This window comes from Myxocyprinus asiaticus, chromosome 29 (genome assembly GCF_019703515.2).
Source record: "Myxocyprinus asiaticus isolate MX2 ecotype Aquarium Trade chromosome 29, UBuf_Myxa_2, whole genome shotgun sequence".
Taxonomy (NCBI): domain Eukaryota; kingdom Metazoa; phylum Chordata; class Actinopteri; order Cypriniformes; family Catostomidae; genus Myxocyprinus; species Myxocyprinus asiaticus.
Genome location: NC_059372.1, coordinates 12,115,286 through 12,187,374, shown reverse-complemented (window position 1 = coordinate 12,187,374; position 72,089 = coordinate 12,115,286). Strand labels below are relative to the sequence as shown.

Below are 72,089 nucleotides of genomic sequence, written 5' to 3'. Positions count from 1 at the left end.
TCACATAAATGACACTGGGAAGCCCATGAATCATTTTTCTTGTTTCAATGAAATATCAGAATGAACCAATTAATTATACTTCCCAGTGCTACGGAGGACGTTCTGGAAGAGTATGCTCGGTTCGCACACTCTGTGCACGCTCAATAAACTCTGTTCAGCAGCTTGCACAACAGCAGCTCTACTCAGTTGTATGATGTGAGGTATCGGGACATTTTAACAAGAACAAGTACATGAGTAAAGTATCTAACCTGATGTAAATCCTTTAATAAATGCATAATTCTTTCTGTGTGGCACTTCATCACTGGAAATAAGGAGTATTCCAAACTCCTGTTGAACTCTTCCAGTGGATGAAGCTGGTGACGACACAGAATGTGCTAGTGGAGACGATGCGCTGTGAATAGCGGCCACACGTGATAGCGACATCCAGTGCCCAGAAAATGAATTTCATATCATTTCTCCATAGCGAGCCTAATTGTGTTCTATTTCTAAAGTCTCTCGCGGGCCGCATCGGAGCAGTCAGAGGGCCGCAGATGGCCCGTGGGCCGGACTTAGGACACCCCTGATATAAACGCATGAAAAACACGATAGCGCCTCCCAGTGGCCAATTATTTTCACATTTTGCACAGACCTCTTGGGCAAAGAGACAAATAGGCCTTCCGATCTGCCTTTTCTAACCCTATCTAATAGCTGCTAAAATGTGATTGGTCCATGGCGGCCATGTTTTTCAAGATGTGAGACTGTCCTCATAGACCTTGATGGCACCTTGGACAAAGACATTGCATGCAAAATTTCAAGTTTATCGGACCAAGGGTTCCATAGTTAGAGACATTTTTAATTATTATAGCACCACCAAGAAGCAGAAGCACGCAATTTTTTTGTGTGTGTCCTCAGAATGACACCGTACATATGTGTACCAAAGTTGGTGATAATATCTCATTCCGTTCATCAGTTATAACCGTTTTAGTAAAAGTGGCCACGCCCATTATGTACGTTTTGGCTTACCGTTTGACGATGAATCGAAAGTTCAAAATTCCTTTGATAACTTTTCATATTAGGACTCTGCTGAATCTTTCTGCACTGGTTTGGTTCCAATCAGGCGAATGGCCTAGGACTAGTTCGTTTATTTTTTTTCAAACAATCCAAATAGCGGGAAAACGAAAGGGCAGAGCAAAAATTTTATGGTATTCCAAAAGATTTCCAATGACTAATTACTACCGGAGTACTACCATTCCCCAAAGTTTCAAGTCTCTAGGCCTTAAGGTTTGGTCTGCACAATCAGTTTTAGGGCAGAATAATAATAATAATCATTACAAATACAATAGGGTTTCAGCACTTCGGGCTTGGACCCCTAAACATAAAGTGAAGACCTCCAGTTTAGGCTTATTTCTGCACATTCAAAATATCCCACATTGGTATGCTGCACAGACAGATGCAGGTGTAATTCAGGATGTGCACTGTCGGTAGTCAATGGCATCAGCCCTTCTACATCCCCAAAGGTCTTTCACTCTTTCACGGTATGTCAAGGAGAATGTGCACACACCTCTCTGAATTGGCAGGTCGGCTAGTGACAGGTTTGAAGAGCGAGACCCTCTCGAAGCAGAGGTACAGCAGATAAATCAAGCCCACACTGAAGGGGGTGAACAGGTCAAAGGTTTTACAAACAAAATGACCTCCTGTAAAACACAAATAATTGAGTGAAACATTAGGTTTAGCAGTAAAAGACAAGCAATTACTAAAAACACTATACTGAAGCAATTTTTTGCCATGGAATACAGTCAATCAGAACAGAGGTCATTCACATAAAGACATCTTAAAGGTACAGTAGCACAAACAGCTTATTTAGGGTCAGAGAGGTGGTGGAAAATTTTCATGAAAAAGTGCATGAAACCCATTATAAGACTACAAGGAAAAAAAAGTTTAGAACATGGCCTCTCCAATGCCAGAAATGTTGTACAATGTCGATAAGTAGTATCTCCCTTGATTTCATATACCTTAATTACCTCTGAAGTAATCAACTGTCTACTCATCATTAACATAATTACCTACCTAATTACAGGACTTCAGAATACATACACCTGTGTCTGGGAGAAGCCCAAAATATAATCCAAACAGATCTGAGACAAGGTTGTAGAAGAATATCAGGAGAATATAAAGAGAAAAGCAGGGCTAATTTTTTTTTAAACATTCAAGGCCTAAAATAAACATCAAAGCATAGCAAAATCCATCAGTAAAGAAATAAGAAAATGTGGGACAACTGTCAAAAAACTTTTAAAATTGAGTATGTGCAAGAAAACCCATAATAAGCGAGACAACAAAGAGATGCATTAAAACTCAAAGATCCTGGAAGATACACTGTTGTCAACAATAACATATAACACTCAAGGACACCACCTCTACAGTGAAATGTAGGGGTGACTTTGATGATACCTCTTTATATCAAGGGCTCAGGAGGGAAGGAAGGAAGGATGGATTGGAGCCAAGCAAAGAAAAACCCTGGAGGAAAAACTCATGCAATCCACAAGAGTGCTGGGACAAGGAAGACAATTAATCTTCCAATAGGACAAAGGATCAAATAATTTAGAAAATGCCCAGAGGAAACTGGTCCAATCAAAAGCAAGACCTCTGTCAATTGAGCATCTATGGAATAAAACTGCTGATCACAAATACTAACCATCAAACTTAAACCAGCCATTTATTTACCCCCCCAAGTCAAAACTATCATATGGCTTCAGAAGACTTGGAACACAGTGCACAAATCATCTGGACTATAGAAATGATTGTGCTTTTTTTGTCCCTTTTGAAGCCTAACAGCCCATAGTCACTGTCTACTGTCTGTATATGAAAAAGAGAAGCGTCAACATTCTTCTAAATTTCACCTTTTGTGTTCCAAAGAAAGAAAGAACATCATACAGGTTGGGAACGACATGAGGATGAGTAAATTTCTGGGAACCTAACCCTTTAACTCTTGGAAGGTAAATTTTCCATCTGTTATTTATTATTTTAGTACAATGTTGTGATTTTATTTTCTAACTTTGTGCTGATTACTGCCAAATATTCTGTTAATGTATCCCTAATTGTTCCATGCTGTAACCCAATACATTTAAAATGGGGGGGGGGGCTGGGTAGCTCAGCGAGTATTGACGCTGACTACCACCCCTGGAGTCGTAGGTCTGAATCCAGGGTGTGCTGAGTGACTCCAACAAGGTCTCCTAAGCAACCAAATTGGCCCAGCTGCTAGGGAGGGTAGAGTCACATGGGTAACCTCCTCGTGGTCGCTATAATGTGTGGTTCTCGCTCTCGGTGGGGCGCGTGATGAGTTGTGTGTGGATGCCGCGGAGAATGGCATGGGCCTCCACAAGTGCTTCGTCTCTGCTGTAACGCGCTCAACAAGCCACGTGATAAAATGCACGGACTGACGGTCTCAGACACGGAGGAAACTCAGATTAGTCCTACGCCACCACGAAGACTTTGAGCGCATTGGGAATTGGGCATTCCAAATTGGGGAGAAAAAGGGAGAAGAAAATGTCCATGGGAGGAATACTTTTTATAGGCACAGTATTTATACAAAACACACTATACCTGGCCTGAGGTTAGACATGGCAGTGAGGAACTGGCAGAGCAGGAGTTGTTTACTCAGAATCTCTTGAATGTTCTCCTGCCCCTCCACAGAAAAACCCTGCAGCACAAACCACCATCTGTATATATCATCCAATCACACAACAATGCAACAATATCTACATTTTAACCAATCACAGATGACCATGTCCTCCAATCAAAGTAACTTTCTTACTCCATCAGCCATTAGGAAGTGCAAGCCCCGCCCTTCAGTGTTGTCTAGGACAAAATTACGAAACGCGCTGATGTTCTCCGGCAGTGTGATGTCACCATCTCCATCAATCCCGCCCTCACCTGAAACAGCGGTAATTAAGTGTTAAAAAGAAAATCATAACAGAGTTTAATCACAGTTTAGCATTAACCCTTAAATGCATACCTTGGGTCTTTAATGACCCGGGACCTCATTTCACCTCCTGTACCTAATCTATTTTTTAAGAGTTATGCCCATTCCTCTTTAGTATGTCACAATCTTTCTCTTCTGAATAGTGGAACAAAAAAAAGGGCAAAATTGCAAAAAAATATATATTATTTTACAGTATAGCTGCTTAATTACCAAAAGTGTAAAGGGTCATTAAAGGTCCCATATATGTAATAGTGTCGTACTTTTCTTTAAGGGGTCATGACATGGAGAATACAATTTTCCTTGATCTTTTGACATATAAGAGGTCACTGTACTATAAAAACATACTGTAAGTTTCAGAACTGAAAATTTCCTCCTTAACAGAAAAAGATCATTTATTTAAACCAAGCTGCAAAAATGGCTCATTTGGAATTTGTGGAACTTGTGATGTCACAAGGAACAAATACATCTGCATATGACTGCCTCTTCAGCAAGACATCAACGTCATTGCACCCTTGGCCACGCCCACTGGTGCTCAGAGTCAGTAACACAGCTGAAGAGCGGACATAGGGCCTGTCATGGGCGATTCATCCAAAGTGGACTTACACAGGCCACCTTCATGTGCCTATCTGGATTTAAATGTTTTTCTACATAAATGTGCATGGCTTTGACCGTTATCATACATCTCGCGCCACTTTTAAAAGACGCAATGTCAAGTTATAACTCTAAAATGAAGACCCTCATTTTGTTTCATTCAGCTGAGCTGTCATGCTGTTGTGCTGTTTTGAAGGCGTCCTGGACCGTTTTTGCACCATCTGTGCTATTTTTAATCGTTGGTCTTTTGTAAACATGCACTCATTGGACGTCTTTGATCGTTTTGATGCATTTCCGGCGATGTGCGCTGCGTTTCAAGAGCTGCACAAGCACAACTTTTAAAAACACATCTCAATCTGTTGCTGCCACTGAATGGTTGAAACACATTTAGTCCTGTGTGTAAACAAACATGGAAGATGTGAGATGTGAAGACCAGTGTCTCTGCTTTGGCCTGATGAAGCACCCAACATCATGGATTGTATTACAGTCACAACATGATTCAAGCTTTGCAAAGGAACTGTTACTGAAGGATGGGGCAGTTTAAACACTATTGGACTGCAAATTCGTAAGTAAACAATTTTATTCATTAATATTTTGTGGTAAACGGTTTAATATATTCAGATGAAACGTGTTGGGTGTACGTGTTAACCCGGAAGTGTAGTGTGGAGTTTGTTCATTTTCTTTGGATTCTTTGGATTGCGTTTCAAATATAGCTGGTTTAGGCTTTCCATTGAATTTCAGCAAATCTACATCATGGGTGTTTTTGATATTATTCATGAGAAGGCGTGGCCTTTACCGTTTGACAACACGAGTCGTTGCCATGCATGTGACCAGCTCTTCAAACTCTCAAGCACCATCAGTCAGTTGAGAGAGTTAATGGTACTGTGACGCAATTTTTGAGATACGCGGTGATGTGCGGTGTCTCTGACTGGAACTCGCAGTTTAAATTGATTGTTCCAGACACAAACGCTATTCATCCATCCATCCATCCCTAATGTAAGTGTGTTAACCGATCAAAAAAAAAAAAAAGCACTTATATTTGTAAATCGTCTTGGAATAAGTCTCAAAAGTTATTAAAGTGTAAAAAACATTAACATATTTTCGATACAGAGTACATGGCTTGGTATTTATTTGCATATTAAATTACAGATATAAATTACCAGTGTAAGCGTTGTATTGTGAGCTTACAAAACTGCATAATTTAATTGTGAGTATCTTTGATGCTGCTAACTGCATTTATAAAATAAAGCTCAGTGACTGGATCAGACAGTTGTTGGGTTCACTCCACCTTCTCCCCTCACTCTGCTGCTGATCACGCCCACTTTGAGTGCATCTTTTAAAAATGTGGTGAGAGCTCAACTGTGCTGAAACAGGGTGGTGTTGCGACTCTTTTAAGCATTATAGATCAATGTGTGTTTAACAGCCAGTTGCGTCTCATGAGATTGCAGTCTGGAAGTAATGAATCCTGTTCTAGATTTGTTGCATCATCTCTTTGATATATGAAAAATAAAACTAGATCAGAATATATTCTATTCTATTATTTTCTAATTGTCTTGAAAATGTTATGAAACTTTGACACTATCAGGGCATTTTGTAGGTCCATGTGACAGATATACATGCCGGGTCTCTAAAGAACAGAGTATGTAATAATGTTTGGCGAAACACCCATGCATTTAGGTGTTAAGTGTAAAAATCAGGAATTGTTCTTTGTGATTCTGTTAAACAAATTGACTTTTTAATTTGATTTCAATTTGATTTGTTTTGTGGATGCTTAAGAGGAAAAAAAACTTCATTTTTGGGTGAACTATCCCTTTAAAAATTCAGTTGGTATATCTATACTAATCGATATCTACACATATGTTGGACTGGTAAATGCTAGACTCCTGATTTCACCTTGAGGAAAAATCTTGTAGATTAGACACGTAAATTTTAAGGCTACATACCATAATAGGGCTCGAACAGCTCACTGGGAGCCGCATAAAAATCCTCCAGTTTGAAATCGTTGGCACCTTTAAGAGTCATCCCAAAACCTTTCGCATGCCAGCGTCGCCGCCACAAGACATACTCCGAGAATCCGCCTGGACCCGCACACACGTCTCCAAAATACAACAACTCACCCTCCTTATCACGTGTCTGTGGCTTCTACACACACACACACACACACACACGCAGACATTAACTTCAGAAATGTAATTATGGCACATATTTCAGTCCCTGATGCAACAGATTGTGTAATTGGGATCTCACCCCTTGAGAGTCCTTTGGGTTAGTGAACATATAGTCAAAAACATGATCCATGTTCGCCATCTTCATAGCAGCTCTGAGAGGAAAAGAGATAGAAGGAAGAAAGACAGAGAAAGATGTAATGAAGATTTTGAAAATAAAATTATCCATATTGTGTGTGTGTACAAGAAATGAGACCCACCTGTTGAGAAAGAAAGCTCCTCGTATAGTTTCATAAGGATTGGATCGAGTACGAGCTCGCCTCATCTCCTCACCTTCTAAGTCATCAAAAACAGACTGAAAAGCCACAAAATCACATAAGTCTTAATCTAATACAAGATGCAGCATCTACTGGCCTGGTTCTATATGACTATTGACAGGAAAAACTTTAACACCAATGCCAAAATGAACTAATTTGCGCACACACCTTACAGCGGAGCAGGAGATGCAGTAGATTCTCTGAGCAAAATTCAGTTTCATCTTCAATCTTTAGTTTTTTCTGAAAATTAAACATTAACAGCTGAAGACAGCAAGACAATTGATAAATCAGGAATAGAATACAATAGAATATAATTTTATAGTCTGTTTAAAAGGAATTTTTGGACTCATAAACAATGAAATTTCTCACCCTCATGCCACCCCAGATGTGTATGACTTTATTCTGCTGAACACAAACAGAGATTTTTATAAAAATATCTCAGCTCTGTAGGTCAGTACAATGCAAGTGTATGGTGACCAAATCTTTGAAGCTTCAAAAAGTATAAAAGTAATCCATAAGACTCCAGTGGTTTAATCCATGTTTTCTGAAGCGATCCAATCGGTTTTGGGTGAAAAAAAGACCAAAATGTGACTCATTTTTCACTATAAATCTTGACATCTGCAGTCTCCTTGGCGATTATGATTTCAAGCTTGATTAAACTTCCTTGCGCCATCTAGCGCTCTGCGCATGTGTCAAGCACTAGGATATGTAATCTAGCTTGAAATCAAGATCGTGCATAGAGACTGCAATGGCAAGATGTGTAGTGAAAAAGGAGTTACATTTTGGTCTGTTCTCACCCAACACGGTTTGGATCGCTTCTGAAGACATGGATTAAACCACTTGAGTCATATGGATTACTTTTATGCTGCCTTTATGTGCTTTTTGGAGCTTCAAAGTTTTGGTCACCATTCACTTGCGTTGTATGGACCTACAGAGCTGAGATATACTTCTAAAAATCTTCATTTGTGTTCTGCAGAAGAAAGACACACATTTGGGATGGCATGAGGGTGAGTAAATGATGAAAGAATTTTCATTTTTGGGTGAACTATCCCTTTAAGATGTGAACATTTTTTTTTTAGTGCAGAATTGATTTATCCATCAGGAACTGACTGGATTATTGGCGTTCCAATAGAATGGAATTGCAGTCAATTGTGGAAGACTACTTCCTTCCTAAAACACCAGTATTGGTGATTTATTTTTTATCTTATTCTATTAATAAAAAAGTCAAGTCATTTATATTTGTATAGCGCTTTTCACAACAAACATCATTTCAAAGCAGCTTTACAGAAAATTAAGCTTTAACAGAAAAAGCTGAAATATAGTAATGTCTTCCGAGTCATAATAGTGCGGTTTAATAAAAAACATGATTGTAAATTGCGCCATAAAATAAATAATAGAAAATAATTATATTTACTGTGGCAAGGAACACAAAACTCCATAAGATGTTGATTAATGGAGAAAAATAACCTTGGGGGAACCAGGCTCACTGTGGGGGCCAGTTCCCCTCTGGCTAAACATCATGAATGTAATGCCAATATTAGTTATGTGTAGTACAAGTAAAGATTTAAAATTAGTAAACTAAGTAAGTGTTAGGGGCCAATATTTAAACAAAAAGCTTTTGTATTAACTGTAAGATTAATGACTAAAGTCTTTAACTATTTAACTGCAGAAGTGCAAACAGATGCATTGTCTTTTGTTATTTGGCTGATGAAGGCTGCAATTAATTTATTAACTATGTATTCCATTTTAAGAGTGTAGTCCATCCTTTGACCAAGGTGGTGCAGGCAGAGGTCAGTAAGGTGCACTGCAGTTCGACTGGAAGCTTATGGCAGTTCATTTCCAGTGGAGACCATCTTAAGTCCAAGTTCCAGGCAGTGTCCAGTGAAGTACCAAATTAAACATTAAAAAATAAATATGACTAAATTGATTAAAAATAGATAATAACAATTGATTACAAATTGAAATCCAATTAATAAAATATAAAAGTAAAGACCTCAGGATTAAGCTAATTTCTGCATAATTTTGTGTGAACTATTCCTTTATGACTAACATCAAGATGGCATGATAACATAATATTATAACCAAATATTATGTTATTAACACATTGCTGCTGATCTCATGTCACTCAGTTTATCATGTAGCTTGTGCTGTCATACTTGTCCCACAGCCATCCAGTCCCTCAGCTCATCTGCATCTGGGATCTCTGTAGAGCTTTCTGGAAACCATGACACCTGTTCTATAGCACTTGGCTGAGAGAAAATGAGCAGTAAAAACAGAAAAGTTAGGGATAACTGGAATTATTACTACAGTCTATTAAGTTTCAATGTAGAAACATTTTGGAAATGTCACTGTACCTCTGGCTCATCTTGCCAGTCTACATTGAGGTCGCCCTGGAAGCCCTTCAGAGTTAGACCCAAACCCCGCCTCCCTCGCTGGGTCGACGCCTCTACAATCTCTTTCCGCCCTTGACCGAACTTCCCAAGACCCTCACCTACTCTGAAACCCATTTTAGCCTGTGGGACAGAAAAGAAGATGTGTAGTGTTTGATGTAGAGCAGTACAAAGAAGCAAAGCCGTATCAACAAATGAAAATGTAATCGGCTGAAAAGGTTTGTTTAAACCAAACACTAATAATAAATGGAAAAATGAAAAAAATAAGCAGGAAAAAGGACTGGAGGTCCATATGTTACCATGAGTTTCTGCGAGACACTGTTGTACATTGAAAACTCGGAGGAGCTTTGATCCGGTGCATCCCTGCTCTCTATATTCTGAGAATCAGAGTGTCTGGAGAAACTGGGCTTGTGATCCTCAACATCACTAGGAGACTCGCTCGGACTCGAGTCTGGGAGACAAATATGAACAAACATGCATGAACGTATCTCCATCAGCAAGTTGTTGTTTTTTTTATCATGAGCGTACTACAGCGTAACAGATAACTGGGTAACTGGATACAAGCTACAACTGCAGATTTCACTTAGAAACCCCTGGCATTGACTGCTCTCTCTTACCCTGACTGGTGGTTCTTTGAGATGACTGTTCATCTTCATCAGAAGAGTCCTCACGAAGAGTTTTCCTCTTCTTCAGAGGCTCGTCCGATGCTTCTGCCCCTCTCTTCATTGTGAATTCAAGAGGAACAGACACCTGCATCCATTCAAAAACAAATCATCAACATATTAACAGACCAAACTTGATGAAAATATGCTGTAGCTGATGTATATAAATGAAGAATGGTCACTCCACTCCACTATTTTACATTTTGAAATCCAGTGCAAATAACAAGTGGCTAATAACACAGAACAGGCACCAAGCAATTAGAAAACATTTTACACACACTGCTGCATTGGGTCCAAGTCTGCTTTAGCTCTATATCGTATACCAGTGTATATACATTCATATAAAATAACTTCTCTGGTTTTGACAAAATGGCTTATTTTCAGTTGTCGTTCTTCGCTTTAAAATGTGCCAGAATAATAATATTACATAATAATCAAGCTAAGGTTACAAATCCTACTTTCTATCTTTGTAAATATCCTGCTTTATTAGGGGATGAAAGTGTGTCACATAAACACGCAGTGAAATCAACAATCTGCTTTAGGTTTCGATTTTACAATAAATGAACCAGCAAAACTCATAAACATACCTAAAGGAAACGTGCGGCTATGGGTCTGAAACACTTCCAAAATGTAACTTCATATCTATATTCAGGTTGTACTTCACAATATCTCCTTTATGGTGTTTTTCAAATGTCAAATCTGGCCCGCGTTCCACTTCCAGTTGGTCTTACCGTGTTGCTGGCGCATGATGATGACGTTCGAACATTTTAAACAACGAATGCCAGTTTGAGGGGCCGTTCACACTGAACACGTTTCGAGTCCGTCCGCGATGTTTTTCAATTGTTTTCCTCTGTGAAAGCTCGCTCGACGGAGGTCTTTGACCGTTGCGCCGCGTCTCGCTGTTGTTTAGGCTTCTCGCACAGGAGCGCCGCGTTTTTTAGACGCCATGTCCAGATAAAAGGAAATTCAACTGTTAAAACGAGTCTTGAGAGACACCTGCTTTCTGTTCTAATCATGGCTGCGTCTATCTTTGTTTTAGCGAACGAACATGTTCTGTGTGAACGCCCCCTAAGACTAAATGACTGGCGAAGCATAGCAGGTGAATATTTATTAGGTCTTGCCCTCATAGCCAGAACTTATTGGACATAAACTTTGCTCTTGAATATAAATTAAACTACACACACACACACTTGGCTCGGTTACTTTTCCGTACCGAAGGCTTCGCTCAAGCTTAGCAGTAATTTAGCCGCTGGAGGGTGATAGTACTGTATGTGAGAGATTGAAATATGAAATAGGTTTGCTATTTGCATGCCTATGGCGAAATATTTGTTCATGAATTGTAAATAGACTATGCCTACATCCCTGATAGCACACGCACAGCTGAAGTCAGAAGTTTACATACACCTTAGCCAAATACATTTAAACTACATTTTTCACAATTCCTGCCATTTAATCGTAGAAATGTCCCTGTCTTGGATCAGTTAGGATCACTACTTTATTTTAAGAATGTGAAATGTCAGAATAATAGTAGAGGGAATGGTTTACTTCAGCTTTTATTTCTTTCATCACATTCCCAGTGGGTCAGAAGTTTACATACACTTTGTTAATATTTGGTAGCATTGCCTTTAAATTGTTTAACTCTGGTCAAATTTTGGGTAGCCTTCCACAAGCTTCTCACAATAAGTTGCTGGAATTTTGGCCAATTCCTCCAGACAGAACTGGTGTAACTAAGACAGGTTTGTAGGCCTCCTTGCTCGCACACAAATTTTCTGTCTGATTGAGGTCAGGGCTTTGTGATGGCCACTCCAGTACCTTGACTTTGTTGTCCTTAAGCCATTTTGCCACAACTTTGGAGGTATGCTTGGGGTCATTGTCCATTTGGAAGACCCATTTGTGACCAAGCTTTAACTTCCTGGCTGATGTCTTGAGATGTTGCTTCAATATATCCACATAATTTTCCTTCCTCATGAGCCATCTATTTTGTGAAGTGCACCAGTCCCTCCTGCAGCAAAGCACCCCCACAACATGATGCTGCCACCCCCATGCTTCATGGTTGGAATGGTGTTTTTCAGCTTGCAAGCCTCACCCCTTTTCCTCCAAACATAACTATGGTCATTATGGCCAAACAGTTCAATTTTTGTTTCATCAGACCATAGGACATTTCTCCAAAAAGTAAGATATTTGTTCCCATGTTCACTTGCAAATTGTTGTCTGGCTTTTTTATGGTGGTTTTGGAGCAGTGGTATCTTCCTTGCTGAGCAGCCTTTAGGGTTATATCGATATAGGACTCGTTTTACTGTGGATATAGATACTTGTCTACCTGTTTCCTCCAGCATCTTCACAAGGTCCTTTGCTGTTGTTCTGGGATTGATTTGCGCTTTTCACACCAAGCTACGTTCATCTCTAGGAGACAGAATGCATCTCCTTCCTGAGTGGTATGATGGGTGCGTGGTCCCTTTATGACTAACATCACCATGGTGTTTATACTTGCATACTATTGTTTGTACAGGTGAACGTGGTACCTTCAGGCATTTGGAAATTGCTCCCAAGGATGAACCAGACTTGTGGAGGTCCACCAATTTCTTTCTTCTGAGGTCTTGACTGATTTCTTTTGATTTTCCCAAGATGACAAGCAAAGAGGCACTGATTTTGAAGGTAGGCCTTAAAATACATCCACAGGTACACCTCCAATAGCCTGTCAGAAGCTAATTGGCTAATTTTCTAAAGGCTTGACATCATTTTCTGGAATTATCCAAGCTGCTTAAAGGTATAGTTAACTTAGTGTATGTAAACTTCTGACTCACTGGAATTGTGATATAGTCAATTAAAAGTGAAACAATCTGTCTGTAAACAATTGCTGGAAAAATTACTCGTGTCATGCACAAAGTAGATGTCCTAAACGACTTGCCAAAACTATAGTTTGCTAATGTTAAATCTGTGGAGTTGTTAAAAAATGAGTTTTAATGACTTCAACATAAGTGTATGTAAACTTCTGACTTCAACTGTACATCATTTTGTGTGTGTGTGTGTTTACATCCGGAAGATGCATTTTTAGGTTGTTTGCTCATCTGCAATATGTCTATAAGACGTTTCCTCTCAGATGTCAGTAAGACATTCAGAAGATGTCTTTGAGACATTTATGATTTAGAATGTTTGTAAATCTGATCTTTTTAAGATGTTTAGCAGATGTTTATTAGATTGTGATGCTTTCGGAGATGTACGTGTGCTATCTGGGGTTGCTTGTGAAAATGGGGGATATTTTACTGTTTTTGAGAGGTGGAAATATGAAATTAAAAGTTAAGCTCAATCGACAACATTTGTGCCATAATGTTAAAAGCACTTACATTAATTCTTCTGTTAAAACTTGCGTATTATTTTTGTAATACATTATTTGTGTATTTATCTGAGCTGTAAAGTTCTTTAAATCATAATTTTTACAGGGTTTGTTCACATCGTCATGGCAATGTAGTTGTAAAATTGTCTGTAACTTTACACAGAAAAGGTTAATGAGCAATTATATCGCACTAAAATCATGTTAACACCCATATTGTTTGTCTCGTGGCAATACTTTTAAAACCGTGAGTATTTTAAAGTTTACGGATTGGCCCCATTAACGTCCATTGTAAGTGCCTCACCATAACCCAGATTTTTGCTCTCTCTTTTTTTTTTTTTTTTTTTTTTTTGTGCTTTAAACAAAAAATTACTTTTTTTTGTAATCAATATTATGCCACAAATGCTGTCGATTTAGCTTAACTTGTATTAAACACGGAATATTCCTTTAATAAAGCATTAATAAAAAGTACCATGGGTTTTTTTTTTTTTTTTTTGCCTACCATACCACCACAGCACTTGTTTTGTAAAAGTTTAGTTAATAATATTTCACACAAATTCTATTTTTATTTTGCTTGTAAATGCCCTGACCTATATACTGTATTTGACATTTAACCAGGCTGATGAGTTTGTGTGCATATAGTATGTTTAGTGTGTAAATATTTGATTGTGTAGCCATATGGGATCTATATTTTTTTCTTATGCCCTATTGTTCATCCTCTTAGCTACATCTGAATAAAATAATCAATGGTCCAATGGTAAGGCTTTTATGACATCCCCAACATTGTTTTGCCATCCACAAGGCATCTCACTAGTGGTCTCTAAGCTCTCTCTCTGAAATGTGTTTGGAATATCATGTAGCCTTTAGATTGTTTAAGCTCTACTTAACCCATATTAAGGTTACATTATATCTCTTATTAGGAGAAGATCTGACCTGAACTCATTAGTTGCATCAATAATGATCAATGCAGCAGAAGCTTTAAACAAGCATCACGAACGCTCTACTCTTAAGTCAGTGTTAAGAAGCTTAAGAAACCCAGTTCAGCAAACCAGTTGGCGTCATCAATTACAACCAGCAAGGACACAATGAGATTATCACCTAATGCAATGTTCTGCATCCTAATATCTCACCTTGGTGGACATGTTTTACATACAGGTACATCATTTGACATGATAAGATCAGAAACTTTGCATGGAAGCATCAATATTTTATTTTGTACTTCCTCATGAAAATTGAACATCTTAAAATGTCATGTAACAGAGAGATAGTTGTGGTCATGTGAGAGCAATGGTTCTGGTTTTAATTAATGCTTTCATAACATCTGATCTGATATTAGAAAGTTTATTCAAATGTTAGATAATCCCTCTTCTTTTTTAAAGCAGTTGGACTAAAGATTGTCATGGCAAGTTATATACAAACAACTGAGTTACCATTACCTTTCCGTCAGCTCGAACCAGTCTGGCCATTCTCCGTTGACCTCTCTCATCAACAAGGTGTTTCTGTCCACAGAACTGCCTCTCACTGGATGTTTTTTGTTTTTGGCACCATTCTGAGTAAATTCTAGACCCTTTTGTGCATGAAAATCCCAGGAGATCAGCAGTTACAGAAATACTCAAACCAGCCCATCTGGTACCATCAATCATGCCACGGTTGAAATCACTGAGATCTCATTTTTTCCACATTCCAATGGTTGATGTGAAAATTAACTGAAGCTCCTGACCCGTATCTGCATGATTGTATACATTACACTGCTGCTACACGATTGGCTGACGATTGCCGTAGAGTGATAAAGAATATCTGTTCCTTGAACTTCTTTGGCTTAAATATCCATAAAATTATGATTTTAAGTACTATTAACTCAAACTATCAAGTACAGAACTGAGGATGTGGGGAATACCCAGAAATGTGCTTGAATAATTAAATAAATATTCCAGGTTCAGTACAAGTTAATCAATATTATGGCAAAAATTCTGTCGATTGATTTATAACTTGTATTGAACACGGAATATACCTTTAAGTGTGTTTGTTCGGTCAGAAGTACCAAACTTATTACAGATATTTTAGTTCTTTTTAGTATTATTGATGTTGTTGTACTGTAATTCGTTTTTTTGTGTAAAGTCACCATAAGGGTGTTCCCTTTGGTGAAGTTGGAACCTGTTCAATCCATGTAATTTTTCCATGCCCATGTCAATGTGTTTAGCTGCAGTGCAACTTTATTTGCACTTCTTTGGGAAAGACCTCAAGATTGAAGAACAGTTTTTTTTTTTCATAGGCAGTCAGACTTCTCAACAACTTGGCCTGACTGCTTACACAAACATCCATACGGACTCATTGCACTCCCCCCACCATATTACACATACATTTATTGCACTAATTAACAAATACATCACCCCAGCCACCTTAAAAACTGTGACAAATTGCTGAAATAAGTTTTGCACAATTTACCTTGCCGTTGGTACAGGATTTTGCACTAGCGGTTTTATAACTGCTTGTCTATTGTTTGTATTTATATAGTCTATTTCTTGTATTTAAATTGCCTATAGTCTGTATATACTGTCCCTCATGTCTGGACATACTGTCACTCATGTCTATTTATTGTCTGTCTGTAACGTGGTGCTACTGTGCTGCTGTAATTCTGCTAAATGTTGAATGTTTGCACCAAGGTTTCCTGGAGAACTGTATTTTGTTTTTCTCCCTCAAAGGAAAAAATGACAATAAACCTGACTTTGACTTTGATATTTTAAGTAAATCCAACACATAATTCTTTTCAGTGTACAATGACTTTAAAAAATAACCCAACTCTGAAAAATGTTATTTCGTAAAAAGTGTGACAAATATCCCCAATCTCTTCTATTTCAGATCTAAATACCCAGTTCTAAAGCCCATGTAAACATAGGTACTTTTGGTCAACACTATCAAATTTTCTTTGTTTGTACTTTAAAGCTAACTAACCCCTAACCCATGTTATTGTTTGCTAGCATATGTTGCATGTCTTGACCCTAGAGACACTATTTCATCCTCTCTTTTATATGTACCTGTATAAGTGCTGAATAATCATAAACCAAACCTGACTTGAATACAAATTTGGCATGTATTTCAGAAGTTCTCCAGTTATATCCAAGTACACACACACACACACAGACACTGTCCCTTCACAAAAAGACAGACAGGATTTCACGCAGACATGTGACCTGTTATATAAGCACCAAAAGCTTTATAACAGTCTGTAGAGCCAAGTGTCTAAGGGATAGGGCAGAGCTGGTGTGAGGGTGTGTGTGTGGACAGGATATTTTTAGTTGTCAGAACGGAGGAATCGATCTGGTCCAAGAGACGCTGCTGAGATGTTCTTCCGCATTCCTCTTTTGACACCTGGATACATTCGATACCTGCAGGTGAGTGTCCTGCCTCTATTCAATGAGGAAATTAAAGCATTTGTTATCAAATTATTAAGTTAGTATTTAGGTTACTCTTTATCTTGTTTCCTTTCACAAATTCTCATTAGGCCTACTGTAATGCAAATAAAATTGTATATTATTTAAATTGCAAAGTAATTATATATCATGAGAATCTAATAATGAGTATACAAACAAACTTCCAAAAACATTACAGTACTATAACCTAAATGGAATGATAAAAAAAATCTATCTATTTATTTATTCACTTTGAGAGTAAAAATATTCATAATAATAATAAAAAAATACTAATTTGTGAAAACAAATAATTAAAATATTTATTTATTTATTCAATTTGTTCATTCATTCACTTATTTGTGATACCGATCCAAATAATACAGTCTAAGCAGTTGAGCACAAAATAAATCACATGCAATTACAGATCAGAACGTTCAACATTAAGAATAAATAGACCATTTATAACACAATTCATTACTTTTACATAATTGAATTTGAGAAAGTTTTTACAAGCAATTTAGTAGTTTTAACTCAGCTTCATTAGGTTAGTCAAACTCAATTTAATAACGTTTAATTCAATTAATTTTCTTATATTTGTCCAACTTAATTTATTTTATTAATCATTAGTATATTCCAGGAGAGCAAATGTAAGGACAGTGAAACTGTTGCACTGTCAATTTGAAAAGCAGCACACAAATCAAACATAACTTGATAGTAAAAGTCCCTCCTCAACCTAAACACAAGTGCCAATCTTCACTACAATGGTAACCCCGAAAAACTCCAGCCTAACAGACTATTTTCAAATACAAATATAACAGAACATTAAACATTAACAAATCTCCTCCTATTCTCATTTTGCTCAGAAAAGCATAAAATAACACTTAATTTCAGCATTTGTTCACCCCATCCAGTCCCATGCAAAACATGCTGGGAATGGAAATCCCCTGCCCAGTTTCATCAATGCTACAAAAAGTATTTATGTAGTCCCAACTCAAATGGATTAAGTAAACGTAATTTAATTGGATAGAATGTAATGAAACCAAGTTGTGACAAAATGTTCTTGAATTGTGTTACTTTAGTTCATTAAATCTTTTTGAGTGTACAACACAAAATTGAAAGTTTTATATTTAGTAAATGTTTTGAATATAAAGCAATTTAAATCATGGAATTACAGGGGAAAAAAGCATGAAATAATATTAAAAATTGGCAATACTCAGGTAATCTGCGCATATCTAATCCTAATCCTAACCTAAACCAATTGTTTATCTGCCATTGGATTTTTAAACTTCTGTTTAGATCAGAATCACAGTCAGTGGTCTGCTCAGGTTCAGGTTAATGAAGAATAATTGGATACAAAGCCCAATGGCATGAGACGCTTGCTCGCAAAAACGCTCCCTGACGCTATTTTTGGAAGCCACTGTGGCTGGAATTTACCACCTTTGGTGTTTTAAGTGACAAGTGTCGACCTCAATTAATGGTGTTTTGACCATTTATAAACAATAGGCTCTCTGCAGGGGTTGTTGAAAGACGATTAGACCTTAAAAGCAGTATTACAAGATATATACAAGAACCTTGAATAGTTTTCAAGGAAACTGCTTAAATGTTTGTTGATAAGCTTAATCTTCTTGTCAGTCTTTATCTCACAGAAATCCAATGATACTTGGGTTTTGAAAGTTGTCTGATGTAATCAGGTGTGCTTTAGGAACTATATCTGAGAATGTAGGTCTCTCTAGAAACATGGTGATTTGGCCTTGAATACCAACCTTTTCATTTGTGTATTTAGACCCAGGCAGCACGGACTGGACTGCAGAGGGAGGGGCCCTTTGTACCCCGCTTTGCCATGCTTCTGGGCCTTGTGGGCATTGGAATGTCGGGATACAGCTCTCGCCAACTGACCTTGTACCACAAGCCTTCGCCACACCTCCTGCGGTGAATGTATAAAGCAGAAAGATGAGTAAAGGGGTTTGAAGAAAAACATTCACCATCTCTAATGCTTTGAGGTGTTCCCCTCCTTGATTGTGTTTCAATTTCTACATCTGTTTTTATTTTGACTCCGCTAAGTTCACCACATCATGCTGAAGCTCATAGTCTTGGTTTGGTTACGAGGATGGCCGATCCTTAACCAAGCTCTACCAAGCTTGTTCTTTGATTCATTGCCTTAGCGGGCAGAGTAAATTAAATGCTATGACCATGACTAATCTATTTTTAAAATGTTTTAATTTAAGCACATTAGTGCTGTCACACTTGAGCTCAGTTTCAAATGCAACTCAATTGGTCTTCTTCCAAGTCCACACATTGGACTGTTAGGTAGTAGTCCGTTGTGGAATCAAATTTTGAACCAATGACAAATGGGACACCCGGCAGTCTTGTGCACTGCACAGACATGTGCAAGCGAAGGCCACAAGACCGCAGGTCAAAATTGGGTCCATTTAGTACTAAAATACTTTTTTGACAAAGTGTGCTGTGAAGGTTTTATCTATCCCCAAAATATGCTTATATTTACTGTTTATACACTTCTTGATATCCACTAAAGAAGGTCAGCAAGATCACCTATTTAAATATTATATAAGTGGAGCAGCATGCACATTTTGGTATTTGGTTTACCATAAGATGAGACTTAAGAGTCTTTGCCGGGAATAACAGGCTCTTTGGTCGAAAGCCAGCAGCTCAGGCAACACTTACACAGTATGTCACAGCGGAAACATTATTTTGAAGCATGACTTCACCTTTTATTGATTACTTTAAGTAATTCTAATGGATTGCTCAAACAATGAATAGAGCAATTTCAGCAGGTCACATTCATAGCCATGAGTCATTATTTACAGCAGGCCAGGGCTATCGTTTAAATACACTGAGCATTTAACATTGAATTTGTCAAAGGCAGGCAATGTCTCTGAAACAGGGTTGAAATGGGAAAGGAGGCGGCGGGAACCGGCTGAACAATCAAAGTAATATTTTAATAGGAACTTAAACATAAAGGCAAAAACATAAACGCACACATGGCAGCTGCATGTGGCTCTCTCTCTCCTAAACTTCCGCATTCCGCTGCACTTATCCCTCTCCTCGGCTGATTAGCCCGATTGGGGTCCGGGCGTGCATAGTCATGGCCCGGCCCCACCCTCCTCCTCGTCACAGTCTCTTTTAATATGGCTGTCAGAAAGTTACACTGAGTAATTATGTTTTGCACAAGATTATATGTATTTAAAGGAATGCTCCGGGTTCAATGCAAGTTAAGCTCAATCTACAGCATTTTCTGGCATAATGTTGATAAATACAAATAATAATAATAAAAAAGCAATAATCGCAGTTACAGTAAGGCACTTACAATGGAAGTGAATGGGGCCAGTCCATAAACATTCAAATATACACTGTTTCAAAAGTATAGCCACAAGACACAAACATTATAAGTGTTAACATGATTTTAGTGTCATAAATGTGCTTACTAACCTTTTCTGTGTACATTTATATCCAATATTACAACTTCGTTGTCAAGACGATGTAACTCGGTAAACCCTGTAATCTGGTAAATGCCATAACGGCAGTAAATCTCTGATTTTATGACACTAAAATCATGTTAACATGTATAATGTTTGTGTTTTGTGGCTATACTTTTGAAACAGTGTGTATTTTAACATTTATGGACTGGCCCCATTCACTTCCATTATAAGTGCTACACTGTAACTGGATTATTTTTATTTATTTATTTATTTATTTTTGAATAAACGAGGGATGAGTCTAAATGATTTTTTGTTGTAATCAACATTATGCAACAGATGTTTTCGATTAAGCCTAACCTACCAGAGCTCTACCAGGGAATGTAAATATTGCTGATTTGCACAACAATGTAGATTTGTATTTATTATCAATAAATGCTCATAAAATGAACAAATGTACATATTTTATATTCTTACATATATTATTTATTTAATACATGTTTGTTTGTATAAATGTTTTAGAATTCCAATGTACAGACCATTCTAATCTGCAAAATAAGTTTAATGAATTACTTTCTTATTACATTTTGTATGTGAACAGTATTGGTGTTATAAGTGTATATAAAATGTAAACTGTAATGTATTCATACAGTATGTGAATATGTGATTGCACTATATTCTTTAGTTTTGAGAGTAGGACAGTGTTTCTGTGATGGCCGCCTGAAGCCCCAGCTTTGCCACGCAGTGATGTGGCAAAGCTAAATCTGAGCTTGGCACTCTGGCCTGCCAACCTCAGTGCCCGAGAGTAAACAGACGTCAGCATGCAGAATATCCAAATGTCCATTCAGAACACTGACCTATCAGAAACTCTCTCCTATAGATACCTGATCAGTACGATCTCTTAAAGTGTGCTGCTTTATGGAAAATGTATGTTGTTTTGGCACTGATGTACTGTATGTAATGAATGTGAATGTCTCACCGACAGCAAAATGCCATTGATGTCATGAATGGGATGGGTCATGTAATGGTGTCATGATATCTCAACTGTGTATTGAAGAAGAGGAGCTTAAAATGGCTTAATCTGCTACTTGTACTCATCCAATTTGAGATGGCTGCTAATCAAAGACCTTTATTTAAAAACCTCATCAACAAACGAACAACTGCATGAGCAAATGTCTTTGCAATTATGTGGAAATATACAATCTTACAGTTATACTGTAGATTTCTTGATTTAACCATTCAAATTGGGAATGTTGCGCTGTTCTGATTTAGTGTGGATGATGTCTAACTGATTTGCAGTGGTTTTGTTGTTGGATTTACAGACTAATGCACTTTGATGACAGAAATGATTGTATTTTCAAAGCACTTTGTGAATAAAGAGAGATTAATATATCTGAATTGTGTATTTATTTAAAACAGAGAAACATTTAGGCATGCACACATTTAGCCCAAGTATCTAAATGAAGATATCTATTGTTTTCATATAAAGCTAACTTAAATTATTAAAGAGTAACCCTATCCCTACTCCTAAAAATGTTAAGGAATTTTTAGAATAAACAAAATACTTAATATATGAATCATTCTTACCTTTTAGGACACACCTGGGTGTCTCCAAAGGGAGTTTTGGCAGATTTAACTTACTTCTAAGGAAGTAACATTAAGAAAAAAGTAAGTAGCTATAAGTAAACTCACAAAAACTTACTTTACACCAAAAATACTGTATGTAGGCTACAGATATGTTTACAGACATTTCTTAAAATAAAGTGTTGGATAAAAGGCTATAGCTATTTATTTATAACAATTTGATGCCTGTTTTGTATCGATTTAAAATGCAAAAATTCAAATTCATACTCAAATTAAAAGTTTGTGAATTGTTGGTATCTATGGGAATAAAAGTCGTACCTTTTCGCACGAGCCAAATCGTACGATATAATACTAATTATTACGAGTTGTCACGAGACTATGTTGACAAATTCATAACTGATTGTGGTTTTAAAATCGCAAAACAGAGGCAACCACTGCACCAAAACCTCTGGAAATCCGATTACAATCTAAAAACTGCATACTGTATGTTTGTGTTGTGTTGTGTTTATGTAAGGTGGAAGGAAAGAGACTGAGTGAGAATTGTTTTGGAGTGTCTGATCTCCCAGACAGTCACCTGTGGTGTTTTGTATGCTACAAATGCACTGACCCAGTTTAGCAACTAAGCTCTTCAAATCCTAACCAGAACCAACCTGTCTGAATTACTGCCCCATGCAACTCCACAAACACATTCAAGCACCAAATAAATGGGTACAGTAGCTACACAAACACACATTCTTTCAATTTCACACACACACACACACACACACACACACACATATGAGTTAGCTGTCTGCAACTTTCATAAACACCAATCTGATGATGTTTGTTTTCTCATCATTAAAGATAATTGGTTTTCAGCCATGTGTGTATAAATAAATGAGTGTGTATGCATGTAAGAGAGAGAACAGGGGTAATATCTTTAGGATGCGTCATGCTGCAATCGTACTGTCTTACATTCCTAATATAGTGCTGACAATTTCTAAATGAAAAATGCTTTTTCTGTCAAAGTTTCCAAAACGTCATTTTTAAAGTAAATTACATTAAAACACTATGTATGTGCAACCACTTTCTACGAAAAAGGTACAAAACAGGGCTTGAAACTCAAAAAGGAGGTGTTCAGAAAATGTTGTTTGTCCACCTCAGGAGGTCAAACTAAATATTATATTTAAAATGTATTTTTATATGAGGTTTGCGAAATTGGTTTGTAGTTATTGATACACTTACTGTATATTTCCTATAAATTAAAGAAAGATATTTGTTATTTTTCTTACAATAACTTTGATATCAGGGTCGAATGGCTGAGCTTGACAAATGCAGTCAATGCTATGATTCATCTAAAAAATATTTTAAAAAAATAATAATAAATAAATAAATAAATAATAATAATTTAAAAAAAATAGAATTAAATTGTTTTTAAATTTGAGGTTTTTTTTTTCAATAGTAAATTTTACTATTTAACAGTAAATAGTAAAATAGTAGTTTTTTTTTTTTATGTAATTTTTTAACAGTAATAGAGGGAAAGCATGCACTAACTGGGTTGCAGGCAAACCCAGATTTTTTGCTATTAAAAGTTCATAATTTAATAAAAAAAATATTGAATGTCAGATCAAAAGTATGAATTCATTTACTGTGATACCTACACTCAAAAAAAAATATATATATTTAAGGTTTACACATATTTTATAACAAAATTCCATCAAATTGAATTCAGAGATCTTTAATAAAAAAAAAAAAACTACATATTTTACGTTTTAATAAATTAATATGTAAAATTTTACACAATTCAATTTGATGGAATTTTGTTATGTGTAAATGTGTAAATCTTAAAAATATTCGTATACACACACACACACACACACACACATATATATATATATATATATATATATATATATATATATATATTGCATGATATCAATACATTTATTTATGTCCTCGAGTATTATTTCACATACAAAGGAGGTCAGTTCAGGTAACATGCAAACAAAAATACAACTTGACCTCTGCGATTATGTTTATACAAAAACAGTATTCACAAATACTGATACTTTGTGTGGATACTTTGCATTATAAATGAGACTTACCACACCAGAGCTCACTTGACACTAACACATGTTCTGCGTTCTACGTATTTACTGTAAGCACACCTGTATAAAGGCGCTGTATGATGACCCCTCTGATATGTCATTTTTTTGTTTTTTCTAATACAAGGGCTCAGACAAGGTCAGCTTTGCTATCTTGTTTGTTGTGTGTAAATTGTAATGTTCTAGCGTAAGCTTTTGTTTCCAAGCTAGCAGTCATGATATCTGCTAACCCCTACAAAGGGAAACAACAATGGACCAAAGAAATATTAAAAACATCAATTAAAGGTGCAGTCAGTAGTTTCTTGTTTATTTACGGTGGCTGGCTGGCTGGCTGGCTGGCTGACTTTTTAGTGTAAATGTCAAGTTCATAAGCTGCTTATTGAAGGTTCTGAGGAGATCATACATGTGCTTGGCACGTGGTCACAATGTGTAAGCAGTTAACAAAGATTATATTCCTCACATTTAAAGCGTCGCAATATTTACAGCAGATGAACACATTTATATATTATTCATATTTCATAGCCTGCTGGAATTTGATAACCAAGACTAATGCTGATTAAATGGACTAATTAAATGGAAACCTTTACACTGAAAGTCAAAGACATGTTACTTAGCAGTACACAGAGAGTGTATTCATTCACAGTATCAATGCACAACAGATGAACACATTCACTGTACACAGTGGCCCCCAATGGTATTTGGACACATATAACCACACTTAAAATATATGGATTTCATTGCATTAGATAATAAAATGCTATAAATATTAAAAAAGGCATCATAGACATTTTCTCAACTTCACTTTCGTAAGCCATTTTTGCAATTACATTTACTGTCCGCCACTGGTCAGCAGGGGTAGCTTTAGTAGACATGTAGAGTAACGAGAGGTGTAGTTCACCACATTAAAGGTGCACTGTCATTTTTTCTTTATTTTTTCTTTTTTTATTATTAACAATTTTTATTGATTCCATTCAACAAATTAAATAAACATAACAGAAAATGCAGAATAAAATTATATAAAATTAAACCCTTCCCCAAACATTCCCCCCATAAAAGAATTCTTGGATCTTAACACACCACCAAAAAACATGGGTTGTGTCCCCATCTTTTGATTGGCATTGCCAGCAGGTGGGTGTGTCTTTAAGACCAAATCTATACAATCAAGAGGGGGTCCAATAGAATCATTGTAAAATCTTAAATTGCATAAGGCTCCTTTGCATCTCTAGATGTAGACTTGATGTTTTTTAGACTCCTAGCCAACACTCCCTCCTCCAATACCAAGTTGAAATCTTTTTCCCATAATCTCTTGAGAGAAGCCGAAGCTCTGTCCCCCAGACTCTGAATTAGCAGGGAGTAATACACTGATGCCTCATGACCTTTTCCAAAAGCAGTAATCACCACTCCCAGAGTATCTGCTGCTTTAGCGGGGTGTATGCTACTCCCAAAAATAGAACAGAGCAGGTGGTGCAACTGTAAATACCTAAAGAACTGAGACCTGGGATGTTGAACCATATTTTCAAAGGATCTCAACACCCACTCTCATATAGGTCACCGAGCATATTAACCTCCCTCACAATCCACTCTGACCAGCAGAAAGGGGGCTTATTAATACATAATTTTGGGTTCAGCCATATGCTCGATACATAGAAATAAATGTCCAAATTAAACATTCTGAACACTTTTGTATGCAGTGCAAATGCGAGATAAATGGGTGTAACTTAACTTCTCCAGTTAGTTTGATAGAAAGGCTTTGTAATGGCGAAATAAAGGCAAGAACTTCCAGCTTAATACAAAACCAGGGAGGGGCTCTCTCAGGTGGGAGCGACCAATGAGCCAAATGTCTGAGACCGAATGCATAATAATAAAACACAATCTTGGGTAGGCCTAGCCCACCTTTGTCAATCGGCCTGTAACTTACTGAAATGTAATCTGGGACATTTACTATTCAAAATGTAGGACTTCTGCTTGTGTGAACTGTCCTTGAAGGCTGCTATGTGCTTTCTAGAGGTGAACGTCACTGGACTTCCTGTTCCTGTTCCTGTTCCTGTTCCTGTTCCTGTTGCTGACGGCACGCTGCATGAGTGTTTGTAGCCTGCTAGCATGTTTAGCATTGCTTATTCTTATTCTCATACATCCGTCCTTTTATCCTTTGTCATGTTACCGCATGTTTTGGGTTTTTCCGCTTTTCTACTGTTTCATCTGTGTGTATTTTACCTGTTGCTGCTGGCGACTAGCTCGAGTCTGTGTTTGTAGCCTGCTAGCTTTTTGAGCATCGCTTATCTATCTGTTTTCAGCTTTTAATCCTTAACAACTGCCATTTTTCAGCGTGCATCGGGTTTTCCCCTGCATTATTCTCTTATCGCAATTCAACTGCATGCATTTTCCGCGTGCATCCGCTTTCTATTTTTATCACGATTAAACTGCGTGCATTTTACAGCACGCACCTGTTTTTCTCCTCTGTGTTACATGGATTATTGCATCAATCTCAAAGCACCGCTTATCAAAAACAACCATAACAACAAACAATTGTGTGAGGGATTCACATCGATCTCAAACCCTCACTGCTCAGCAACAACAAACAACAACAACAACAATCAATTGCGGTAAGTCATGGCAACTGCTCATGTTATTTCTTCCTGCATTGCATGTCACATGTTTACAATAGCTTCTTCCATCAGCAGTGAGGGATTCACATGTAATAAATGTAAGGAATTAGTCAGGCTGATGGAAAAGGTTAATGAGTTAGAGACATGCATCCGAACGCTAGTGGAGGTCAGTGAGAAAGAGAAGCCGGTAGATACTGTTTCGGATACTGTACAGAAAGCAACACACACACTTTGGTTCCGGCTGTAGAGCCCCCGCAGCAGGGTGTTTGGGTGACGTCTCGGCGGCATACTCACTCAACAAAGCGACACCACTCTCCCATTCCTGTTAGGGTTTCCAATCGATTCTCCCCATTCAGTGATGCACCCACTGAGAATCATGTTGAAAGAGCCCTTGTTATTGGTGATTCTATTGTAAGGAACGTGGAAATAGAGACTCCAGCCACTATTGTCAAATGCATTTCAGGTGCCAGAGTGTCTGACATCAGATAAAATTTACAAGTGCAGGCTAATGCTAAACATAGATTTTCTAAAATTGTTATTCATGTTGGTACTAATGATGTCTGGCTTCGCCAGTCAGAAATTACTAGAGATAATGTTAAAGAGGCGTGTGAATTTGCAAAAATGATGTTAGACACTGTAATATGCTCTGGCCCCCTCCTTGCTCGTCGTGGTAATGAGATTTACAGTAGATTAGTGTCACTGAATGGCTGGATGTCTGAGTGGTGTCTGGAGAATAGATTAGGATTTATAGACAATTGGAAGAGTTTCTGGGGTAGACCTGACCTGTTAAAGAGAGACGGACTCCATCCCTCCAGGGATGGTGCCACTCTCCTCTCTAGTAATTTGGCTTATATTCTTAATAATGATAGTATTTGACTAACTGGGGCCAAGGTCAGGAAGCAGAGAAACTGGTTAATCTGAACGTCTGCTAGCTGCCTTGAGATGTCACATAGGTCACATAAACTACAACACATAGAGACTGTGTCTGTTCCCCGAACTACCATACACAAAACTCTCACTAAATCATTCAGACGATAGATCACAACATTTTCTTGAATAGGCTAAAGAATTATGTTGCCATTTGTGGAGTTGCATTAGCATGGTTTAGGTCCTATTTAGCAGACCGCTACCACTTTATCTATGTAAATGTCAAACCAAACAAAAGTTAAGTATGGAGTGCCACAGGGATCAGTTTTAGGGCCTCTGCTTTTCTCCTTGTAAATGCTTCCCCTGGGAGATATTATCAGGAATCATGGAATAAGTTTCCACTGTTATGCCGACGATACCCAACTTTATATTTCTTCAAAACCTGATGAGATTTCACAATTCTCCAAATTAGCAGAGTGTATCAATGAAATAAAAGATCGGATTGCCAGAAATTTCCTTCTACTCAATTCCGACAAAACAGAGGTACTAATGATTGGACCAAAAACCTCTAAAAACAAGCCGCTAAAATATCATTTGACTCTCGATGAATGTACTGTTACATCATCTTCAGCAGCGAAGAACTTAGGTGTTATATTTGATACCAATCTGTCCTTTGAAAATCAAATTACCAATGTTTGTAGAGCAGCATTCTTCCACCTAAGAAATATTGCTAAATTATGACACATGCTCTCTGTTGCTGATGCCGAAAAACTAATTCATGCATTCATGACCTCAAGACTAGATTATTGTAATGCATTACTGGGAGGATGTCCAGGAAGATCAATAAATAAACTTCAATTGGTTCAAAATGCAGCAGCCAGAGTGCTGACTAGAACCAAGAAATATGATCATATTAGCCCCATTTTATCATCGTTACATTGGCTATCTGTTAAATTTCGTATTAATTTTAAAATTCTGTTAACTACGTACAAAGCTTTGAATGGTCTAGCTCCGCAGTACTTAAGTGACCTTCTACCATGCTATATTCCATCACTTTCATTACGATCACAAAATTCTGGCCTGTTAATAGTTCCTAGAATATCAAAATCCACAAAAGTTGGTAGATCCTTTTCATATTTGGCTCCTAAACTATGGAATAGTCTTCCTAAAATTGTTCGAGATTCAGACACACTCAATCAGTTTAAGTCTAGACTAAAGACTCATCTATTTAGCCAGGCATACACCTAATTTATCCTTCAACTCACAATTAGGCTGCTTTAGTTAGGTCTGCTGGAACCAGAAACCAGAAACATTGATCGTGATATATAATTCTGCAAAAAATTGAATGGCATCTATGCTAATATTATTTTATTTGTTTCCCTGTCTCAACCTCGGGACTCCTATCCTGAGGTCACCAGAACTGGCTGGATCCAGCTCCATTTCTGCTTTGTGTTGGACTCCACTGCTACGTGTCGCTGAGTGATGATGACTTATAGCAGTCGGTGCCAGCCAAACATCACTTCAGTCTATTACGATGGACTTCAGAGGATGAACTGATGCCAACTCCAACCATAAGACATGGGATACTTCAAATGCCATTGCCTGAAACTTAGACTTAGGATAGACCTCACTGAAATTACCGGCCAGGCTGAACTGCGATGCACTTAACTAATCTCTGCCTACATCACCTCGGTCTAATGATGGACTACACTCTTGAAATGGAATACATAGACTATCAATTAATTGCCAACAAAAGCCTTCATCAGCCAACTAACAAGGACAATTACATCTATGTGAACTTCTGCAGTTAATCCAGGATGGACTTCAAAGACATTAGTCATTAATCATACAGTTCATACAAAATCTTTGTTTAAACACTGACCCTTAACACTTACTTAGTTTAATAATTTTAAACCATGACTTGCACTATACATAAGTAATATTGGCATTATATTCATGCTGTTTAGCCAGAGGGGAACTGGCCACCACAGTGAGCCTGGTTTCTCCCAAGGTTATTTTTCTCCATTAACCAACATCTTATGGAGTTTTGTGTTCCTTGCCACAGTCACCTTCGGCTTGCTCACTGGGGTTATAAATACAATTATTATTTAATTACTTATTTTTAAACACAATTCACAATCATATTTTATCAAACTACACAATGATGACTCTAAGACATTATAAATATTACAGTTTCATTTTCTGTTAATACATGATCTTCTGTAAAGCTGCTTTGAAACGATGTGTGTTGTGAAAGGCGCTATACAAATAAAAATGACTTGACTTCGCTATGCTATCTAATTACTTGAAATAAGAGAGGGGGACATCTACAGGGAGAGACTGTAGCAGGTAGTTGAGTTTTGGAATACAATTCATTTTAATAACATTAACCTTCCCAATCATAGATAAATGTAATGAAGCCCACCTGCCTACATCGCTTGAAAACCTTTTTATTAAAGGGTCAAAATTAACTCTAAATAAATCTCACAAATTTGCTGGGAATAAAATACCCAAATACTTAATGCCCTGCTTGGGCCACTGGAAGGCGCTTGGCTGAACAGCCGTTACCGGGCAGTACGCTGTCAGAGCCAAAGCTTCAGATTTAGACCAATTCACTCTGTATCCTGAGAACTTAGAAAAGGAATTAATAATTCTGTGGAGGCAAGGCATAGATCTAGTAGGGTCGGAGACAAATAATAAAATATCATCAGCGTAAAGCAAAAGCTTATGCACCAGACCTTCCGCCACCACCCCTGGAAAATCATCCTCCTTTCTTATCGTGGCTGCTAATTGTTCCAGGTCAAGACAGAACAATAAGGGGCATTTTTTTCTTCATTAAAAAAAGTTATTCTCCAAAAGAAATAAACTATAATTTTGAGACATATATGTATAAAATCATGACCACTCTCATGATTCCAGTCATATCAGTAACGTTATAAAATCTGTTTTATTTTACATGGGGAGGGTCTGCTCATGGGGGCGGCCATGTTAGGATCACATGATCAACTGAATACTACTCAGCTAATCTCCACTTTGCAACCAGAGAACTGACAAAATACCTCCTTTGTTGTATGTTGACAAATGTAACGAGCTTCCTTGACTCCACCTGCCAATGCATTCAATACAATCTTTACCATCAACGTTGTCTGAAACCTTGCAGAAATACAAACATATCTTCATTAGTTCATTCAGCTATTAAATCTTGCAGCTGATCTGTGAATACTGGAAAGTGTGGTAAAGATAGAAGTAATTGAATTTGGCACTTATCCTACTTTACATGCAGTGGAAATTTGATTATTTCATCATTTTTTGGAGCTCGTTTACAGCCAGCACTGCAAGCAGAGTACTTATCTTTCATCCTGGTAACCTACAGCATCCTAGGAAAAACTTCTGTTTCTGTTCTGGCTTCCAGGGTTTCACCCGAAGACCCGCAAGTGTTATGAGTTGAAATACACAATCTCATCGTGAAAAGCTCGATAGTGATTGTGCCAAATTGTCAAGCCCAAAAAGGGTTTTACAGCTATTATTTTTTTGTTCCAAAGAAAGACAGCGGGCTTCGGCCAATCCTGGATCTGAGACATTTAAATCGCGCACTCACAAAGCACCCATTCAAAATGATTACTCAGAAATGGATCTTATTGCATGTATGCCCACATGATTGGTTTGCATCGATAGATCTGAAGGATGCATACATTCATATCCAAATTGTACGACACCACAGGATGTTTTTGAGTTTCACGTTCGAGGGAACAGCGTATCAATTCAAAATCCTGCCCTTCGGACTGTCTCTAGCTCCTCGCACGTTCACAAAGTGCATCGATGCAGTTCTCGCCCCGATGAGACTGAGCGGCGTGCACATCTTGAACTACCTCGGTGATTGGCTGGTACTGGCGCAATCAGAGGCTCTGTTACACCAGCACAGAGACTTATTGCTTCAGCATCTAAACAGCTTGGGCCTCAATGTGAACTGGGCGAAGAGCACGCTCTCCCCCAGCCAACAAATCTCCTTTCTGGGAATCCACCTCAACTCCACGAGCGGGCGCACGCACCTCATGAGCGAGCGCGTTCAGGCCATTCTACGGTGTCTGTCTCAGTTCAAACTGGGAAGAACACACTGTTTCAGAAAGCATTGGGATTTATGGTGGCGGCCATAGCACAAACTAATAATTTACTATTTTCAAAAAACAAAGTTTTTCAATTAAATAAAATGTTTATTATGCCCATAGACTACTCAAAAACCCAAGAAGAAAACAAATAATTAATAGGTAACATGCTGTAATTCATATATTCATTCTGAGTGCTCCCCTCCTGGCCCAATCAGGGAAAAAAACTGTCTAACCAATAAAAAATATTATAAATCTCAGTGCATTAAAATTGTCATTAGTTTATTCAACAGAAACACAAATTATGATGTTAAAAACTGTGATAAATCAAGAGCATGTATAGTAGTATATAATGTAGTAATATTTAAATAATGTTTCACCAATGAATAATGTTAATAACATTTTGAGAATGTTCATCAAAGACAGATCTCATTGAAAGAACACCATTAATTTGCAGTGAACTAACTTTCCACCAGTTTCAAAAAATATTCATATTATATGAGATTACTGAGTGTGAAGAACCTTTTTATGGTCTAAAGAAACTTTTGGCACTACGAAGAACCTTTTGTGGAATGGGAAGGTTCCACAGATGTTAAAGGTTCTTCATGGAACCATACACCCCGACAAAGAACCATTTAAGAACCTTTATTTCTAAGAGTGCAGGCTGTGCTCCAAAAAAAGGGATGGGAGCTCCAAACCACCATTAAAGATATAGGGAGCCCCTTACCTTATCCTTTCCCTAACCTTAACCGTGAGAGGAAGTGACACCCTCTTTTGGAGTAACTACGCCCCTTATAGAGTAACCCCGTCCTCTTTTGGAGATTATGCTCAAATTTGGAGGTCTCTGGCCTGCAGTATACCTACTTGGAAATGCTGAGGTCTTGCAACAGTTGAATGTCACATACATACACTGTGTTTTGTTTCGTGAATTAGGAGTGTTCTAGCAACTCTACACCCACATCTTTTCCTACCCCTATACCGCAATTTAAAAGTTCTACTGAATTGAATCAAACCGCCGTATCACTAGGTGGCGACAGTGAGGAGGAATGTGATGAAAATGAAGAGGAGAATAAGCTAGCAGTCTGCTAAGCTAATAGGCTAATCAGTTAGCTTGACAGTTAACTGGTGAAAACAGAACAGAGACATTTTTTATTTCACCATTTATATCTTCGGTTTAATAATATAATATGTGAAATGTAATTTAAAAGTTATTTTTGCTATATTTACACAGTTAAGACAACATGAATCGTACAGCGACTGCATAGGATTTTAAAAGTTCTTTAAGCCAATAGAATCACTTTATGATACAAGGGGGCGTTCCTTGTAGTGGGCGTGTCGTGCAGTGGGTGTTCTTTGTCGTCTTGCCAGATGCAAACAGGCATAAAGAACATTAAAATCTTCTGATTGGTTGATCAAAGATCCACAGTCACATTTTTGTTTGCTGTTTTGTGCTTTTGAGTCTTGTGCTTTCATAGGGCCTGGTGAGATATCTCAGGACACTTATTTCAGTGATATCTTTCAAGAAGAAGGAACATTTTCTGCATACCATTCCATAAAAACAATCGCTTACAGCACCTTAAGTGTCCAAATACATTTTGGGGGCCACTCCCTGCTGGAAAAACAAAACAAAACAAACAAAAAACTCTCATGATCATGTTCCAAGCTACTCTTCTCCTCCCATATTGTCATCATGTCCGGGTCTAGTTCTCATATTAAACTTTATATACTATTAAATTCTCATTGTCACATACAGGTCGTAGCTGGTTCCCCACCCTGGTCAAGTTGGTGCTCAGCTGGTTTTTGCTGGGAGGCTAGCTGGACTAGCTAAAAACAGTCAATCATCAAAACTGATGCTGATAAATGAAAACTTCTACAGTGACTGAACTTGGTAACGAATTGACTACTTTCCTGATAAGACCTCTTTCCCAGGTGGGAGGGTCTGAACTGGAGATCGCCCCGCCCACATTGCCATGACAACCAACTAATCAGCTGCAATCTGATCCGTGATGGGAGGAGCGGCGGTCCAGGTGCTCCAGCCAACCGTGTGCTCAGACGTTCAGAGGAAAAAGAAGATAGTGGGCCGGAGGAAAGAGTGCGTGTGGGGTATCGTGATTCCTCAGGAGTGCAGGGCAGGACGCGCGAGCATAGTGAGTTTATTGTTCGAATCCGGTAATCTGGCATTTAACCGGTGCCTTTCCGCGATTTCTCCACAAAGAGGCTTGATTCGCCTCCCATGGGCTTGGGAATATAGTGCATTTGAAATACACTTGTAACTATCTGCATATATAATGTTCAAGAAGAGCAAGAGTAAAGTTCTGGTGGACGAAGCGTCAGAGGAGGACGACGTGTCGTGGCATCATGAGCACGCGAGAAAGGTAAGAAGGGGGATGTTGCCCGTGGGCTTCAAACCGGATTTACTGTGTCTTATAGTGTCACATATCTGCTTTTACAACAATTGCATTGTTAGAAAAATTGACAGAGATGGAAATGGAATAAGAGTCACCAAAGTATGCGAGTATGGAGAGCAGGGGCAGTTTTGGGAAATGTCTAAATACTCATGCCTTGTGAGTCCCACCACTTTTTAATGGTTTATTCTTAAATTACACTTGGTCATCCCACTCTTAATAAGAGTTCAGACATTGTCAATAGACAATGAAAGTATATGGAAGTGTGAGAATAAAGGAATGGGAGTATGGGACGTTAAAAAAAATATCCACAGTTTTTCTAATCAACCACTGGGCGGCACCATAATGATTCTGTTTTCTTGTTCCGGTCTTCATCAAGGATGTGCAAAACTACCAATTTTCTTTATGGACTGAATCAACCAATTGTGGGTTGGTTGTTTGAATGACTAGTGGTGTTAAGGTCAATGTATAATTAGGCTCCGTTATATTCACGTGACCCCAATCAGACGCATTTCAAAGGGATATACGGATGCTAAGCGCAGCATTCCAACAAGGTAATGAACGGATATTCAACAAATAAATAGGCTAAATAACTATAACATCATATTGCACAATATTATCCAATAAGAAAGGCTCCAATACAGTGCAGCACGAAACTGCTTATGCACATCCTGAACGCAGAATGACACGCTTCAATGTAACCGAAGTGTTTTAGGACGATCCTCGTTGTAAGAACTGCGCATAAAAAGACTAAGGTTTTACTGTGCTGACTGTTATTCACTTTTAAGGACAGCAAGTTTAATAAGTTTAAGTTTAAATAAAATAGAAATAAGGATAGAAATAAAATCAACTTGGTTTGTCTTTTTAAATGTAATTTCAGAATGGCATTGCAGATAATATATATATCCATATGCTCTCACATGAACACATTGTAGGTATGTTTTATATAACAATGTTTTTAAGATCAACACTTTAAGAGCGGTACAAGTGCAACTTTCAAAAACGCATCTCATTCTGCTGCTGCCACTGACTAGGAGAAACATGCAGTCCTGTGTGTAAACAAACCTGTATTGGAAGGGCAGCATGACGTCAGCCAATCACAATAGTTGGCATTTACATCGAAGTCTTAAAGGGCCAGGCAGCTATCGGCGCGATTAATTGATAAAACCGATATATCGGTCGACCTCTAATCCAGATGGAGAACAATAACCATTTTAAGTGTTAGTTGGAGGAAAACTGAGTTCCGGCTCAACTTGTGCAGTTGTTGACTGTCACAACTACTCAGAGTTGTAATGATATCAATGTAACTAACTAAGGAAAATAGCTTAATATCATCTACCCACTCCTTAAACTGTGACAGGTGAGGCACTGATAAAAGAAAGTCATTGCACCTCTGTAAATTATCAGCACTGCGAAAAGACGGTCATTGCGTCTCTGTAGAGTATCGACACAATGGAGCTACATACTGTTTTGGCAATTTTTACAAATGAAATATGCGAAATGTCCCATCGTTGTCAAGAACATACACTGAATTCCCATTCAACACACATGCTAGTAACAAACACTTGTGTCCGGGAAATAAAAACAGGATTCCGGTAAAAATCGGGGTAAAAATTCAGTGTTCAGTAATAAGTTGGATGGGAGAATGAGAGTGTGTGATTATAGGAGTATAAGAGAATAAAAGTTATTTTGTGTGAGTGTGTGAGACTATTTTTCTTTACTGTTTGGATCGGTCATGAGCAGCCTTAAGCACATATCCTTCTTCATCTAGCAAATGTGATATGTACAGTATATGCACTCTGTCCTGCTGTTGGGAGCTCAAGCTCTCTTTTTCTCCCCCTCCTTCTTTTTAATGGTTTATTTAGAAAAGTGAAAGATTTCCTTTGCGTTCATTGGTGAATGTGACAGTGTGTCACATAGATGGCCTTGACTAGGTCACAATTACATTCTTCCAAATACAGTGTGTTCTGCAAACATGTTTTTGGTCTTTGAGATGGCTGGGACAGAGAGTAGTCAAAAGCTCTGATATAGCCAAGCTGCTAGACCAAACTGTTGGACTGTTTGGTGACCAGTTTGGTCTATTTCCTGTACATGGTAAAGGTTGCCCTTTCACTGATTTTGTCTTTTGGTGTTTTATTTCCTCACTATTGGCTTGCTCATTGGGGGAATTAAGTTGCAATTTTCTGTAAAGCTGCATTGCAACAATATGTAGGCTTAGTAAGAACTAGCCTATACAAAAAAAAAAAAAATACAACTGATATAGAAGACAACCAAATATGACCTAACTGCTGGTTATAATATTAAACGGAGAATAGTTTTGCTATATGTTTATGTGACAAACCATACAATATTGAATAATTATCATACTGTATTCATGGTGTCCAAACAAGAATGCCATGGCATGTCCATGGTACCATGTCCAAAAAATTTAGAAATATCCTAGTCAGAATGTTTACCAATGTAATTTACAAACTACTCAAAGGCACTTCAAAGAATACCATGTAACTTCCATGTACATGTCCAAAAACATGGTATTACCATAGTACATGTCCAAAAACGTTGTATTATCATGGAACGTGTCCAAAAAAGCTGGCCATTTCTATGGTACCATGTCCAAAAACATAGAAATACCATGGTACTGAAAGTTTACCATTTGTATTTACAAGTTGCTCCAAGGTACTTCAAAGAATACCACGGTGCTATCATGGTAAATGTCCAAAAACATGGTATTACCATGGTACGTGTCCAAAAAGCATGCCATTTCCATTGCACAATGTCCAAAATCTTAGAAATATCATGGTACTGAGTGTGTACTATTGATAATCACAAGCTAATCCAATGCATTTTTAAAGAACACCATGGTACATGTCCAAAAAACTCTGTATTACCTTGGTAAATGTCCCCAGAATGTATTTTACTACCATAATACCTTGTCCAAAAAAGTAGTGGTAGTTTTTGTTAGTAAAGCTCACTGCTCTTTTAAAAAAGATATTGTTCTCCAAGCCTTTCCTGTGGTGATACAGACTGTGCATTGTGAGAAGCTCATTGGTCACTTGATGAGAGTGCATGAGTGACGGTACGATTTTTTTGGATAAGTTTGATCTGCTTTTCCAGTTCTCTGAGCCTTTATCTCAGCAGGGAGTCCAGACGGTCAAGGTATTAACAATATGCTTCAAATGCTAAGGTTGTTCACCCAGAACTTGGTATGCAGAGCAGGAAGCCAACAGTTGAGGGACAGTGAACCCTGGATTTATTTGCAGCTCCAAATCTCTTCAGATCCTGTCAGTTGAGGACTTCATGTTTGGTCGAGAGTTTCATTTCCATCAGATAAATTGGTTTTCTTCAAGATGAATGTCCTCTATGTCCAAACATTAGTTCCTGTGGTTTATACCACACTATTTTATGAGCATTGAGATTATTTTGAACCCCATCTGGTTGCTAGTAGGTAAATATAATTTTTTTGAGGTACAATCTTGTTGACACTGTGGTCAGTTTTCCACCATAAATCAAATAAAGGCAAACTGCAGATTGAATAGGCTTCTACGACTCTAGATTCTTTAATCCCAACCTCTTTTTGGAAAACCAGGCCTGAACCGAGTCCAGAGGGTACAGCACTTAAAATAACCAGAATATTTCTCTTGCCTTCTGAGATTTACTCCTTCATTTTTAAATGAGCCCTCGAGAGAGTATGCTCAGTGTAATCAGGCCAAGTCATTCGGTAAGATGGGGCGGAGGTGCGTGTCCGTGATAGAAGTGAGAGGGAGGGTGATGGATGGAGGACATTGAAGAACAAAGGTCTCTCACTTTCTCTGAGTCATAGTGCAGGTGAGGGAGGAAGGAAGGGGAATAGGTCAGGCCCTCGACAGATGTTTAATGTCAGATTCGTAGTGGGGTGAATCTAACTATGAAATATGTGGGTGATATTTCAGCCAAAAGTAAATTTGTAGGAAAACGAAGCCTATTTTTAGGACCATTACACTTTTCTTTTTTTTTCATTCTGATGTTATTTTCATGACAATTGTTCTTTCACCCCAAAATCCTTATTACTTTAATATAAAACATCAAATTTTTAGTATTATTATACAGTCCTTAAAATCATCCTGTGAGGACAGAATGAGCATGTTTACTTGCACACCAATACACTAATAACAACAAAAAATCGGCTTATTCAAAAAATCAGAAAATGCAAGAAAACCATGTTTAAATGATACTTGAAATCATCGGGTTATTCTCTGCTTTTGATATCAAAATGTAAACCGGCATGTGCACAACACTTGCACACGTTATTAGGTACACCTGTACACTTAATCATGCGATTATCTAATCAGCCAATCATGTGGAAGCAGTGCAGTGCATAAAATCATGCAGATAAGGGTCAGGAGCTTCAGTTAATGTTCACATCTACCATCAGAATGGGTAAAAAATGTGATCTCAATGACTTTGACCGTGGCATGATTGTTGGTGCCAGACGGGCTGGTTTGAGTATTTCTGTAACTGCTGATCTCCTGGGATTTTCACACACAACAGTCTCTAGAGTTTACTCAGAATGGTCAGAGGTGGGTAGAGTAGCCAAAAACATTACTCAAGTAAAAGTACAAATACTTAAAAAAAAAAATATGACTCAAGTAGAATTAAAAGTAATAATGTTATAAATTACTTGAGTAAGAGTAAGAAAGTATTAAATAAAATAATACTCAAGTAGTGATTAACTAGTTACTTTAACATATAATGTAACGGATGTTTACTCACCTATATTCCAGTGCATGATACACATTTAACATGCATTACAGAATGATTAATAATAATAATAATAATAATACTATTATATCATTGTTAATAATGGAAATTATCATCATTCACCACCATGTTGTTCCAAACCCATATGCATTCTTTCTTCCATGCATCAAATTAAAGGGAAAGTTCACCAAAAAAATTAAAATGCTCTCATTTTCTCACTCTCATGCCATCCCAGATGTGTATGACTTTCTTTCTTCTGTAGAACCCAAATTAAGATTTTTAAAAGAATATCTCAGCTCTGTTGTTCCATACAATGCAAGTGAATGGTGACCAGATCTTTCAAGCTCCAGAAAGCACAGAGGCAGCATAAAAGTAATGCATTCGACTCCAGTGACTTTCAGAAGCAATATGATAGGTGTGGGTGAGAAACAGATAAATATCTAAAACTTTATAATATATAAAGTCCTTTTTTTACTATTAGTTTTCCTCCCTGCCCAGGAGGTGGCGATATGAACAAAGAATTAAACCACCAAAAACACAAGAAGAATGTGAAAGTGGAGATTTATTAGTAAAAAAGGATTTAAATATTGATCTGTTTCTCACCCACACTTATCATATCCCTTCTGAAGACAGATTGAACCAGTGTCATTTGAATTCCTTTAATGCTGCGTTTTATGTGCTTTCTGAGCCTCAAAGTTTTGGTACCCATTCACTTGCATTCTATGAACCAACAGAGCTGAGATATTCTTCTAAAACTCTTTGTGTTCAGCAGAAGAAGAAGAAAAACCTTACACATCTGGGATGACATAAGGGTGAGTAAATTATGTGAGAATTTGAATTATTCCTTTAAGGAGATGTTAGACAGAATGCTAGCCTTAATCATCATTTACTTTCACGGCATGTTTTTTTTTTTCTCCTCCATATTTTTTCCCCCTCCTGAGGTCATAAGAGCCCATAGTAACAGATTCACGCTGAAAATGAATGAGCATCACCATGACACAGACAAGCCCACATTATCACAATCTCTAAAACTTACCTCACCGGGTTTTCTTAAGTTGAAGCTGCAGTTTTAATCTTGAAATATATATTGTCGTGGTGTAAAATGAAGGCATTGTGTAGAGTGAAGAAATGTTTGTTTTGCACGCTTGCTTATAGTGTTGAACGCGACTTGAGTAACAGCGTGCAGGTGAAGTTCTGCTGTCGTAAGAGTCCCATTCAAAAATCTCAATAAATTACGCATTTATGAACACTTATTAAATTAAAACCAGTAATGAACAATAGGAAGGCTACCCATTGTAACTAAGTAAAAAAAAACTTACTCAAGTAAATGTAACGGAGTAAATGTAATGCATTACTACCCACCTCTGAAAATGGTGGCAAAAACAAAAAACATCCAATGAGCTGCAGTTCTGCGGACAGAAAGCCTTGTTGATGAGAGAGGTCAACGGAGAATGGCCAGAATGGTTCGTACTGACAGAAAGGCTACAGTAACTCAGATAACCACTCTGTACAATTGTAGTGTACAGAATAGCATCTCAGAATGCACAACATGTCCAAACTTGAGGCTAATGGGCTACAACAGCAGAAGAGCACGTCGGGTACTTTATTAGGACCATAGTATTTGCATTGCAGTAATACTAATGAGATTGTTATTTTGCATATTACAATATAGGTCGTCATTTCCTTTTATAGCGCTTTTCACAATACACATTTCAAAGCAGCTTTACAGAAAGTTATGCTGTAATGTCTTAAATGTCTCAAAGTCCCCATTTTAATTGAAAAACATTCAAAGTCATGCCTTAAATTTTTTTGTATTTAGGCCCCCAATGAGCAAGCCAAAGGCAAGCCTGTGGCAAGGAACAAAAACCTTTTATAAGATGTTACTGAATGGGAAAAAAACCTTGGGAGAAACCAGGCTCAGCTGGGGGAGCCAGTTCCCCTTTGGCTATATGAACACGATGCCAATATCAGTTAGTTATGTGTAAATTGAGTCATGTATTAATTGAGAAAACAGTGTAGATTTTTTTGGTAGGTAATGTTTAAAACTAAAGGATATTGATTGAACTGTAAAAATAATGATTAAGTGTCTTGAAGTTCATCCCTATCTGACTGCGGAAATGCATGCAGATGCAGCGAACCCCGCTGTTTGGCTGGTGAAGACTTTAGTTGGCAGTAATTTATCAAGGCTACTAACAATTTGGGGTTCTTAATTGTCAGAAAAATGTCCCAATGCAAAAAAATAAATACAAATAAAAATCTTAATGATCTTAAAAATAGTCTTCATTTTCTTTGTTTACCAAACTCATAACTTTGAGGACAGTTTTAATCAGGACTGATGGGTAAAAATATTCATATGTAACATCTAGTACATCTTTCCATAGCTGTATTAGTATAGAATGAAATGGTCATAATACAACATTTTGTTTTACTGAAACAAAGACTATGTGATCATTTTCAAGGCCCTCAAATCTACAAGACCTTGTTTACATTGTTGAGCTAAAAATACTCACATTTTTGTGCATGTGTGTGTTCGTATGCATTAGCATGTGTTTAAGTGTGAGTGCATGTTCTCATTGTTTTGTACTCCTTGGCCTTTCCTTTTCAGGATGAAGACTCCGAGGGAACAAAGGAAGTTCTGAGCCCCTCAACAAAGGTAAACACATGCGCGCACACACACTGCCTTTTTGCTTTTGAACAGAATGGCTAAAAATGGTTGACTAAGTCCCAAACAATACCATAGCAACATCAGCAGGATGTGATGCAAAATCCTGATATAAAACAGTGTGTTGCTGTGTTAAGTATTTTTGAAAATTCTTTGTGGATGGATGCAATGAAAGGCAAGATTAATAGTTTGATTATCCAATGTTGACAGATGGATGTTTGTGTGTTGTGCTTAAGCTGTTTGACAGGAGAGAGGATATAATGAATTCTTTCAGAATAATCTGGACACAAACAGAATATCAAATATTCAGTGGTGTACTTTCCTTACACTGACTACTGTTAAATTCATATCATACTATCATACTTTTATTATATTGTTATTTTTTACCCTGAGGTCCAGTTATAATGTTAGTAAAGTGCCAAAAACGGTCATAAAACGGTCCATAGTTTTTCATGACCATTTTTCATGACCATTTTGTCAGCAAGTACGTGAACATAGACTCTACTAAATGCGCTAGCTCATTTTGTAAGACAACGCAATTATGCGTTGCATTCTCAACGTTGCCACAAGGGGCGCTATAGTGGAAATTAGTGTTCCTTTTTTCTTTCAAGACAGCTACTGTCTTGGCGGAGCAACAGTTGGTAGAGAATACTGCTGAGCAAGTAAGGTTAAGTCAATATATTTATAGCAACCTGAATAATAACACACCCGCTTTAAAGGCAAAAACTTTTAAAAGTAACTCTATTGCTCCCTCGAGTTGTTGAGAGGGCTGCTGTCCTTTTCTGCATATCGCGGCCCCCTTCGACATATCACGGCGCTGTTTTGTGGCCCTCTTCAGCCAGTCGCGGCCCCGTTTCGCAGCCGGCCCACTGGGAAAAGTCCCGGTTCTCCCTATGGCCAGTCTGCCCCTAAACGCCATAGTAATGCAAGAATGCCTGGTAAGAATGTTCATTTGGACCACGCCTCGGCAATGCGTTGGCCAAGCGCTTAGATCTGCGTACATGTTCTTGTGTTAATATGTTTATTAGACCCTTCTTAGACCTTCGACCCTTAAAAAGAAATGAGCCATTTTTTTGCTTTGTAAATGCCCTCTCATGCCCGCATGTGAAATCCTGCAGTTTGTGCTACAAATGTAAATCATACCTCAAATCATGCTGCTTTTTGAGGAGAAGTGCTGTTCCTTTAAGTGACTTAAAGGATTGATTTTCGTTTTGCAGATGATAAAACTGGCAAAAAAATCCCATAGACTTACGTTGAAGAAAGGGACCAGAATATTATAGAGCAACTGTTTAGCAATGGCCTGGCAGCCAACCAGAACAAACCAAGCATTGTGGCAGTGCGTTTTGCATGTGCAAGCACCTCCTATTTTTAGAACATTTAAAAATTCTGTTTTTTCATGATATGACCCCTTAAAGAAGCTAACGGAAAGAGAATATCACTGTTTGTCTTCCAGAGAATTCTGCTGTATCATCCAGCCATGGCAAGAGCCTCAAGTTATAACGACAGTTGTTTATTTCTACTGCATGTTTTACCTAAACAAGCGGAGAGAGGGAGGACAGAAAGATGAAACGATAGACCGAAACTAAAATAGAGCACTCAAAAGTGTTGTGCACCATTTTGGTCTTTACATGAGGTCAAAGAGTTCAATCCTAACGTCTTTTTATCAAGAGAATGATTAATGTGCCCTAGTACTCGTAATGCTCATAAATACTCATAATGTGCTGGATCTCGTAATAAATACCCGCCCCAACATAAGCATTTATGTTTGAGTGTGCATAATCAGATTACAGTTTTTAGCAACGCAGAGTGATCGAGCACAAAAGTCTTTGGTTTGAAACGAGGCAGGAAGGGCTTTTACCTTTGTAGTGTTTGGAACATTTGTGGTGAGTGTAATTACTCCAGACATGCAGCAACAGCTACTGAGCCATATGAAAATCGTTTCTATGAACATCTGTACGACACACAAATTAAAGGGATAGCCTAGTTAACCCAAAAATGAAAATTCTCTCATTATTTACTCACCCTCATGCCATCCCAGATGTGTAAGACTTTCTTTCTTCTGCTGAACACAAGCAAAGTTTTTTAGAAAATATCTAGGCTCTATGGGTCCTTGCAATGCAAAGTGAATGGTGGCCAGAACTTTGAAGGCCCAAAAAGCACATAAAGGCAGCATAAATTAATCCATATGACTCCAGAGGTTTAATATACGTCTTCTGAAGCAGTGCAATCACTTTGGGTGAGAAACGGTTAAATATTTAAGTCCTTGTTTTTCAATAAATCTCCACTTTCGCTTTGAGAATGTGGAAGTGAAACAGGAGATTTATAGTAAAAAAAAGGAGTTAAATGTTGATCTGCTTCTCACCCACACCTATTATATTGCTTCTGAAGATATACATTTAACCACTGGAGTCATATGGATTACTTTTATATTGCCTTGATGTGTTTTTTGGAGCTTGAAAGGTCTGGTCACCATTCACTTGCATTGTATGGACCCACTGAGCTGAAATATTGTTCTAAAATTGTTTATTATCATTTTTTTTTTCTAAAATACTTGTGTTCTGCAGAAGAAAGTAAGTTATACACATCTGGGATGGCATGATGAGGGTAAGTAAATGAATGAAGTAAAAACATTTTGAGTGAATTATCCCTTTAATGCAGCATAACTTGTAGACTTACATATTGAAGAGAATGATTTTGGGTGAAAAAAAAAAGAAGAAAATAGGAAGTTATATTTTTCATGAAGAAGATTCATTTTATTTTAGTGCTTTTCAGATTTGTTTGCATTGTGACACTATTTTCATAGATCATAATGCAAACCTCCCATTTTATTACTGTAATCATATTCTCTGTAATCTAAAAAATCTAATTTTCATTAAATCCTGTATGTCTTTTATTTTATTTATACATTTGTTTTAAAAATGGCGTAAATGAAAAGTAATACAACAAATACTACCATGATGTAAATTTGCAAAAGTACTTAAGAATTTAAATAATAGGCTATATTTTATAATGATTATATAATGATATATATTTTATAATAAATATTATTATAGTATTTAATTAAAAAAATATTTATAATATATATAATAATAATAATAATAAAACAAAAATTAGTGTTTTTTTTTTTCTGTGTTGCGGTAATGAGAATTGAGTTTTTTTTTTTCTTGCATTACTTGAGCCTACTTAGAATTTGTAGTAGAATTATTTAGTTTTTATTAAAATCAACATAAATTAAAAACGTTACAACAAATACTACCATGATGTATACTTGCAAACAGTAACAGGCTATACTGTATATTTTAATAAATATTAATAAATTGAATATGTATTACAAGAATGTGTCATTTTTAAAATAATAATAATTAAAAAATACAAATTATTATATTTTTTTCTGCATTACCGTGGGCTACAATGTGCTTTATTGTCATGAAAATGATGCACAATGCATAAAGTTTTAATTGTCCTAAAAATATGCTTCATTTTCTATTATACAAAATATCATCTGTTGTTCTTTTGAGTTAATGTTGAAATATGACCTGATCATTTCCCAATTGTTTACAAAGAGATTAACCCCTTTTCTTTTTCAATCAAGCAAAGAATCGAGGGAAGGATATTCTGTACAAGGCAGGTCAAAAGGGAAAGAACAGCTTATGAAAGGGTGCAAGAAATTGTGCTAATGCTTTCTTTCCTATATAATAAGATGCAAAGCCGTGCCGGTATTTTCAATCCCGAGGGTCATACTGAACGCAAGTAGGAGGGAGTCTAAAGGAATGTGTCAGCCAGCCAAATGCCCCCCCCAACACCCCCCACACACACGTGTCTGCTCAGATATCCCTCTCTGCAGCCCACTGTAAAAACCATAGGCCTTTCTGTTTTTACTGTGCGATGCCCTCTTTCTGTCAGATACAGCTCTTAGCTTTTGGATTCATGATGAATTGTGTCTTTGTGATTAGTTGTCTTTGCGCCAGGCCTAAACCTGCAATCATACTTTACCATCTGTATTTCCATCTCGCTGAGAAACCAAAGCTGAGCTTTTGTCACATAAGATATTAGCAGTAGTCATTGTTGTACACTGATAAAGTATGAACTGTATTACTGTGGTTTGTGACTCTGTTTTTTTGTACCTTTTGTAGGATTCTAAGTTAAAGAAGGTTAAATCAAAGAGAGAAAAGGGAAGCAAGAAGTTGTTTCCTTCTCAAGATGATGAACATATCTTGCTAACAGGGGTCACTGTCTCTCCCAGAAGAGGGTAAGTTGGGGTTTGTTTACTTGATCATTGAAAGCTAGTGAATGTTTTGCATACTAGAGAATTTCTATGTCTCAAGTTAAGGTGATTATAATAAGACATTACCCACAAGCACAGGTATGTTGCCGAGATGTCATTCTAATTATTGTATACAGACCTGATCTGATACAGATCTGATAAACCATTTTTAAAAAGTATGTATTCATATACATATTAAATGTATGTTATATAAATGTTGCGGAAATATCTTATAAATATCAAGCATTATAGCAAGTGAACAAGCCTGCGGTTTCGCGCCAAATCCAACCCAACAGCTCAAAATATTAATCACTATCGTAGACTTACCATAGTGAATCAGGGTAAAGCAATACAAGGTTTTCAATTTATTTTTTTTTTTTATGTACTCGCTTAATAATAGAATTATTTTCTTAATCAATGTCTCTGCAACAGACGCATATACTCCTACAGGGAAAGTTTGCAACGACCCAGAAATACTTTTGGTCCTAAAATATTTCAAATATCATCAAAGCTAAAGTGTGTCATTTCTGCTAGATTAGCGACGGCAAATGGAATTTGGTCAAAAACAAAAATTCCTTTTGCCGTCAAAACAGGTTTCCCAAACACCATTGTTCGAACTCACGCCTTTGGTTGAGGCAAAGGTTGACATGTCGGATGGCTCAAACAAACAGAGTCCGTTTTAAAAGAGCCACAGTGTTTACACTCTTTGGTGAAATCAACCTATGAATCTCTTAAGTTGTCTCGGCACATTAAACTGGGATAGGAGAAAGTATTTTAACATCAGAAAATTACAGACTTCACCTTAGAGTGCTTAGAAATGGAGATATCCATACTACATGGAACAGAGAGTGTGAGAGCAAAAGTTAAATACAGTTGTGCTCAAAAGTTTGTATACCCTGGCAGAAATTGTGAAATTTTGGCATTGATTTTGAAAATATGACTGATCATGCAAAATAAAATGTCTTTTATTTAAGGATAGTGATCATATGAAGCCAATTATTATCACATAGTTGTTTGGCTCCTTTTTAAATCATAATGATAACAGAAATCACCCAAATGGCCCTGATCAAAAGTTTTCATACCCTTGAATGTTTGGCCTTGTTACAGACACACAAGGTGACACACACAGGTTTAAATGGCAATGAAAGGTTAATTTCCAACACCAGTTTTTAAATTGCAATTAGTGTCTGTGTATAAATAGTCAATGAGTTTGTTAGCTCTCACGTGGATGCACTGAGCAGGCTAGATACTGAGCCATGGGGAGCAGAAAAGAACTGTCAAAAGACCAGCGTAACAAGGTAATGGAACTTTATATCGATGGAAAAGGATATAAAAAGATATCCAAAGCCTTGAAAATGCCAGTCAGTACTGTTCAATCACTTATTAAGAAGTGGAAAATTCTGGGATCTCTTGAAGCCAAGGTCAGGTAGACCAAGAAAGATTTCAGCCATAACTGCCAGAAGAATTGTTCGGGATACAAAGAAAAACCCACAGGTAACCTCAGGAGAAATACAGGCTGCTCTGGCAAAAGACGGTGTGGTTGTTTCAAGGAGCACAATCCTTGTTGACCCCTCTCCAAACATAGCGCTTATGGTTGTGACCATAAAGCTCTATTTTGGTTTCGTCACTCCAAATTACAGTGTGCCAGAAGCTGTGAGGTGTGTCAAGGTGTTGTCGGGCATATTGTAACCGGGCTTTTTTGTGGCATTGGTGCAGTAAAGGCTTCTTTCTGACAACTCGACCATGCAGCTCATTTTTGTTCAAGTATCGTCGTATTGTGCTCCTTGAAACAACCACACCGTCTTTTTCCAGAGCAGCCTGTATTTCTCCTGAGGTTACCTGTGGGTTTTTCTTTGTATCCCGAACAATTCTTCTGGCAGTTGTGGCTGAAATCTTTCTTGGTCTACCTGACCTTGGCTTGGTATCGAGATCCCCGAATTTTCCACTTCTTAATAAGTGATTGAACAGTACTGACTGGCATTTTCAAGGCTTTGGATATTTTTTTATATCCTTTTCCATCTTTATAAAGTTCCATTACCTTGTTACGCAGGTCTTTTGACAGTTCTTTTCTGCTCCCCATGGCTCAGTATCTAGCCTGCTCAGTGCATCCACGTGAGAGCTAACAAACTCATTGACTATTTATACACAGACACTAATTTATTAAAAGCCACAGGTGTGGGAAATTAACCTTTAATTGCCATTTAAACCTGTGTGTGTCACTTTGTGGTCTACCTGACCCTGCACTCTGACCCCAGCTTAGCTGGGATATGTGAAAAAAAGAATTTCACTGTATAATGTGTGATAAATAAATAAAATTAATTAATTAATTAAAATTAATTGTGTGTCTGTAACAAGGCCAAACACTCAAGGGTTTGTAAACTTTTGATCAGGGCCATTTGGGTGATTTCTGTTATCATTATGATTTAAAAAGGAGCCAAACAACTATGTGATAATAAATGGCTTCATATGATCACTATCCTTAAATAAAAGACAGTTTTTTTGCATGATCAGTCATATTTTCAAAATCAATGCCAAAATTTCACAATTTCTGCCAGGGTATACAAACTTTTGAGCACAACTGTAAATCTTTATTTAACATCGGTAAAATTAAGCATAAATGGTTTTGCATATAAACAAAACGTAACTCCAGCTTCTGTCCTTCCTGTTAAAGTTTGTGTGGCTGCCTTGTGCCATTATGGCTTCATGCCCAACATCATACAGACAGCAAAATTCATTTAAGGTCTAGCCGGTACTCTTTGGAAAACGAAAAGGGAACAACCATTATTTCAAAATGCATTTATTTATATTAATTCTATTTTATATATTTTTAAATAAAGATTAAGAAAATATATTTTAATATTAATAAAGTAAAATTGATAATTGTAATATAAATATTATTATAATATAATATTAGTTTATAAAACTTCCTGAGACAAGAGCGTGACTGCTGTATGCATTTTGCATTTCCCTTTTTGATCTGTAACTAGTAGCTTCTAATAAACATGCAAAATAAAAAGATGTCTACATATGTGGACAGCAGAACTAAGTTGTGAATTTTTAAATAATACTAAGCTATAGAAAGTCTATAGAATGTTTTTTATGTTTCCAGAAGTGTTGGTTATTTATGTTTTTGAAATGTATCAGACATTACATCAGAAATTAGCATAATTAATTATTATTCAAATTAATGGATAGCATCATCCAATCACAGCCAACCATGTTAAAATAAAATTATACATTATAAATTCTGAATCTGTGTACTGATTACATTTGTCCCATGTCTGCCAAACTTGTTGAGTGGTCCAAACATAATTTGCAGCCTGAAACTAAAACTAAACTAAACGTTGGATTTTAGGAGTGAATGCACTTAGTTGCAGAGGAAAGCTATAGGATGCTTCCTTGCTCCCTGTTTAGTGAATGACTTAACCACCAGTGTGCTGTCTGTCTGCACTTGTCCCAGAACAATTCGAAATGCACCTTATTTTCATCGTAACTCCAAATAAAGCCTCTGAAAGCAAAATTTTTCAGCTTTTGGATGCATCTATTGATTCTCAATGCACAGTAAAAATGCGCTAAAGTACACATTAGTGTACACTGTGTTAAGCAGCATGACGTTTCGCGATAAATCACTCAAATTTAAAAAATGGCATATCGGATGAAACTAGGCACTCAAACAGGTTTCAGTGTAAAAACTTAATAAGGTTTCTAACCAGATGCAGTTTTGTTGGTGTTTCACCTTAAGACAAACTCTGCTGTGATCGGCACCAAGTTGTTTTGTCACATGACCCGTGTGTGTGTCAAACGTTTAACCCTTTACTGACAGCACAGAGTCCCCTGAACTGAGATCAGTCAGTTTAAATTAATTAAAATTATGCATTGTGTATAGCGAAGCCAAAATACTACGTCCAAGCATGTGTGCAGGGGGTCGCATGAGGATAATTATAAAAAATATATATCATTTTTATTAAATAAATACTTTTATTATTTATCTCCTTTCTCCTGTTATTATATTTTCTCCTATCTCAGCTTAACATACAGAGATGACTGTAAAGAAGCTATTCGTAGATTAATTTTCCCAATAATTGTAAGCACTATAGCCATGTTGCATAATCAAAACATTGCTCTGTTTCTTTGAGAATCCCAGCCGGCCTGAAACAGCAATGTTGGTGTAACCAATGGCGTGAGTTTGGGGCGGGGCTATCTGTTTTCAACCAATGGCAGACATGCGAAAGTTCAGGAAACCTGTTTGACAGTCATTATTTTTCCAATTCCGTTTGGTGATGCTAGTGGCGCCAAAATTACACACTTTAATTAGCTGCCACCTTGCCAAGAAATTGGCTTATGAATCATGCCCGCTCTTTCTCTCTCAGGTCTGCTAAAAAAGGCTGGGAGGACGAAAAGAGTAAACCGCACTCAGAAAAAGACAAAGTGCACTGTCTGTGGGACAGCATCACCATGACGATGAAGCAAATCACACCTACAAAGAAGATCGATAAGATGGAGGGCTGGGAACCTCCCCAGCTAAACGACAGATCGGAGGAGGAAAAGAGTGAGTCGGAGAGGAAAAAGAGCAACTCCTCGCCTCTTTCCTCCCCTCTGTCTCTGTCTTTACCACATTCTCTGGCTTTGCCGTCCTGGGTTGGGTTGGGTATGGAGGAGGACTTGTCTCGCTATGCTAGCCTGACTGAGTCACAGACGGGGGGCCCCGCCCAGTGGGCGACTCGTGCCCGTGACAAATTGGCTGCTGTCCGTCGTCGAAGTCCAGCCAACCTATCAGAGAGTTCATGGGAGGGACTTAAATGATTTGATTATGGGGCACCTCTTATTATAAGGAAAGAAAAGTGTTTGTGAAGATAACCACGCCCCCCTGGATGACAACTCGTTAATTGGACAGCCCACCTATGTGAAGAAGATGAAGAGTGGGAACCTCAGACCAAAAGTGCCTGCTTTAAGAGTCTTATTGATTGATTAATTTAGATTTTTCCATTTGAAAGAAGCTTCTTCAGCGAAATCACTGGATGTACTGCCTTTGCAACCATTAATGTGCAATTGCACCCTGTTGGTGACCAGTGATATTGACCAATGACCAATGTTCTTTTGTAGATTATTTTTAAATGTCACCTCTGTCCTTTGGACACATAAATCCTTATTTTATTCCAGCTGCCAATTAGCCTGATCACTGCCGTAAAATGCAATTGTTAGTGCCATTATTTTAGGCCACAGTATCCACAGTCACAGACAGAGGGCGCATTGTGTCTCAATCTCCATTATCACTCCAGTATGGCAAGCCAAATTGACATTTAGTCAATATGAATTGTTGATGTCAACAATTCAGTTTTCACTTGTTAAAATGATAATTGTTGATCTCAGGAATGTAATTACTACAAGTGAAAATACTAATTTTTGATATCAGTAATTACATTTGAACTAGTAAGGACGTTAAAGGTGCTGAAAGCGATTTTAGCCGTTCTACTTCCACAAGACTGAGCCGTTGAATTAGCCACGTCCCTCTTTCCAAATCTCTGCACTCCAAAGTTACCAAATTAGCTTAAGTGATGCCGACATCATGCAGAAACAATTGTTTAAAAAAAACAAAAAAAAAACAACAGCAGCAAAATAGCGTCCTCAACTGACAATTGTTATGAGCAACATGGCATAAAAAATGACATTAAGCCTCAATAATTCGCTGCAACTACAATACTATGAAAATGCACAAAATGATGGACAGTTGACATTTTTCAGGGATTAGGAAAAATGTTTGAATACCTTTCCATGAAAAAATTGCTTCGGCACCTTTAATTCTTGATATCACAAATGACGTCATCACTCGCAGAAATACACATTCTAATCAAAAATTAGCATTTTCACTAGTTGTAATTCAATTGTTGATATCAGGAATGGATATTTGCACTAGTAACAATGTAATTATTAATATACAAAAAAAAATTGCATTTGTACTATCAAGAAGTACATAGCTGATATGTGCATTTGGAATTTCAACTAGTAAGAAATACATTTTAGATATATTTAATTGCGTTACAGTGGATGACAGATCATTGTCAAATTCTACTAGTGAAAATGCAGTTATGGATATCAAGAATTACAGTTTTTACTAGTTAAAATAACATGATATCAAGAATGTATATTCCTGCGAGTGATGTCATTTTTTATTTCAAGAATTAACATTTTTACTAGTTCAAATGTAATTACTGATATAAAAAATTAGCATTTTCTCTAGTAGTAATTATATTCCTGATTTCAAGAATTAACATTTTAACTAGTGAAAATTGAATTGTTGATATGAATGATTAAAAGTCAATTTGGCTTGCCATACTCCGGATGCAATATCTTTAGTTTGTATGTAAAGGTTATCAGTCTGAGATTCAGTGGGGTTTAATTTTTTCTGGTATGTAGTTAGTGAATGTGAAATTATGTAGAAATGCCTTCCACTATTTTAAAGGAATATTCTAAGTTGAATACAAGTTAAGCACAATCAACAGCATTTGTAGCATAATGTTGAATACCACAAAAAAAAGAAAGAAATTTCGACTTGTCCCTCATTTATTAAAAAAAATATTGCAGTTAAAGTAAGCCGCTTATAATGGATGTGAAAGGGGCCAGTCCATTAACACTAAAATACATGCTGATTTCAAAGTATAGCCACAAGACATAAACATTACACGTTAACATGATTATAGTGTGATCAAATCACTAACAGGGTTTACTAGTGTTATGTTGTCATGGCAATGAATTTGTAATATTGGACATAACGTTACATAGATAAGGGAAGCGATTTTTAACACTAAAATCATGTACAATATTTAAATCTTGTGACTATACTTTTGAGACGGTGTGTATTTTAGTTATTATTGACTTGCCCCCATTCACTTTCATTGTAAGCGACTTAATGTAACTGCATTTTTTGCACTTTTTTTTTTTTTTTTATAAAATTAAGTTATTTTCTTTGGTAATCAATCTTACGCCACAAATGCAGTCGATTGAGCTCAACTTGTATTAAACCCAGAACATTCCATTAATTGTGATCAGAGTATATTTGTGCAGTCTCTACTACCAAGTACAATCATAATGCACTGTTATTATTATATGCAATAGTCTCCTTGCTGTAATCTCAAATGCTATATTGATTGTGCCAACAAAATAGTGACGCTCCTTTGCCACAAGGAAGATTTTATATAAAGAGGGCCATAAATAGCCTTCTGTTGCTTTAAATGCTTGAATTCAACTTCTTGCAGAGTTACAGCTTTAATCAAACATACCTGAAGCAGTTAATCATGCTTTTTGGATACATTTGAAAAAAAACACTTCTTTGTTGGATACATTTTGGAACTAAACTAAGGTAGATCTTTAGGGAACAAGACCCAGTTTTACCCTTGTAAGCCTTCCAAAGACCAAAAGAGCTGTGACGTTTTATCGCGAAGTACATTTCTTTGCTGTGCCTCAATTTAGAATATGTCTTAAATCAACCAGGAAAATGTGATCATGGGGAAACTGTTGACATAAGTCTTAATGATCATTTCTCTCAAAACACTTGCAACATGAGAAGTAAAAAAAATGACAATCACCATTTACTGATATTGAAATATATTGTATAGATAAATCTTTGGCTAAATGTCATTAAAATGCATGTTAAATATTTGGTTTCATGGAAGAACATGTCTTAGTGTCTTATTGCTGATTTTAAAAGATTATTTATAATCAGATTTCGATAGAGCAACTGGGTTTGCTTATTTGTTGTCATAGCATTATATAATGAGTCACAAATATGTTTTACTTTGAAAAGAATTTACACATTGTTAGTTTAGGATATATGCTCTTTCTATTTTGGGCATTTGCGAGAGTGTATCTTATGTTTTTAATTATTATTGTATTATTGTACTATTTTTTTTTTTTTCCACTGTATTGAGATTTTTAGGGGTTGCAGAATAGATCCCCCTGTGAATCAGAATAAAAAGCTACACCTTATAATAAGGCCTTGACGTGTCTCTCTTCGCCCCCCCCCCCCCCTCTCTCTTTGAACCTCTATGCTCAAATTTCCTAACCTGTTATAAAATGTATTCGAGTTTGCTAACGTTTGTTTGCAACAAGTCTTTAAACTACTTAAGGCTGAACTCTAAAGCCACCTTAAAGTTGCTGTAGATGATGTTCACCTAATGTTGAGATCGAATTCAGAGTTTTCCCACTTTCTGAGTGTCTGACTTTCTTTGCTTGGTCGTTCATGGGGTCTTAACTCGTAATTACGATATTTCTGACTCCACTTGAAAGCTGCATAAATTCCGCCAGACTTAAATTTAACTGATTTAGAAAGGGAGTAGGGACATGACAGGAAGTTAAGAATACAACGGACTAGTAGGGGCAAGTTGTAGGGACCCATTTATAATACAAGAGAACAACAAAGCTTCATCGTTAAGAAAGACATTTAACACCAGTATGCTTCAGGGCACATTCCCTTTTAAAAAATGTATTGTAATAAATAACAGCTGTCATAGACAAAATGAACTCCCACAGCATTGTTTTGTCTCCTACAAGCTATCCCCTATCCTAAGGTCCTGATCTGTGACTGCCTTTTTACCAAGCAACTAAAGCATTTTACATTATTTACAAAGACACGACAACTTTTTTTCCAAAAGTTGTAATTATTTTAGATAATCATGATTCTTGCAAATTTTTGATAGTACCAAACACATCCTACACTTCAGCCATTCAGTGACATTTACATTACTGAAATAGTAAAGGAATACTATATAAACTTCAGAAAAAGGATATAAAATACATTTGTTCATAAATAGCAAAGCTTACATTATATTTTTCGTCTGCCCTCGTGGCAGATTTGACAAAAGTGTGTCATAAAAAGTCATTTTATGCAGCAAATGCAATGCAAATGTACACTTTAGTGTTATACACACAGCACAACAAGAGAACTCAAGTAAACATTGATCTACAACTAATATATATATATATATATATAAAATGACAAAATAGCCTCTGCTTAGGATCTCTTTCATGTCAACCCATCTCTCCTGAAAGCAAGTTTGTTTGGATTTTTGTTCTTTTATAGACGAACAATCCTTATCTCCTGGCTCTTTTGCACTTCCCATCTACCTGTGCTTAAAGAACAGATTCATTCTCAAAGAAAACAATACGGAAACAAAACAAAAAAAAAAAGAAGAGGACAACAGGAAAGAAACTCTTAACATCATGACATCTTTTCTATGAGCCCTTAAAGTTTGGATGAGCGAAAAGAAAATTCATTCATTCATTATAATGTCAAAAGTTCGAACTCTAATGCTTTTATTCACAGGCAGTCCAAGAAACAAGAAAAGAGAGGAGATGACAGGCTTGTCTGGAGCAGAGAGTGGAAGTTAGGAAAATGTTTCATCAGGCTCATAGTCTTGGTTAAAGGTGTTGTTTGCAGGTTTTCCCGAGGAGATCAGAAGGTGAGAAGTCCAAAAACATTCTGAATTTCAGAACTTGAAGAGGTCTATGAAATGCTGCGGAGAGACGGGGGTGAGGCAGCTGTCAGGATCGTTTGCTGTGCAAGGATGTCCCGAGTCCTGTGTTGAAGAGAGAGAGAGAGAGGTCAAAACTAGTTTCTGTGCAAAACTCGCCAATATGTTGCTACAGGATGCTCCATTCCGTGACATTGACCCCATTCTGACGAGTTACTTACAAGTGCCATCTCCCATCACACATCTTTGCATTAATTCAGATGCATTTACATTTTCCTGTAGCAGCCACAGAGACATGGGTTCTAGTCATGTGGAAACCAGCAAGTAATCGCATTTGCATTTTCGCTCTAATATTACATTTTATAATCCTCTGAAAGTTAGGTTTAAAGTCTGTGTCAGGGCGTAGGATTAACAAACGAGCATTCACGTCATGTCGGAATTACCTTAATTACGAGATTCCTACTTGTAAAAAGCGTTCACATCTTCACAGAACTCGTAATACAAGTTGTAAACTCTAAAATCTATGAGAGCTCTGACTAGACAGTCATGACTTATGCTGCGTTCCATTCAAAGTAGGATATGGGATATTCCGATTTGATATCTCCGATCTCAGACCATAAAGGCGTTCCATTTTTCAGAAGATGACGTATAAGAGAACAAACCTGCAATGCTCCCGTTAGCTTAGCAGGTATTCAATTGTCACCAGACGTCTCCTAGCAACCAAATTGCGATGCTTTGCAATGTTAGCATTTGTTCTACGTATAACCTATTTTCAAAAGAGAGTATAATTTACTGTTTTACACACCTGTCTCTGTAAACGTTGGATAAACAAGTTGTATGATCATGTTATGTAGGAACTTTGACCAACTGATGCTTTTTATTTGCTTAAAAGCGACATGTTTGTGTGAAGTCATCATCATGCACCCACATCTCGGTGAAATCGGAGTAGAGGATTTCCGCACGAGTTTTCAAGTTGGAAGTCCAACTTCAAGTGGTGTTCAATTGCACTTTTCCAAGTAGGAAATCAGAAATTCAAACTTACCGAGTTGAATGGAATGCAGCATTAAAGTAAAAAGTACCTGTATGACAGCTTCGCAGCAGCCTCAACAGTTTAAGGTAGTGAACACATATTTGTGTTTGATATGTATGCCGATTTTTTTTTTTATGCCATTGTTACCTTTTTCTTAAACATTTTGCAAGAACATATAGAGGTGCATTAATTAATTAATGTAGTGATAAATATTTTGCTGTTATCACTAACAAAGCCACTTTGGTGTTAGGAGTGTTGCCACAGAAACTATAAACTTCCGAGGTTTAAAAAGTGATCAGCTCTTTTAGTAGAACTAGAATCTCCTAATTACAGTAATTCCGACATGCCGTGAATGCAGCAAAAATATGAATTCCTTTTGACTGTATTACATTTCCAATTAAAAACAACTCTCTTTTGGCGCCACTCTGTGGACATTTCACCCAGTTAATCCAGCTTCAGCGACTGGTGGCAGAAGTTCGAATTTCAGTAAGCACCGACCGATTTCAGCAGAAGAACTTTTGACCTACTGTCACCGAATTCACAGCAAGGTCATTTTAGGGTGGTTGCCAGGTTGTTCTGGATGGTTGCTAAGGTATTATTAGGTCGTAAAGAGCACACACTGAAGTCTCTAAGACATTCTGGCCCCAAGATATGGATTGGGTTTTAAAGTCTGTCTGGCGGAAATCATAAATCCGATTTCTTAGAAAAGTAATTGCACACCTATACTCAATAAGTCGATTTGAGGTATCACCCATGGCCATAGTACAAACACTGCAGCACAAATTTGATACTTAGGTTAGGGGTTTGTTTAAATCTGTAACCCTAAATATGGGCAACAATGATGCTTGCCTTTGCAAGCAACACTAATCGTATATATGTACACAGATGTGAGAATGAGTTACAGTAGTGTGGAACATTAGTTTACAATGTTGGAGATCACGATGTGGAACACACAGAAGACATACAATAAAGAAGACTGATAGATACAATCAAATATTAGTACTACAAACATATGTGATCAAATACAAATGATTTGAGTGGACTGAAGTGCAAGAAATAATGAAGACAGGAAAAAGAAGATAAACGTAACTGATGAAATAAAACAAATGACACTATACAGAAACTAATTTGGATGGCAAGTTGATTAAAGATTTAGCATGTACCGTAAAGAGCAAAGCCAGGTGTCTATCCTTTAGGAGATAAGGGACCAGGAGGAGAACAGGAAAGGGAATCAGCAACAGAGTAAAAGGGCAAAGGTTAAAGTTAAAGGGTGCACAGGAGGGCTGATATTACAGAGGACTCAGTCACTCAAACAGATACAACCTTAAAGTTTTGGAAATCATTTTTTTTTTTTTAGAAGTGACTAGTTAATGAACGTTAAGATTGAGCCTTCATAAAATGAAAATTCTGTCATCAAAGTTTTCATATACGGAAGCAATAATCTGATTTGAGTGCTACAGCAGAGGGAATTTTCCTCACAAAAAGCTATTTTACGGCTACAATATACTAGGAATATAGCGTACAAGTCATTTGAGATCGAGGCGAAAATGTTTGAGATCAGAAATGGAGGGTTCCATACGTTCCAGAAGAGGATGCTACAGTGCTTGCAGAACTGCAGTGTGTCTCCATACTGTTCTTTCTGAGGGTAGTATTTCTGAAGTGTGAAGAACATCAGCTTCCAGTCCACATGGCCCTTCTCTGACAGAATCAAGTGCCTGCAGAACTGAATACAAACAAACACAAAGGCCTTCGTGAGTGTTGCTGAGGAACAGAGGCCTTTCTCACACTCCCTGTTAACGCTTGTTTTGAGTTTGGCTCAGTTTATAGATATAGAACCACCGAAGATCTGTGCTGCCATCTTGTGATCAGATTAAGCCACTGATTCTTTGCTCTGCTAAAGATGACAGACTTTTCAGCACAATTTTTCTCTAAGAAGATTATGATGAGCTCATATACCATTAAGAATATCAAACATAGGCTTATGCACACATTCATGCCTATGGCCATTTATGTGTTATTTACATAATAAATTCTTATTTCAAACTGTGCAATAAATACGTAACAAAGAAATGTTGCCCTTTAGGTTGTGCTCGTAAACAGCGCTTGGGTTGAATGTCGCAACAATGGTAATGTTATTTCAGTTACATCCGGCAGACGAGACAAATTCACTTTGCAACTCAAATTTAACCAGTTTATGTGTTGATTGTTCATTATTCATCTAAAGCAATTAAAAATTCCTGACTCTCTCACCTGTTTCTCAGCAAAGTGAAACTGGCACAGTTTCTTCCACAGTTGCCGGTCCTCGCTGAGCATGTGCAATGTTGGTGTGGCTTGTCCCAGGTTAATGATGTCACAGGCGTCAGTAAACTTGAACAGGATGTTGCTTTGCATGTGCAGAGGGAGGTCGCTCAGTGTCATCCCATTTGAAACTTGCTGCAAAGAGACGTTTGGCAGAATGTTCTGGATTTAATACAAGTTAAGCTCAATCGACGGCATTTGTGGCATAATGTCGATTTCCACAAAACAATAATTGACTCGGTCCTCCTTTATTTTAAAGGAATATTTCAGGTTTAGTACAAGTTATGCTCAATCGACAGCATTTGTGGCTTAATGCTGTTTACCACAAAAACTTTGCTTTAAAAAAAGCACAAATCTGGTTTCCAGTGAGGCACTTACAATAAACGTGAATGGGGTATATCCGTAAATGTTAAAATACTCACTGTTTCAAAGGTATAGCCACAAGACTTAAACAATATGCATGTTAACATGATTTTAGTGTGATAAAATCACTTATTAATCTTTTCTGTGTAAAGTTATATCTAATTAACAACTCTGCAGTAAACTCTGAAACGATTGTAAAAACGACAATTTAAACAACTTTACAGCTCAAATAATACACAAGTTTTAACAGAAGAATTAATGTAAGTGCTTTTATAAAATTATGAGCATCATATTTCTGCCTTTAAACTCTCCGAAAATTGTACCCATTCACTTCCATTTTAAGTACCTCAATGTAACCTCGATTTTTGCTTTTTCTCTTTTAAAGGAGGGACAAATCGAAATTATTTCTGTGATTGCAGTAGTAAACATTATGCCACAAATGCTGTAGATTGAGCTTAATTTGTATTGAACCCGGAATATACCTTTAATAAATGCAAAAATAATAGTTACAGTAGGGAATTTACAATGGAAGTGAATGGGGCCCAGTCCATAAATGTTAAAATACACACTCTGTTTCAAAAGTATAGCCATAAAACTTAAACATTATTCATGTTAAAAGTATTTTAGTCTGATAAAATTGCCTACTAAGCTTATCTATTTAAAGTTATATCCATTATTACAATTTTGTTGCCATAACAACAAAACTGTAACCTGTAACTTTGCACAGATAAAGTTAGAAAGCAATTGCATTCACACTAGACTAATGTTAACATGCATAATGTTTGCATCTTGGGGCTATACTTTTGAAACAGTGTGTATTTTAGCATTTATGAGCTGGTCCCATTCACTTCCATTATAAGTACCTTACTAAATCACACAAAGCCAAACACACAAACCTATATAAACACACTGAAAAGGCTACCTTTGGAATGTGTAAATTGTTGAGCTTCTGCTGCCAGTTTAGGATAGTTTCTAAACGGCAAACCCAAATGTTGATGTTGCCAACCAGCACAGACTTCCCGACCTCTCGCATGAGGATGCAGAGGGTGGAGCTAAGATCGTGCAGCAAGGCCTTGATCAATCGCGGGTTCTGATGGTCATCCAAAACTGGACAATGTAAAGAAACAAATCCCCAGAAAAACAAAACACTTATTAAGTGAAGCATATATCACTACTGAAATATACAAGTATATAAAACATTTCTACATAGAAAACTGAAAAACATCATCCAATCAAATAGCAGAATGTTAATCTGTGAATAATGCTGAAAGATCAGCGCTCTCTCACCTTTCCTCACGATCTTCTCCAGGACATTAAAATAGTTTTTCTGAGCAGCTCCACTTAAAGACGTCAACTGGGACTTAGCAATTAACTGCAGAAGCTAAGAGGGATAGAAAGAGAGGGACAAAGACAGAGTGTGAGTCAGAGAAAGAGAAATGGGCTCCAGTATTCCTTGTGAGAATCCCAGTGATGGTTCAGCAAAAATCGGAACATCTTACTTTGACCACATAGTTGAATCTGCGCACATCCTGAATGGCACTGGAAAAGTCCAGTCGATTAAAGGCCTCACCCAGCGTACAGTACCCATGTCTCTGAAACAACAAACACACATTATTTTTAGAAAACACTCCAAATGTCAGGCCGTTGGAGGGGAGGGGTTGAAAAAGTAAGAGGGATTTGTGACGTCAGTCAAAAAGGAATGTTGGGTAACACTTTACAATAAGGTTGTATTCGTTAACATTAGTTAATTAAATCAGTTAACATTAACAATAATTTTACAGCATTTATTAATCTTGGTTACTGTTAATATCAACGTATACTAATACATTTTTGAATTAAAACTTGTATACGCTAGCATTTTAATTTACTGCCCTCATACCATCTGAGATGTGTATTACTTTCTTTCTTCTGCAAAACACTTTTGAAGATTTGTAGAAAAAGATCCAGGCTCAGCAGGCCCTTAGAATGGAAGAGGATGGTGATTAGATATTTGTAGGTCCAAAAAGCACAGACAGCCAGCTTAAAAGTAATCCATCCTGTCTCCAGCGGTGACATTAATGTCTTCTAAAGCGAATCGATCACTTTGTGTGCGAAAAAGAACTATGTTTAAGCACTTTTTAACTAGTCCAGTCAGGCATTCACGAATGGCCGAATTTACTCAAGTGCTCCTGTGATGCAAGCGCGTTGGCACATGAACATGCTTTTTGGACCTACAAATATCTAATCACCATCCTCTCCAATTCTAAGGACCTGCTGAGCCTGGATCTTTTTCTACAAATCTTCAAAAGTGTTTTGCAGAAGAAAGAAAGTCATTCACATCTCAGATGGAATGAGGGTGAGTAAATTATCAGAAGATTTTCATTTTATGGGTGAACTATCCCTTTAATGCAATATGAACTCACAATGAACAATTGTATTTTTATAAACTAACCTGCAGTTTTATCTTGCAGTTCTGCACTTTTGAATGTGCAGCAAGGATTGCCCTGAAGCACTTTGATTACACTGAAGCACATCATTCTGCATTCAGGATGCGCATAAGCGGTTTTGTGAGGCTTTTTGGGAGCCTTTCTGATTTCTTACTTTAATAATTTTGTGCAATATTATGTTATAGTTATTGAGCCTATTTTTTAGTAAACTGGTAGTTTGCACATACCTATTTTCTAATGTTATCAAGTAGAACTTTATTGTAAAGTGTTACTGAAAATTGTTTCAGAGGCAGACAAAATTACAAAGTTTTGATGAAAATAGGGTCAGTTTTGATGAAAATACTGACTTCAAGTATAAGATTATCTGACTGTTTTGGTACTGGCTATGTTGATGAATATAATCCATCTCCCACCTCTCTAGTGCTCTCCTTCTGAACGTAGATCCATCTCTCCTGAAACAAAACTAAGGGGGAAAAGTTAAAAAAAAAAAAAAAAAAGTTATAATTATGGGGCAATTCCCTTTAAATTAAGTACAGGCACTTATTTGATTAGCAGTGTCACTTAACAAGCATTACTTATCAGTTAGTTACCACTGCACTGGTCTACATGTATTCAGTCCATCACTATTCTAATTTATCTGAGAAACAGTATAAGTACTAACATGCAGCTCTAGTCCATTAATAAATCTTTGTTGTGATAATTAAGAATGATGTCATTTTTACACTCTGATTTTGTGTTGTTGTTGAAAAAGTCCTTTTTTCTCTTCTTGGCAGCTACTTCACAGACATCTCCCACATAGACATTCTCCTTGTTGTCATTGTCCAACCTGAAGAGAAAATAATATAAAATTTAGTTAATAAAATTAGTTACCACTGCCCAAAAGCTTATAGGCTTTAGACATTTGACCTGTAGTTACACAACACACACAGGTAGAGTGTTGTATATATGTTTTTCTAGTCTAAAACTATCCAGACACCTACATGCATCCTTACATAGCCAAAACCAGACTGCTTTGTATTTTCGCATTTCCTTTTAGTCATAACCAACCCTGACCTAAGGTCAGTTTCCATGACAGCACGGTCAGAGTCGGGTGTTTTTAGCTCAGTCAATATTTAGCATCTGAATACATAGCAAACCAGTTTGCTGTCATCTATTCTATGCTGCTCCAGACAATAACAACCGAGGTCGACAATGACATACACCAGTTCTAAAAACAGATACCTGACTTCCCACATGCCACATACACACTTCCTTATTGTTTCTTCCTCCACTGAATGCAGTACTGTTACTAGCAAAACAATATAACCAGTGTTGGGTAAGTTACTCTAAAAAAAGTAACTAATTACTAACTACTAATTACATCTTCTACAGTGTAATTAGATTAATGTACTAAGTACTGTTTGAAAAGTAATTTCATTACTTATTACTAATTACTTTCTAAAAATCTTATCAACCTTGACCAGATGAAAAATACAAGGATAGGCATGAAATTGTTCTTTTAATTCTTTCAAATAAATCATTTAAAATCAAATAAATTATTCATGAACTAGCCAAAGAATTTAATTGGGCTGCATTAAATTAGAAAACATACATTTTAACATTAGACGTTAAATTTTGATCTTAAATTCACTATTGTTTTATATAGAATTGTTCTATAGTCTATACCAGGGGTCGGCAACCTTTTTGACATGGAGTGCCATTTTTTATTTTCCTGGTCAATGGCTGTGCCGACACCCATCTTGTGAAAGTGCTTTAATGAAAGAAAACCTGTCCTTTTGCACAAAATGAGTTAACATTAACACAGTTAATGTCACAAATTTGCCTATTTGATTACTGATCACGAAATTGTGTGGAATCTTAAATATTTCTTATATAATGTCATACATTTTTCAAAATCACACAGAGGGGTAATCACTTGTATGCAAGCAACAGCAAGAGAGGAGCAGGCTATTTTATTTATATGAAGTTTTTTGCACCTGCATTCCAATCGACATCTTGATGTAATCCTTCCTCATGATCATGCAGAGTGTTTTCATCAGCTGAATGGGAGGCTAAACACTATTAAAGTGTGACGAGACTCGCGCTGCACGTGCAAGCCATTCGCGCATAACAAGCCGACCATTTAGCCCTTTTCTTTTAATCGCACCTGCAAAATACTGAAACTTTATTTCCAGGTTTAATTTATATTTTTAATAGACTGTGATTTTTGAACCCAACGATGTGGGTTTATGTTTTCTCTTTTAATCGTTTAATGTAATTTTAAGTGTGGCTATGGTTTAAGGAGGGTGTACCTGTATGCTGGGTTGGAAACCTCAAGGATTAATAGTGGTGTTTACCTTATTACCTCACGTGTTGTTCTGAAAGCAAAAAGAAACAAATGAAACACGGAATGTAGGCTGTCATCAGCGCAGTCTGACCGAAGCAAAGCGAGCGCATTTACTCGTGTGATTAACGGAAAGCGAAGCGCTGCCGGCTCATGATGCGCAAATGGCTTGCACGCGCTGCACAAGTCTGTTGGGTACACTGCAGTCTGGTCACATTTTAACTTTTTGTTTAGCCTCCCATTCAGCTCATGAAAACATGCTGTGTGATCATGAGGAAGAATTACATCAAGATGTCGACTGGAATGCAGGTGCGGCATTTCATGTCAATAAAAAAAGTCTACTCCTCTCTCGCCGTTGCAGGCATGCCAGTGATTACCCCTCCACGTGCCAATGCTGGCATGCATGCCATAGGTTGCCGACCCCTGGTCTATACAGTATTTAACACAATTAAAAAAATTATAATAATTTCCAATTAAAAAGTCATTTAATTACAGAAATTAATTATTTAGTAATGCATTACACCCAACACTGAATACAACCCATGGCTGGTGTATATAGTGTAGTCTAGTGGTTAAAGATCTAGGCTGGTAAACAAAAGATTGTAGGTTCGAATCCCAAAAGAGGTGATCTCCTTCACTATTGTCCCTTTGATCAAGGAGCTTAAACTTGGGTTACTCCAAGAGCAGTTTAATGACTAATTAATAAATGACCATAAAGGCAGAATGAAGGGGACTTTCCTTAACAATGTGCAACTATATGGTCATATTTAAGAGCCATTCTTACTCTTCCAGGCCAAGTTCATTGATGTTATCTCCCAAGTTGAGGTCGAAGTATTCAAAGCGCTTCCATCCATCTTCAGTTTTGATCCAACTCCAGCCTGGTGATCTCCAGTCTTGGCCCAAGAACGGCATCTTCTTCCACCTGTTCCAGAGATCTGAATATAAGAGACTCTTATCTTGTAAAAAACATTATGACACATCAAAGGCTTAATATACCTGAAACAATATCACTATGATCAGATTAAATAACAATCATTTCAGGTTTAAAATATTTCAACTATTTACATTTAACATTTGATCTGTTTCAAAAACAAAAAGTGATGTATTTTTTATTTTTCTTTGTATATTATAGATAAGCTCCATTGTATTTTGGCTTGCAAAGCAACTATAGCCAATACATTTGCTCAAAAGCAATGCCTGCCAAAAAGCCTTCTCTATCCAAACGTCGGCAAATCCCTAATGACAGCATATTCCTCTACGTCTGTCTTTGATATAAAAGCATATCCATGTATTTGTACTGATAAAATACGTATATTTAACTTTACTTACAGCGGTTCCTTTGTTATGTTGATAATTTTCTGCTTTTCTTTGAATATTGACGGAAGTAAACAGTCAGAACAGCGGAATGTAAGACACGCCCCCCAGTCGTTTGTGATTGGTCCTTGTGTTTGTATTTATTTTGTTGCTACCCGGAATTCCCAAGCTGATTGGTTCGCTGACCCGTCGATCACCCTCTGTTTTATCCAGAGTTCCCTGTCGCGGCAGCTTGTTACTAGGGCTGTTCGATTCCAGAAATGTAACAATCGACTCTGATTCCGAGTTTTGAGTCGATTCCAGACTAATTTTTTCGATTCCGAAAAAAAGCGGGAGGTAAAGTTAAATCTCATAATAAACAGCTTACTACTAATCGTACATTGCACTATTTATAATAGCATAAATGACTCTACTATTAATAGGTATTTTAATATATACCTGATCACTGTACCCTGTACCCTGATCACTGTACCCTGCCGCCCCCCGTGAAAAAATCCTGGCACTCCAAAGCTGGAGTCGATTCCAACATTTCGTGACGATTCTCGATTCCCAACGCCTGTGAATCGAGGAATCGATTCTTTTTGGAATCGATTCCCAGCCCTACTTGTTACACGTGACTCCGACCTTTGCACATGTTGCCATGTTTTCATTTTGCAATATAGGAAGGGAAATGGCGGGAATCAATGATGGAAGAGGCTGGCCAAGCACACACTAACATCACAAAAGAAACATTTCCAGTTTGTGGTTTTGCTTAGAAGTAGGCCTAATACATAGGTTTACTTATAGTCCTTTTGGTCAGTTGGTCTCAGAGGCAGTGTTTAAAAACCATGATTAAATCTCAGCTAGACCAAATCAAATTATTAAAACACAAAAACAGAGAAATACTTAAAGGGATAGTTCACCCCAAAATGAAAATTCTCTCACCATTTACTCACTTTCATGCCATCCCAGATGTGTATACAGAACACAAATGAAGATTTTTAGAAGAATATTTCAGCTCTGTAGGTCCTTTAAATGCAAGTAAATGGTGGCCAGACCTTTGAAGCTCCAAAAAGCACATAAAGAAGTCAGAAGTAAAAGTGGAGATTCATAGTAAAAAAGGACTTAAATATTGATCTGTTTCTCACCAACACCTATCATATATCTTCTTCTGAAGACATGGATTAAACCACTGGAGTCATATGGATTACTTTTATGCTGCCTTTATGTGATTTTTGGAGTTTGAAAGGTCTGGTCACCATTCATTTGCATTGTCTATTTTTCTAAAAATCTTAATTTGTGTTCTGCAGAAAATAGAAAGTCATACACATCTAGGATGGCATGAGGGTGAGAAAATGGTGAGAGAATTTTCATATTTGGGTGAACTATCCCTTTAAGATAGTGGACAGAGGCAAGAACTAAACAAAACAAATTGGAATACTATATCTGTCCCCTTATACTGTATGTCATCCTAGACAAAGTACAGACTCAGTATATTCTTCCTATCGAGACAAAATATGACTGTGACCCTACTGTACACATAATTAAGTACAAAGAGTAGATTTTCAATTTAAATCAATTAGGGTAGGATGGGGCTAGTTGTCGCACTTTTTTACCTCAGTCAGGGAAAAAGACACAGTTCATTTAACACATCTTTTAAGCAGAAATGTAGTTGTACTAAATGGGGTACGTTGTCACAATAGAAAACTTCTGTTTGACACTGATTTGAGAAGAATAATTATTGTTTGAATTATGATATAATATCTAAAGTTTAAAAAAATAGCATCTTCCAAAAAAGGAACATACAAAAATATCAAACCATTATTTTAGTCAACAATGATTAATTAATTATTCAATGACATGAATAAATTACAAAATCTAAAACATGATACAACTTATCCGATATCAATGCCCTGACCTGATGTTTATGAAAATTACTGTTGTCCTGAAAACCACTAGAGGAAACAAGCATTTATATAATTGGACTTTAGACTCAAAACTCTTCCTGAGAAATTGCCTTTGTGACAACTTCCTTCTGTAACAACTAGCCCCAAACTCATATCTAGGTTAAACCCCACCTTCAGTAGGTGAGAGGTACAACCAAGCTGTTAGGTACAGTATGTGAAAATTCATAAGGAAAGGGCAACCAGTGAGACATAAACAACAAACTGTAAGACAAGTTGCCACTAGTCTTAAGCACTTATTAGGTATAGCATGTAACTTTGATATTATCTGTATATGTGTATTTATGAAATTTCTATTTCTGCCTTGACAAACTAAATCCTTCATATAACCAATAAATTAAGAATCAGGACTTTTTTTTTTTTTTTTTGAATCCGGCCAATAAGGCTTCCTGAATCGTGAATTCCTTGAAAGACAGATTTTTTTACTAGGACTTTGCACAGAATAGCAGCTACAGTGTAACACCTTTTTGAACTGCATACATAAATTATTATTTTGTTAATGTAGACAAAACTTTAAAAAATGCATCCATTACTTATACAGTTCTTTTGGTTTCAGGGAGGTTTTGGAAAAAACCTGTCAGTTTGAATCACCGTTGTGACGACAATGATATGAGGATTATTCTTACATGCGTCTAATGCAGCAAAACAAATGTGCTGGAGGTACCAAATTCATTCAAAGTAGTTTAAAGGCCAGCAACACTTCTACTGCAAGATCAAACCTGCCCGACAGTCTGCAAACAGGGGCCAGAGGGGTAACTTTTTGGGTGTTTGTGAAACTACTGTATGCAAGCATGCTCAAAATCTGCCCATTGCCAAATCTTCAATTAAGTGCAAAATTAAGAAGCCAAATAGAAGACTGCTACTTTAGCTTAAAAAAGGTTTCCAAAATAAATTATTAATAACATACAATGATGACATGAAGCACAGGACTCTATGCACTCTGCACTGTCAATGTCAAAATGACTAAAAAACTGTTTAAAAAGAATACTTTTAATTCTTTTTTAACATGAATAAACATGCATTTATGGTAATTAAAATACTGGTGGACATCTGGCTTTAGAACAGTTGAGTTTTGATTATATTTAAGAGCTGTATACACTTTACAAGAGCTATTAAAATTAACAAACCATACAACAAATACATACACACACACACTTAAGTATCTGTAACAGTTTATCCAGCGCTAGAAAGGTAAGGACATTTTTTATTGACTGATAACTGTTATAATAGCATTTTCATACAAAAAATTGCATCATAACATGTTACTTCAAACACCACATGATTGTCTGAATTTGCTCAGCATAGAGAGTTAGGTAGGATATGACTATAGACAGCCAGTAGTCAATCAGGATAAACAGCCACCTAATCTTTTGAACTTGTGACAGTGGCACATGTTATACACCCCCAAACTAGGTGTAAATTTACAATGCTTTTTCTTCAACATTTCCTCTATTACGCAACAATGGACTAAACTGTCTGTTTTGTCTTTCCCTAGCTCAAGGCCAGGTGCTATCTTCTGCATTCCATAGCTGACAGGAAAATATGATATGGATTGAACAAACTTGTAAATGTCTCTTTAATTTATGCAGAAATTCATGTGCAAAGCCAGTTTTCACATAACAAAACGGAAATACAATGCAGCAGAAATAAAACCTGGCCTTTTAATATGTAATAATATAAAGTAACATTATGGAAAGCCGAACTGACTTTTAATAATTCGCAGGATATGGATTGTTGATATCAATATTCACTAGTTAAAATGCTTATTCTTGATGTCAGGAATGTAAATACTACTTGTGAAAATGCTAAATTTTTACATTAGTAATTACATTTGCACTAGTAAAAATATTAATTCTTGATATAAAAAATGACATGATCACTCGCAGGAATATATATTCTATTATACATATTTTTATATCAATAATTACATGGTTACTAGTTATGTCCATACTTGATATCAAAAATGTAATTACAGCTAGTGAAAATGCTCATTTTTCTATCTCTGTAAATGTCTTTAAACATGTTAGATAACTGGAAATGAATTTTGATATAAATAAATCGGAGAGTAATTAAAGATAAAGATATCTAAAGTTTTTTTTTTTCTAGTTAAAATCATATTACAGATATCACAAATTAACATTACCACTAGTGAAAACCAAATAACTGATATCAAAAATGAGATTTTTACAAGTTGCAATTCAGCTGATATCAGGAATGGACATTTGAGCTTGTAACAATGTAATTATTGATTTCAAAAATGGTCATTTTACTAGTAAGAAATGCATTGCTTTTATGTGACATTTCAAATAGTAAGAAATAAATTTTAGATATCCGTAATTGTGTTTTGAATAGAAGTGGATGACAGATCATTGTGAAATTCTAGTAGTGAAAATACAGTTACAGAAATTAAGAATTACAGTTTTTACTAGTTGAAATTAAATTTTTGATATCAAGAATGTCTATTCATGTGGGTGAGGACATCATTTTTGATATCAAGAATGTCTATTCATGTGGGTGAGGACATCATTTTTGATATCTAGAATTAACTTTTTTACTAGTGCAAATGTAGGCTAATTACTGATATAAAAATACCATTTTCACTATTCTTGATATCAAGAATTAGCATTTTAACTGGTGAAAATCCTGCGAATGATTAAAACCCAATTCGGCTTGCCATACTCAGACCCTGCAAACTGATTTACAAACTGATAGCGTTTCTGATTGGCTAAAAATGTGCGGGCCGTGTACCTCACTTTTTTCTTTTCTTTTCTTTTTTTTTTTTTTTTTTTTTTTTTTTTTTTTTTTTGAGAAGGTTGAGGTCTCAGGACAACTATTTTAATGATATCTATCAGGTAAGTAGGCCTATGGAGCTTTTTGTGCGTGACAAATCGCTCACAACACTTTTAAGATGACTCAAGACAAGTTAATCCAGATCTCGAAGAGTCTTTCCTGACTCCGCTGCATTTCTGCAGCTGTAAAGCCACTTGATGATCCGAGCGTTGCGCTCTACAACTGACGACCCTTGACGGACCTTCTGCTGCAGTTCTTCCTCCAGAAGGCCGTCGCTATCGCCGCTGCTCCTCGATAATCCATCATCTGACGTCGAAACGCTGACACTTCTTATTTTCAAGCTGATGTCGTCCGAGCGCGCGCAGAAGTTCTCTTCGCCCAGGGAGTCTATGACATCACCATCGAGGCCGCAGTATTTGAAGAACGCGTCGAAGTTCGCAAAGTTTTTCGAGTAGCGCGAACTGATGTCAGAGCTCGAGCGCGCAACTCCCCTGCGACTCTTGCGCTCATGCTCCCGCGTTTCAGCGACTCTCTTGTGATGAGGTGTTCTCGTCGTCACATCTTCTGTCTCACCTGGCTGCAGGTAGAACTCTGCTGACCCATTTGAGACGGGTAAAATTACCTGAGAGGTCTCTTTTCCGCAATCTTTATGTGTGGCGCCAAGCGCGCGGTCTTTATCATTTATTTTAGAATCAAATTTGCCACCCTGCGCCTCAGAAAACGCGTTTGTCTTGTCTTTTGAGGAGAATAACACCTTTTTCATCAATTTCCTGCTTCCGACAGGCGACCCTCTCATGAGTTCACACTTCTGTCTATATAATAAAATCGAGTCAGGTCGTTTTTTCGAGCTGGTCCGTCTCACTACATTGGGATCTTCTTGATGAGGCAGTTTATCATCCTCAACATCAACACTAACGGCTGTATTAACGAAACTGTAGCCTTTTGAGGACCCTTGACTGCTCACGGAGGCAGACCCGAAGCTAATGACGGGCTCTTGAGAAGAACCGACCACCTGTTGGCTTTTTACATATTGAGGTTTAGTGGCCGCCAACCTCTCCACGGCACTGACGCGCCCTTTATTCGCCTCGCTCTCCCGCTCCAACTGTCTCCTCAAGAACTCGGGCCCCTTCACAAGAATGCGCGACGTGTCCACGTCGACCGAGCCTTGCGTTTTCTTCTGCATTTATCCAGTCAAGTGTCAAACAGAACAGTATTCCGTGTTAACTCCAGCTGCAACACTGTAAATAGTGTGGAAGGTCTGACGCCTTAGATCTGATAATGAGAAGTGAGAACACTCAAACCTTACCTGTGCATACTACTCACTTCTACTCCACCCACTAACAGGTCAAGTCAACACGAGTTCTATCACCAGAGATGTAAGGCAAAGGGCGAAGAAGAAGAATAACAATTATATAACTTATATATTTAAAGAGGACAGTGGCTCAAAAAAGTATTTGGACACTTCAGCCACACTTACAAATGTACAAATGTCATTTGCATTAGACAACAAAATATCAAACAAAGCAGCTTTTATGTTAAAGAAAGATAGTACAAGCATGCTTTACAAGCTAAATATTTCACAGAAAGAAGCTGATCAGTATAAAGACATAAAAGCATTAGGAGACTTTCAAGTTTGTGGAAAGTCATCAGAAGTTGTCAGAACTTGTAGAAGTTGTCAAATCTAGTGGAATGTATTAATGTGATGAACTACACCTGTGATTACTCTGCCAGCACTCCTGTGTGAACTTGAGGGGAACTGACTTCATACATCCATTGAAATCACCTTGAGATCATTTGTTAAATATCATTGCAACAATGGCTATGTATGAACAGTGACGTTAGTTCTGAGAAAAGATCTAGAATTGTTTTTGGAGATGGCCACTTCTATTTTACTGTTTATGCAGGGAAATTAATACACTTTTAAGTGTGGCTTAAGAGTCCAAATACAGTTTGAGGCCACTGATAACACCTGAGATGCTAAACATGTAGTCAACACAGTGAAGTTACATGATTTTTATGTAAGTGATATTCTTGGAAATACGCATTTTAAAATTCTCGCATCATTTACTCACCCTTATGCAGGGCTGGAAATGGGGGGGAGGGGTGTTTGGGATGCAGGGGAATTTCGTGGAGACAGGGGCGTAGATTCCAAGGGGGATAGGGGAGAGGTGACCCCTCCCCCCCAATAATCAAAATAAGCAAGTACAACCCCCCATTATTTATACCATGATCAATGAAAATATGTTTCACGCTGCAACCCCCCCAATATTCTTCACCTTTGCGTGGAGGAATGGCGTTCTCGTTCAAACGAGCTACATTTGTTAGGGGAATAAAGAGTATCTTTTCTCCACTAAATAGCCCACGAAAGCTTTACGGGTTCCGCAAATAAATGCGTGGGATCTTCTGCATCTGTGGTTGTGCAGTGTTGACCATCGTGAGTGACCAGAATACATACATGCAACAGATCAACAGATGCGTGTTCTAGACATGGGAATCCACGGGCAACAGATCCACACGCGATCAATTTGCAAATCCACGCACCGGAAGAATGCACAAGTATACAGG

The 72,089-nt window shown here is 37.1% G+C and overlaps 4 protein-coding genes and 1 long non-coding RNA gene across 7 annotated transcripts in view; 2 read left to right on the top strand and 3 right to left on the bottom strand.

Moving 5' to 3' along the window:
* LOC127419900 (cap-specific mRNA (nucleoside-2'-O-)-methyltransferase 1) overlaps positions 1-10,843 on the bottom strand; it is a 22,025-nt gene extending 11,182 nt beyond the window's left edge. The window contains exons 1-12 of the mRNA XM_051661709.1: positions 10,671-10,843; positions 10,039-10,171; positions 9,721-9,872; positions 9,386-9,544; positions 9,188-9,280; positions 7,200-7,271; positions 6,975-7,069; positions 6,797-6,869; positions 6,493-6,691; positions 3,791-3,909; positions 3,580-3,676; positions 1,541-1,673 (exon numbers count right to left, since the gene is read on the bottom strand). Coding sequence (XP_051517669.1) covers positions 1,541-1,673; positions 3,580-3,676; positions 3,791-3,909; positions 6,493-6,691; positions 6,797-6,869; positions 6,975-7,069; positions 7,200-7,271; positions 9,188-9,280; positions 9,386-9,544; positions 9,721-9,872; positions 10,039-10,147 — 1,301 coding nt within the window. The 5' untranslated portion in view covers positions 10,148-10,171; positions 10,671-10,843. The remainder of the gene's footprint in view (positions 1-1,540; positions 1,674-3,579; positions 3,677-3,790; positions 3,910-6,492; positions 6,692-6,796; positions 6,870-6,974; positions 7,070-7,199; positions 7,272-9,187; positions 9,281-9,385; positions 9,545-9,720; positions 9,873-10,038; positions 10,172-10,670) is intronic.
* A 1,906-nt stretch (positions 10,844-12,749) lies between these two features.
* Positions 12,750-21,650, top strand: LOC127419934 (uncharacterized). The gene is made up of 2 exons (XR_007893748.1): positions 12,750-16,806; positions 18,608-21,650. It is a non-coding gene; the product is annotated as an uncharacterized LOC127419934 (long non-coding RNA).
* Positions 21,651-33,565: 11,915 nt separating this feature from the next.
* LOC127419924 (testis development-related protein-like) lies at positions 33,566-53,546 on the top strand. Its single transcript, XM_051661744.1, has 4 exons — positions 33,566-33,877; positions 41,250-41,297; positions 45,440-45,555; positions 49,941-53,546. Exons 1-4 carry the CDS (start codon positions 33,791-33,793, stop codon positions 50,371-50,373), a joined length of 684 nt encoding a protein of 227 aa, XP_051517704.1. The 5' UTR covers positions 33,566-33,790; the 3' UTR covers positions 50,374-53,546.
* A 387-nt stretch (positions 53,547-53,933) lies between these two features.
* On the bottom strand, positions 53,934-64,934 carry LOC127419915 (F-box only protein 25-like). 3 transcript variants are annotated; one of them, XM_051661733.1, is made up of 11 exons: positions 64,807-64,934; positions 64,262-64,412; positions 61,877-61,980; positions 61,568-61,617; positions 60,228-60,320; positions 60,016-60,109; positions 59,651-59,835; positions 58,318-58,500; positions 57,647-57,790; positions 57,231-57,257; positions 53,934-55,142 (listed from the first exon to the last, which is right to left on the bottom strand). In XM_051661733.1, exons 2-11 carry the CDS (start codon positions 64,387-64,389, stop codon positions 55,053-55,055), a joined length of 1,098 nt encoding a protein of 365 aa, XP_051517693.1. In that variant the 5' UTR covers positions 64,390-64,412; positions 64,807-64,934; the 3' UTR covers positions 53,934-55,052. The 3 variants fall into 3 exon arrangements, with proteins under 3 accessions (XP_051517693.1, XP_051517694.1, XP_051517695.1); XM_051661734.1 differs by having other exon boundaries at positions 64,262-64,399; positions 64,807-64,916; XM_051661735.1 differs by lacking the exon at positions 57,231-57,257 and having other exon boundaries at positions 53,935-55,142.
* A 2,689-nt stretch (positions 64,935-67,623) lies between these two features.
* LOC127419916 (protein FAM110C-like) lies at positions 67,624-70,843 on the bottom strand. The gene has a single exon (XM_051661736.1). It carries the CDS (start codon positions 70,705-70,707, stop codon positions 69,658-69,660), a length of 1,050 nt encoding a protein of 349 aa, XP_051517696.1. The 5' UTR covers positions 70,708-70,843; the 3' UTR covers positions 67,624-69,657.
* Between the last annotated feature and the right edge of the window lie 1,246 nt (positions 70,844-72,089).

Coding starts and splice junctions, on each gene's coding strand:
- LOC127419924 (XM_051661744.1), top strand. CDS start 33,791: ATGTTCAAGAAGAGCAAGAGTAAAGTTCTGGTGGACGAAGCGTCAGAG. Junction 33,878..41,249: donor ATCATGAGCACGCGAGAAAG/GTAAGAAGGGGG, acceptor TTTCCTTTTCAG/GATGAAGACTCCGAGGGAAC. Junction 41,298..45,439: donor TTCTGAGCCCCTCAACAAAG/GTAAACACATGC, acceptor TACCTTTTGTAG/GATTCTAAGTTAAAGAAGGT.
- LOC127419915 (XM_051661733.1), bottom strand. CDS start 64,389: ATGCCGTTCTTGGGCCAAGACTGGAGATCACCAGGCTGGAGTTGGATC. Junction 61,618..61,876: donor CAACAACACAAAATCAGAGT/GTAAAAATGACA, acceptor TTTCCCCCTTAG/TTTTGTTTCAGGAGAGATGG. Junction 59,836..60,015: donor GGAGAAGATCGTGAGGAAAG/GTGAGAGAGCGC, acceptor TACATTGTCCAG/TTTTGGATGACCATCAGAAC.
- LOC127419916 (XM_051661736.1), bottom strand. CDS start 70,707: ATGCAGAAGAAAACGCAAGGCTCGGTCGACGTGGACACGTCGCGCATT.